The sequence below is a fragment of the Elephantulus edwardii genome, unplaced genomic scaffold (assembly GCF_000299155.1).
Source record: "Elephantulus edwardii isolate Elephantulus edwardi_28Jun2011 unplaced genomic scaffold, EleEdw1.0 scaffold00074, whole genome shotgun sequence".
Taxonomy (NCBI): Eukaryota; Metazoa; Chordata; class Mammalia; order Macroscelidea; family Macroscelididae; genus Elephantulus; species Elephantulus edwardii.
This window is the reverse complement of record NW_006399824.1, coordinates 5,695,413-5,767,501: the sequence shown is the minus strand read 5'-3', so window position 1 is coordinate 5,767,501 and position 72,089 is coordinate 5,695,413. Positions and strand designations below refer to the sequence as shown.

The 72,089-nt window shown below is 41.6% G+C and overlaps 2 protein-coding genes and 2 pseudogenes across 2 annotated transcripts in view; 3 read left to right on the top strand and 1 right to left on the bottom strand.

Annotated features, from left to right (window-relative positions):
• MYPN (myopalladin) overlaps positions 1–27,959 on the top strand; it is a 143,129-nt gene extending 115,170 nt beyond the window's left edge. The window contains exons 13-20 of the mRNA XM_006889014.1: positions 7,700–7,921; positions 9,390–9,539; positions 10,415–10,497; positions 12,713–12,839; positions 14,994–15,201; positions 17,509–17,674; positions 25,162–25,295; positions 27,790–27,959. Of these exons, the coding sequence (XP_006889076.1) occupies positions 7,700–7,921; positions 9,390–9,539; positions 10,415–10,497; positions 12,713–12,839; positions 14,994–15,201; positions 17,509–17,674; positions 25,162–25,295; positions 27,790–27,959 (1,260 nt within the window). The remainder of the gene's footprint in view (positions 1–7,699; positions 7,922–9,389; positions 9,540–10,414; positions 10,498–12,712; positions 12,840–14,993; positions 15,202–17,508; positions 17,675–25,161; positions 25,296–27,789) is intronic.
• A 24,139-nt stretch (positions 27,960–52,098) lies between these two features.
• Positions 52,099–54,093, top strand: LOC102868665 (annotated as a pseudogene).
• A 2,403-nt stretch (positions 54,094–56,496) lies between these two features.
• On the bottom strand, positions 56,497–56,955 carry ATOH7 (atonal homolog 7 (Drosophila)). Its single transcript, XM_006889053.1, has one exon. The coding sequence runs from the start codon at positions 56,953–56,955 to the stop codon at positions 56,497–56,499; it is 459 nt and encodes a 152-aa protein (XP_006889115.1).
• Positions 56,956–62,915: 5,960 nt separating this feature from the next.
• LOC102843676 lies at positions 62,916–63,146 on the top strand (annotated as a pseudogene).
• Positions 63,147–72,089: the final 8,943 nt, after the last annotated feature.

Here is a 72,089-nt window from a genome sequence, read left to right as displayed (position 1 = left end):
GTGGTTCTGGAGAGGAGTATTGAATGTACCCTGGACTGCCAAGAAAACAAACAGATTCATCCTAGAGAGGGTTAAACCAGGCTGCTCCTTGGAGGCAAGGATTCTGGGGCTTCGTCTGACATACTTCGGACATGTTGCAAGGAGAGACAGGTCTTTGGAGAGGGACATCATGCTGGGTAGAGTAGAGGGATAGCGCAGGAGGGGAAGACCCTCTATGAGGTGGACTGATTCAGTGACTGGGGTGATCAGGATGGGTGTGTCGGAGGCAGTGTGATTGGCACAGGATAGAGCAGGGTTTAGGGCTGTTGTACATAGGGTCGCTATGAGTCGCAAACGACTCGACGGCACATAACAACAACAACAATCGCACTGCCTCCGACACACCCATCCTGATGCTACCGATTGGTCCAGTGGTGAGAATCTTTGTTTTCTTGACATTGAGCCTCAGTCCATACTGAAGGCCGCAGTTCTTGACCCTCTGCAGCAAGTGTATGAGGTCCTCCTCAGTTTCAGCAAGCAGGGTTGTGTCATCTGCATAACGCAGATTGTTAATAGAACTTCGACCAATCCTGACGCCACACTTCTCATCATAGAGCCCAGCCTCTCGGATAATCTGTTCTGCATACAGGTTGAAAAGGTATGGAGATAGGACACATCCCTGGCGTACACCCTTCCCAATTTTGAACCATGCGGTGTTACCCTGCTCTGTTCTGACGACTGCCTCTTGGTCCAAGTATAGGTTTTGCATTGGCACGATTAAATATTCTGGGATCCTGATTCTTCTCAGAGTCAGCCACAGTTTGTTATGATCCACACAGTCAACACCTTTGCATAATCAATGAAACACAGACACTCTTCTGGTAATCCCTGCTTTCAGCTAAGATCCATCTAACATCAGCTACAATATCCCTAGTACCACGACTCCTTCTAAACCCAGCCTAGGTTAAGATAGTAAATAAATCTGTATTTCATTTACTATGAAAAAGCATTTGTCTGTGTAGATCACAACAAATTGTGGCTAACCCTGAGGAGAATGGGGATCCCAGAATACATGATTATTCTTATGTGAAAACCTATACTTGGACCAGGAAGCAGTCCTCGGAACAGAGCAAGGAAACAATGCATGGTTCAAAATCAGGAAGGAAATCTATCAGGGATGTGTCCTGTCTCCATACCTTTCAATCTATATGCAGAACAGATCATTTGAGAGTCTGGGCTTTATGAGGAGGAGAGTGGCATCAGGATTAGAGGAAGACTCATCAACAACCTACATTATGCAGATGACACAACCTTGTTTGTTGAAACGGAGAAGGTCAAGGATTATAGTCTTCAATATGGATTGAAGCTCAACATCAAGAAGACAAAGATTCTCACCACTGGGCCAATTGGCAGCACCATGACAGATGGAGAAGAGTTTGAGGTTGCTAACAATTACTGCTTGCTAAATTCCATGATCAGCACTTTTGGCACCAGCAGTCAGGAAATCAAAAGATGAATTGTATTAGGTAAATACGCTGTGAGGGACTTCTCCAGAGCACTGAGAAGAAATTATTTCTGTCTGGAGCCTGTGACATCCCTAATTCAAGCCATAATCTTTGCAATTACTTGCTCTACATCAGAGAGCTGGACAGTGACTAGGGTTGACAGAAGACGAATTGATAGCTTTGAGTTGTGGTTCTGGAGAAGACTCTTGAACATAGCATGGACCTCCAAGAAAACAAATAGTTCTTTCTTGGAGAGAGTGAAACCAAGTTTCTCCTTGGAGGCTAGGATTTTGAAGCTCAATCTCACATATTTGGGCCATGTGGCCAAGAAGGACAGATCCTTGGAGAAGAACATCATGGCTGGAGGGGTGAAGGGACAGCAAAGGAGAAAAAGACCCTGGGTGAAATGGATTTATACTGGAATAATGGGGATTGGTGTGTCAGAGTCAGTGAGACTAGCTCAGGATAGGGCAGGCTTCAGAGCTGTGAGTTGCAGGAGAATCAGCAGCACATAACAACAACAACAAATAAATAGCCAAGGTATTTTTTTACATATACATAGCATCTACTTAGGAAATGTGCATATTTTTGTTATATTGTTTCTGTAGTTTCCTGCTTTAATCAATTCATTATAAATTCTGTAAACTTAAGTCCAGTAAAATCAAGTTCCTAAAACTAGTTGTTTGAAACCTATAGAGACAACATAATATTTATAATCTCAGAAGAGCTTAAAGACTATATGTATTACCCATTGTGTTCCTGAAGTATAAGTATAATCATAACACAATGTACAATAATGTTTCTCTGGGAAAACCAATTCATCATTTCAATATAGACATTTCAAGAAATGTATGTCCCCTATAATAACTCTGATGATCTAATTGTCCAAGAACTTAAACCAGACCTCACCAGTGAAATGCAATTTAAGCTGCAAAGATAATTCTTTAGGTTGGCAGAAGGACTCTAGTAGGATAAGGCGTAGAGGAAGTATGATATGAGTTGGATATCTGAGTGGCCTAAGACCTCTTGTCTACTGAAAATATCTAGAAATACTTTCCTTGGTCACTTCCTTAATTATATACTCTATTGGCATTATAGACTCTCCTTAATTCTTTTATTCTTTCTTTTTTTTTTTTTAATTTTGTGTGTGTGTACTGTCAAATCAGATCTGACTGGTACAGGAGGATATTGCGCCTCCTTCTCCGGCAGAGTGTCTGGTGGATTCGAACCGTGTTCCTCTGGGATTGCAGTGCAGCTTCTTGCTACTAGGCCACCAGAGCTCCCCCAATTCTTTTATTCTTAAAGTTCCTCCTTTTGCCCAATAATTCGGATTCAGATATAAATTGGATTTGGATTATGATTGTGATTTGAAGCAAGTAAACTCATACTCAGTGTTGCTTGTTTAAGGCATATTTTTCAAGGAACTAGGGATGGGCATTGAGGTAAGGTAAAGCAAAAGCAAAAGTAGATGGTGTAATCACTGTGGAAGGTGGTATTGCACTTTCTCAAAAAGTTGCAAATAGACATACCATTTGGCCCAGCAATTCCACTATTGGGAACATACCCCAAAGAGGCCATAACTGTCACCCAAGCAGATATATGCACACTCATGTTTATCGCGGCTTTGTTCACAATAGCAAAGAGTTGGAAACAACCTATGTTCCCATCAACAAATGAATGAATAGAGAAGCTGTGGTATATTCACACAATAGAATACTACGCTGCATGGAATACATGAAATATACAAAATAGGTGACCCTGGAGGAAATTGTGCTGAGTAAAATGTCTCAGTCACAAAAGGACAAATATTGCCTAATGCCACTGTTGTAAAAACGAGACAGACATCGGGGTTTGGGGGAGACTGAGACAGAGGGAATAAATGATGAAAACTGCATTGAAACAGATGAGGGAGAGAACTGTTTTAAAGGGATATATGATTGGGAATTGTCATGACATGAGTCCAGAATGAAGGCTGTGTTAGTGGAGTGGACTTCGGGGGAAGGATTGTATAACAATAAAATACTTTTTCTTTTACTTTTCAAAGAGCAGAGCAAACTGGAGGTGGGGGGAGGCTTGAACCGGGAGAAAAGTGCAACAATGAATGAATGAATGGATGGAAATCCAAGTCACTGTAAAGTTTCATTAAAATTAATTATTTTTTTTAAAGTAAAAGTAGAATGAACATGACCTGTCAATAAGATGAGGGTAGCTATTCTTAGATGTCATTGAGTCAACTCTGATTAGGTGTTCGCATAAAAAAAAAAAAAAAAAAAAAGTCAGTTCTAGGAAGCCTCTAGGCTGGAGTAAAGGCCTTAGGTCTAGAATTGGCTCGTATGTTCTCAAGAAACAAAAGGCTGTGATTACTGGAGTATATGAAAGATGAAGTCAAAGAGTTCTGCCACAGCCTAATTGTCAGAGGAAAGAACAATCTCCTTCTATGGGCATTGGGAAACCAGTGGAGTTAAAGCAGAAGAATTGTTTAAACATGAGTCTAACTGAGTGTGGAAACTACAGAACAGTGTCGTTGATTTCACATGCAAGCAAGATTCTACTGAAGATCATCCAAAAACAATTAGAACAGCACATCAGCAGAGAATTGCCGGAAGTCCAGGCTGGGTTTAGAAGGGGTCGTGGTACTAAGGATATTGTTGCTGATGTTAGATGGATCTTGGCTGAAAGCAGAGAATACCAGAAGAATGTCTATCTGTGTTTCATTGATTATGCAAAGGCATTTGACTGTGTGGATCATAACAAACTGTGGCTGACTCTGAGAAGAATGGGAATCCCAGAACATTTAATTGTGCTAATACGAAACCTATACTTGGACCAAGAGGCAGTAGTCAGAACAGAGCAGGGTAACACTGCATGGTTCAAAATTGGGAAGGGTGTACACCAGGGATGCATCCTGTCTCCATACCTTTTCAACATGTATGCAGAGCAGATTACCCGAGAGGCTGGGCTCTATGAGGAGAATTGTGGCATCAGGACTGGTGGAAGATCTATTAACAATCTGCGTTATGCAGATGACACAACCCTGCTTGCTGAAACTGAGGAGGACCTCATGCACTTGCTGCGAAGGGTCAAGGACTGCAGCCTTCAGTATGGACTGAGGCTCAATGTCAAGAAGACAAAGATTCTCGCCACTGGACCAATTGGCAGCGTCGTGATGGATGACGAAGAGATTGATAGTGTTCACAGCTTCAGTTTGCTCGGCTCCACAGTCAACACTCTTGGCTCCAGCAGTCAGGAAATCAAAAAGTGTATCGCGATGGGAAAGTCTGCTGTTAGGGACCTCTCTAAGGTACTCAGGAGCAACAGTGTCTCTCTGGAGACTAAGGTGCGCCTGATACAGGCCATGGTATTTGCAATCGCTTGTTATGCATCAGAGAGTTGGACAATGACTAGGGAGGACAGAAGGAGAGTGGATGCTCTTGAGCTGTGGTGCTGGAGAAGGGTACTGAATGTACCATGGACTGCCAGGAAAACAAACAGATTCATCTTGGAGAGGATTAAACCAAGCTACTCCTTGGAGGCAAGGATTCTGGGGCTTCGTCTGACATACTTTGGACATGTTGCCAGGAGGGACGGGTCCTTGGAGAGGGACATCATGCTTGGGAGGGTGGAGGGACAGCGCAGGAGGGGAAGACCCTCTATGAGATGGATTGATTCGGTGACTGGGGTAATCGGGATGGGTGTGTCAGAGGCGGTGCGGTTGGCGCAGGATAGAGCAGGGTTTAGGGCTGTTGTGCATAGGGTCACTATGAGTCGGAAACGACTCGACGGCACATAACAACAACAACAACAACTGTTTTCAGAGTAAAGAATTTGTTTCAAGGAAGACAGAGTGAAAATATGAATGTATTCTGAGAGGAAATTGTAGTATTTCAAGTGAAAATTATACTACCCAGAACTAAGGCAATGATGGCAGTGATGAAGCTGATGAGTTTGGAGTTATTTTGAATTGACAGTACTGTTGATAGATAGAATATTATAGTAATAGGAAAAGCAAGAAAATCCCTAGATACAAGGCCTTAGTTAGTGTATTGTCCACAGACCTAGGCCAGTCTGCAAACTGTTGACTCTTCTTCTTGAGATAAGTACAAAAAGTAGGAGTAAATATCAAGAAATTTGTATAGCAATTTTATGGAGAAATTCTATGTTAATGGGGACTTGTATTTTTGTGTACCAAAAGATACTTTATGTTCTTTTATTTTATAATTTTATTTTGCTTATTTTATAAATATTTTGGAAAAAATATTTAAACCTAGATTTTTACCATAAATAGTTTGAGACACATTGTCTTAATCATATGTGTGCTAAGTGGTGTCATTCTTGGTATGGGAAAGAATAGTGTAGGAATAGCTTTGAGGTAAATTTGAGGTGCCTGTTGGCCACCCAGGCCACAATGTGTTGTTAGTATTGCTGTTTGTTGCTCCTGGGCAACCCTAAGTATGCAGAATAGAACTGCCCAGGTGAGGTTTTAAGACCATGAGCTTTTGGAAGCAAGTCCTAAGACTTTTCTTCCGTGCTTCAAATGGTTGAAGGGGCTTTAAAACCAGCCACTTTTCGGCTAGTAGTCAAGTACTTAACCATTTGCAACAGCCAGGGACTCCTGGATGTGAAGTAGCTCTTTGACTATATGACTCTGGAGTTTTAAACAAGATTAGGTTTGAAGATGTGTATATGGATAATTAATGTTGTGAGATCAGATAAGATCCATTAAACAGAGGAGTAGCAGTTAACAAGGAGACTGGCTGAAAAAAGTAGCTAGTAAAAAAGTTGAGGGAAAATCAATGTGATATCTTGAAAACCAAGAGAAAATATTTAATATTTAAAAAGGAAAATGATGCTGAGGTGTTGAGTAAAGTAAGAATTTGTAAGTGATAATTGGATCGGGTGAATTTGAAGCAGGGCTTCCAACTGGTTCAAAACATCAAAACAAGGACAGTGTATGCAGTGCACAACAACCAAATCTCTTACACACTGAATTATGATAGGCATGCCTGTGGTAGACAATACACATTCAAAGCAGCAAGGCTCATCACCACCTTTGAGCAGGGCACCACTGCTTGTTCCCTACTTGGATCAAAATCCAATGCATGATGCATATATTGCCCTTGTTTGCATAGGTGATTGGATCTTTTTTAATATGTCAGAAGTCATGATTTGGAGACCCTAGAAAGAACTATAATGGCATAGTCCATAGGGAGTTGCACACGCACCTAAAGGCCTTCTCTCTCTGGTGGTTCAAATCTGCCAGCAGCTCCACAGGAGAAAGATGGGAAATTTCCTCCCATGCAGTTTACAGCCTCAGGAACCTGATGGAGGGTCAGGTGTGAGTCAGTTCTGATTCAAGGGCAATGAGAAAGATGGCAGTACTATCTAATAGAAGAGTGAGACCAACTCATGGTGAACCTTCACTGGGTTTGTAAGGAACAGACTGCCTCACCTTTCTCCCATAGAGAAGCTCGTGGATTTGAACAGCCAACCTTTCAGTTAGCAACCCAATATGTAAGACATTGCACCACCGAGTCTTCCTACAACACTGATAATAAAGCTTAATTTTGGAGTAGTTTAGTGAGAAACTAGGAAATGATCCTATATAAGAACAGAAAATTATTTCAACTAGTTTTGTCAGGTAATCAGAGAGATACAGTGGAAGTGGATGTGATACAAAGGAGATTGATTTAAAGCAAGTTGTATTCCTGTACGTAGATGGGAATTTCCTGCAGAGATAGGAAGATGATGATGTAGGTATGCATTAGAACACAGATGAGGGAGGAGCGTCTACAATAATGAATGAAAAATCCAACTTTTCTGTTAACTCTCATTGAAATAATAATTAAAATAAAAAGAACAAAAGTTCTTTTGAAATAATTGCATAGTACAACAACAACAACTGAATAAGGAGTTGTATATATTGAAGTGGACGATAACAGTAGTTACAGAGATGATAACCCATTGTCAGCCAGATTCCACTAGGTCTCCTGCTCAAGGTAAGGAACTGGTATTCATTAAGGCAGTTTGACATGAAATAAAGGTACTGCAGTATTTTTTAGTGCTCCACAATGAGGAACTGGAAATGGTCCTTACTGGTTTATTGGGATTCTCTGACATAAATCTAACATCTGAATTTCAAGAAGTTGCGTTCCTAACTTATACTCACAAATTCTTCCTCAGTCATTGCAATTGAAACATGTTTGTTCTTTTGACAGGAATACAAAATTTCAAGCTTTGAACAGAGACTGATGAATGAAATAGAGTTTCGCTTGGAGCGTACTCCAGTTGATGAATCAGATGATGAAATCCAGCATGAGGAAATCCCGACGGGCAAATGTATTGCTCCCATCTTTGACAAAAGGCTCAAGCACTTCCGGGTCACAGAAGGCTCACCAGTCACATTCACCTGCAAAATTGTTGGGATACCTGTTCCGAAGGTAAGGGAAGAGAACCAGCCAATGGGCCAACCAACAGCCTAGAAGTCTAGATAGTGACAACCTTCAAGAAAGTTGAATCGGATTCTCGATAAGTATCTACAGAGGGAGTATAAACCAATGTCAGAAAATTAGCAAAGCCAGACAATATGACTAAAAGAAGATCATCAGAAATAGAATTTGTTAAGTAGGCCGAAGTAAAGCTGGCAATGTAAAGTGAGAACTTTAATAAAAATTTACAGTCAATTTCTGAGTCATGGTTCCTTGTTTTGAGCCATGGATTTTCTTAATCATCAAATTTTTCACAGTGATTATTTTATACTTACTACTTATTGGCTGTCCTGTCCACAGGGTTCTTGTTGTACTAAGTGAGTTATATTTGTATCATTACTATTAGATCAGTAAATTCCAGAAATGTCATATTATTATCACAGACTGCTGAAAAAATCTTCTGAGTCACCAGATTTTTTTGGCAGCCAGCAGAGAAGAGGCTTTACACCTGGCCTGGGCTGTGGCAGGACATCTCTCCATTCTGCTTTCACAAACCTTAGCATAGCATTGGCATGTAGCCAGGTGGCCCAGAGGAGGGCAGCTGCTACCAGTACTCTACCCCTTTGCCTTTGAGAGATCTTAATATATGCAAACTTTAACATGGAAAAGTAACACTTAAATTTTAGCTCAATGAGAAGTTTAGTGAATAGATTTTACCTGGTAAAATCAGGCTTACTATCCTTTCAAACTCATTCACATTGTCGTGGAGGAGGAACTGACTCATAGCTGACCCTCCAGTGGGTTTTCAGAGGCCATAAATCGCATGAAGGAGGTTCCTGGGAAAACCACCAGTGGATTAGAACCACCAGCAAGATACCACCTTTGTGTTAGCAGCACCTAACAGGCCACCAGGCGCAAAGATAGTGCAACTTCACCTCACAATGCAGGGCATGTTTTCAGGAGATGCCAGTCCTTGGAAGAAGACATCATCCTGGGGAGTATGGAAGGTCAGAGAAAGGGAGGAAGCCCTTCAACGGGACAGGTGGACACAGTGACTATAACGATGGGCTCAAGCAAATCCAAGTTCATGAGGATGGTGCAGGAGGGGGCAAGGTTCAGATCTGTTACTCAGAGGGTTGCTATGAGTCATAGCTGACTCACTGGCATCTAAAAACATCCTTCCAAGCAAGCTGGGCTCTTCTAGATTCTGCAATTTGCCAGTTCAGGAAGCTTGAAGTTAAAATTTTTAAAAGTAGTCAAATCCTTTCGTCCAAATTTCATTGGACTTTTGCCTTAATTATTGTACAAGTCAAGAGCTATTAGAACATCTTCGTAAATAAAGTTTCTCATTTTTAAGTGCTTCATTAAGTCCTACTGATTGTAGAGAGGGCAATTTGCTCTTACTCCCCTCTCCTTCCTCCTATGTTGTCCCCGAAGATGTGAAAAACAGTCCGTTCTCTTTGTTTATCTTTCATTTCAGGTTTACTGGTTCAAAGATGGAAAGCAGATTTCTAAGAGGAATGAGCACTGTAAGATGAGGCGAGAAGGCGATGGGACGTGTTCCCTGCACATCGAGTCCACCAGCAGTGACGACGATGGCAACTACACCATCATGGCTGCCAACCCTCAGGTGGAGAGGCAGGGCTCTGCACCGCGCAGCGCCCCGAGGAGAGAGCGGGGATGTCCTTGAGAATGAAACCTTGCCAAGTGCGAGTCACTAGGGATTGCTGAGGAAAATGAACAAGAAGCATTGTGATTGTGTGTAACCAGGGCACAACATCACAATTCAGAGGCCCACTAGGCACTGATGAGTCACTCCAGCTTTTCCAAAGAACATTAGTAGTATCCATTCCCAAACCTTTTAAGCTAAGTCTTGTATTTAGCAATTCATTGGCCCCTGTGAAGATGTTTTCTACTAAGAAAGATTTGCTGGTTTTGTTCTTTAGAATCCAAGAAAATCATTCCATAAAGGCTTGTAACTCTCCCTCACACTCTTAATTTCTTTTTTTTTAAATCAATATTGGAAAGTCAGGATAAGACTTAAAATTCTCATGAGAGATAATAGGAATAGATATAGTCAACAACTATTCAAATAGGAAGTACAGAACCACAATCCCAGCCCTCAGGTACTCATTACATTGCAGTGTCAATTTTGAAGATCAGGTTTTGTAGATGGAAGTATACTTGGCCATTCTCTCAACACCTGTGAAAACAAATAATTTTAAATGTATAGTAACTATATATATTTTTTTTTTTAACATTTGTCCTCTGGGGTTTTTCCCCCCCTAAGCTTAAAAATGAAAGTTATTATAATATTCAAGGACTCAAGGAGTCACAGTTTATTATTTTTATTCCTTGGGGGGGTGGAAAAACACAAAAATAACCCTCAGACCGGTTAGCTTAAAGATTAATAATATTCTAGTTCAGAAAAAGTAAAGTAAATTGGGGGAAAGAAATGTGAGTTTCTTCTTATTTTAATCTCCTTGTGTGCTTTCTGTTTCTCAGGGGAGAATCAGCTGTTCTGGCCACCTGATGGTGCAGGGTTTGCCCATCCGTAGTCGACTCACCCCTGCTGGTCAGTCTCACAGGTAAGGACAATTAGAAACCCCCTTTTCTAAATAAACACTAAAGTAGTGAGTGTATTGGCAAGTTGATGCTCAAGATGTGATCCAGATGTGATAATAGAAGGATCAATGCCTTTGAGTCGTGGTTCTGGAGAAGAGTGTTGAACATATTGTGGACTGCCAGGAGAACAAACAGGTCAGTCCTAGAGAGGGTGAAACCAGACTGCTCCCTGGAGGCAAGGATTTTGAAGCTCCATCTCACATATTTTGGGCACATGACCAGTCCTTGCAAAGGGACATCATGCCTGGAAGGTTGAAGAGATAGCACAGGAGAGGAAGACCCAGGATTAAATGGATTGACTCAGTGACTGGAGAAATAGGATTAGATCTGCTAGAGACAATGAGATAGGGTAGCCTTCAGAGCTGTTGTACATAAGGTCATTATGAGTCACAGGTGACTTGATGACCCTTAACAATAATGTGAAAATAGAAGAGATTTATATTAATGCTTATAACTACATAGATGGGGAAAGTTTGCTTTTCTTGATACCCTATACTCTATACAGCAATTGGTCTTCTTCCTCACTGATTTTATTAACCACTAAAGAGAAAGAGCCTGACTTCCTGAGTCTTCTGGTGCCACAGAGTCAGTTGCTGACATTCCACACTTGCTGACATAGATAAATGAAATGTGACTTTCCAAGGAACAAAAATAGTGACCCATGTTTCAGATACAGTATTTTGCCACCATCGCAACTATACTTTCTTCTTCTCCTCTTTTTTTTTTTTAAAAATAAGAACATCTGTTACTGTTGGTCAGCCTTGATCCAGTTTAAACGTGTGGTCATCTCTAATGGCCTGCCATAATTTATTGTCAGTTTAAATTTTATAGCTCGGAGACATAGGATTGCAGCTGCCTTGTTCTGGGTAGCAAACAGGACTTCTCTTTTGGCTCCTATTTGATGTTCAGACTGAATACTTATTCATTTGTTTATTTTGAAGACTTTTGAACAACTGGTCAAACGAGAGGTGCTGAGCCATTTAACCAAGCATGACTTTAGAGAGAAAGGAGTGAGAGCCTGTTTATTTGATTGCAGATCTCACAAGATAATCCTAAAGTATATGATATACTTACCACATTGCTTTTTTAAATATCAGCTCCACCCTCTTAACTTATTTGTTTGTAGTCCAGCAACAACGTCACTCTAATTCTCTGCCAAAGCAAGGCTTTTTCTCCTCTTCCAAAGTCCAAGCCAGTTACCATCGAGTAGATTTTGATTTGCGCAGACTCCATGTGTGTCAGAGTGGAACCGTACTCTACAGGGTTTTCGGGAGTTCATTTGTGTGAAGTTGATCATCACGCTTCCCTTTCTTCTGAGATGCCTGTGGGTAAATTCAAACCACTAACCTTTTAATTAGCAGCCAGCTCATTAATGATTTGCACCCCCCAGGGACTCCCCATCAGAAACCTCAAACTCATTGCCATTGAGACAGAACCAACTCATAACTGACCTTCCAGCAGGTTTTCAGAGGCTGTAAATAACATAGAAAGAGATTGCCTATCTTTCTACCACAGTGTAGCTGGTGGATTCAAACTGTCAGCCATTGAATTGGCAGCACAAATGCCTACTGATCAGGTCACAAGGGCTCCCTTCAGGGCCTATTTTTGTTGTTGTTGTTGTTATGTGCCATCAACTTGACTATGACTCATAGCGACCTTATAAACAATTGTTTTGCCCTATCCTGAGCCAACCTCACCATCTCTTACACACCTGTCTCCATTGCCACAGTCACTGTGTCAATCCATCTCGTCCAGGGTCTCCATCTCTTATGCTGGCTCTTCCAAGCATGATGTCCTTCTCAAGGACTGGTCCCTCCTGGCAACATGCCCAAAGTACATTGAGAATTCCAAAATCTTTTCTTCCAAGGAGCATCCTATTTCATCCTCTCCAGAACAGACCTGTTGGTTCTCTTGGAAGTCCATGGAATGTTCAATACTCTTCTCTAGCACCACAGCTCAAAGACATCAATTCTTCATCTGTCATTCATTTTCCAACTCTCAGATCCATAGCTTACAATTGAGACACACTTTAGTCTCTAGACTGACATCATCACTCTTTAGCACTCTAGAGAGGTCCTTGACAGCAGACTTTCCCAAAACAGCTCATCTTTTTATCTAAATGCCTATTCTCATAAATTGGTTTCTGTGTTTAATATCTGAACGTGCTTGTTATTATAGGGGAAGATCCCGAGTGCAAGAACGAGACAAAGAACCCTTACAGGAACGCTTTTTCCGACCACACTTCCTGCAGGCTCCTGGTGACATGGTAGCTCACGAGGGCTGCCTCTGTCGGCTGGACTGTAAGGTAGACGCTAGTCAAAAATCCTTGCTTCAGATCTGTTTCTATGTTGCTTTTGTTATTTGTTTTCACATTTTTTTTTAATTTCTGTTGTGTGATGTTTTCTCTCTAAATAAGGGAGGGGTTTTCTTGTTTTGTTTTGTTTTTAATTATTTTATTATTCTTTTTAACAAATGGTCCCAGGGCTAGGGGACCAGGGGAAGGGGGAAGAGGGAAAGCAAGGCCCCAGCCACAACTCCTCCCCATCCACCCCTTTCCCCCTTATATATATTTAAAATCTATATACAAGCCCTGGGGGGTAGGGGTGGGGGTTTAAAAAATAAAAATATTTTCGATATTTTGTTTTCTTAACCTTATTGTTGTTAGGTACTATCAAGTATAGTGACCCTGTGAACAGCAGATCTCAACTCTGTACTGTCTTATGCCAGTCTCACAATCTCTGATGCTCTAAAGCTTTTTACTACAGTCAATACAGAATGACAGTATTTCATGACACTGTTAAGTCTTTTTATCTAACTGTTGTTGTTGTTGTTATGTGCCGTCAAGTCACTTGCGACTCATAGCGACCCTATGTACAACAGCCCTAAATCCTGCTCTGTCCTGTGCCAATTGTACTGTCTCTGACACACCCATCCGGATTACCCCAGTCACTGAATCAGTCCACCTCATAGAGGGCCTTCCCCTCCTGCGCTGTCCCTCCACCCTCCCAAGCATGATGTCCTTCTCCAAGGACCGGTCTCTCCTTACAACATGTCCAAAGTTTGTTAGATGGAGCCTCAGAATCCTTGCCTCCAAGGAGCCACCCGGTTTAACCCTTTCCAGGACAAATCTATTTGTTTTCCTAGCAGTCCATGGTACCCTCAATACTCTTCTCCAGCACCACAGCTCAAAGGCATCAACTTTCCTTCTATCCTTAGTCATTGTCAACTCTCTGATGCATAACAAGTAATAGCATATCTAACTGTAGGTGGCACAAATGGTTAAAGCACTTGATTTCTAGCTGAAAGGTTGGCAGTTCAAATTCACTCTCAATAAAGGCACTTTTGAAACTCCCATGGGACAGTTCTAGTCTGAAACATATGAGTGGCCATGAGTCCAAACTAACTCAGTGACAACAGAATAAAATCACAATGAAAATGATCGTGACATCATATATTAATTCCATTTTTTTTAAAGACAACCAAGGAAGTGACATCATGCAGGCAATTTCCATATGGTGCCTGGAAAGTCTTTACATTGTAAAACCAAGAGTGTGATGTTTGTATCTTTACATGAATTGCTGTCCTAGCAATTAGCTTTTGAAAAAAGTATATAAAGATGTCTCCAAAGCAGTTATGAGGACCAGATGTGCTTTCTCACACTAACTGACTTTTCGATACATACCATTTCTTTCATCAGAAGTCAGGCTCCAGCTGAGCAGTGTGAAAGTGTGAATACCTATGAATTTAAGTTGTTGTTTTGTTGTTATATGAGATTTAAATGACATTTTCTAAAATGGAAAAAAATTTACATTTTTCTGGTACACATGAATAAGCAGAATGCTCTGGAACATTTTGATGCAAATTAGTGAACACTGTGGTTAAGCATTCATCAAGAGTCCTCTTCTAGAGATGGTCTTTGCTCTTCAGCCAGTGGCTGCTTAAGTCATATGCAGGTTTGGTCATGTTATTTCCATCATAATAAACTCTAAAAGATACAGATGTCTGCATTCTAGCCTCAGAAATTCTGATGTAATATCTGTGGGGTTTAAAAAATTCCAATGGTTATAATATGCAGCCTAGTCTGAAAACACTGGCTTTAAGAAGTGTCCTTTCTCTTGGTAAAACAATTGCTTACTAGGAATGTGAGCAATAATCATCTTTGAAACTGAGGCTGCAAGCCTATCATCAGCTTTTAAATCAATCCCCCTTTTTTGTATTCTGGCTGGTAGGAGTTCAGCTGCAGACAGGTACCCCTACTCTGGTGGTAAAAAGCCAGGGAGCTGGCTTTCCTCAGCTGGAGGAATGATTCGTAAACCTGATCTCCCCGACCACCCTCTGCTGACCTCATGGAAAGGTTTCTCACCAGTTCATATTTTCTCTGTTCAGCGCCAGTCACGATATAAACCTGCCTGTCATTAGTCCATCGTGTGTCTCAGCCACCCTGCTGGTTGTTTATTAGGTTAGTGGCTTGCCACCCCCGGAGCTGACATGGCTGCTCAATGGCCAACCTGTGCTACCAGACGCCTCCCACAAGATGCTGGTCAGGGAGACCGGAGTCCACTCTCTGCTCATTGACCCGCTCACCCAACGGGACGCAGGGACCTACACATGCATTGCCACCAACAAAACTGGGCAGAATTCCTTCAGTCTGGAGCTCACTGTAGTAGGTAAGTGTGGCTGCTGGGACCCCAAACCTAACTGTGCAAAGTTGTTGCCTGCCTATGCAGAACCTCTGACAGAATAGCAAGCCCAGTCCCAGTTGTACTTCAGTGTAGCAAGGGCCAACAACTCTTAGGTTATTTTCAAAGCGATACTGATAAGCTAAAAACTTAATGTGGTTCTTTGTACATATTATGCATGCAATAAATGGAAACAATTCTAAGTCAATTGAATGATTGACTAATTGACTGTCATTAAATTTAGGATACTTGTTTGCCCTAGAGTTCATTCTTACTGGAAACCTCTGTTCTTATGTGTGGTCCAGTCCGTTTCAGAGGTTATAAATCTCATAGGCGGGGATAGGTCATCTTACTCCCATGAAGCAGCTGGTAGATTCAAACTGCCTGCATTTGGGTTGACAGCTCAGTTCTTTAACAGTGGGCCACAGTGTTGTGTCAGAAATGCAAGATTCTAAATACCCAGCCAATATTGGAGATCAATGAAGTTCTTTATTGTACATGATGAGAACATGTACAGCTAACGCTCAAACCATTCCAACCCCGAGGGGAAGCAAAAATCAGGTTTATATGCAGAGATTGGGGACAGGGGTCACACAAAGTTCATTGCTATTGGCAGTTGAGGTTTCTTCACATTCAGGAGCAATTGTTTCTTGACTTCTCATGGGTGTCCAGGCCCCAGGCCAGGTGCAGGATGTAGTCAGGGAGTGGTAACCAAGCTGGGTCAGCATGTACCAGGACACAAAATCTAAGCAAAACATACAATTCTAAAATTACTGAGGTAAGCATTTCTTAAACTGGCTGTCAGAACAAAATGGCTTCCCTAATGCTAACATATAAACTGCTACTACACCAGAGTTCCCTGGAACACAGTAAGCTCTTGTTTTTCCCCCTCAGATCCTACGTCTTCATGGTATCTTGGTCTGGAATATCCTTTTCTGCTTGCTAACCTCCTACATCCTCTTAAGGTCTAACTCAAAGGTTGACACCAAAGCACAGTGGGTCCAGCACTGCTGTGGTCCTCCTCAGTGTTTCTGTAACACCAGGGAAAGGCCTCTTTGTAATTGTTTCTTCTATGCCTTCCAGAGGAGGCCATGAGCTTCTGAGGACAAACTCTGGTTTGTTCTCTAAATTCCAGGGCCTAGAACAAGGAAGGTACTCAACAAATGTCAAAGCAATAACTAAGCAAGTGGACCTTGATCTTAGAAGATGATGTGAGCAAAACAGTTACAGCAAACCATAGTCACTTGGGAGGGGCCAGCTCAATAGGGTGAGAGTCTAGCCAGTTAGATTTGAGAACAGGAATGCTAATGCTGGACTTTCTCCCCTGAGAAAGTGTGCTCCTTTAAGAACCCAGGGTGGCAGTCCTCTCTGCCATCTCCACCAGATAGCATTTTCCCTTTCTCAGGCTTCATATCTTCTTACCGTAGAATAGGACACATTGATTTTACCTTTTTTTCAAACTATTTTATTAAATTATTGACTCTAGAATCCTGGGAGAAAAAGTTTCTTTGCTTTAAATGGTACTACACGTACATATTTTTTGTTGTTGAGTCTGAAGTAACTCGTAGCTGATTCTCCAGAGGGTTTTCAGAGGCTGTAAATTGCACAGGAGGAGAATGTCCACCTTTCTCCTGTGGAGCAGCTGGTGGCTTCTCATCTCCAGAGAAGCACCACCTTTGTGTTAGCAGCACAGCTTCCTGTGGACTGTGCCACCAGGGCTCCCTATAACTGGTACTAACCAAAGAAAAAAGCCTTCTTAACGTGCAGAATCTTGTCCTTTAAGAATAATAATAATAATAATAACAGACTGTTTCAACCTTTCTGTAGATACAGAATTTTTCAAAATAAAAATTTAAGAGTGATAGAAGTAACATATATATCTGCTCCAAAAATAAGAGACTCTGAAAAGAAAATGATCTATTTTAGTGATTTTAAAAATAGTTTCTCAGAATTTAATGTTGAACAATTTTTTTAAAAAGTTGTTTTAATTACACAACTGCCATTTGCATCCCGTGAATAACAGAACCCCACAAATTATGTTCTTCCTAGGATGGGCAGGGCTTTTTCAACCATTTAGAGAACTTTTATTGAGTCAACAATCTCCTCTCATGCAATTTACAGTCTCTGAAAACCCTCCAGAGAGTCAGCTAGTGTTCAGTTCCAACTGGATGACAAGCATTGAGTCCCCCCTAGATGTGAGAGCCAGTTTGGTGCAATTCCAGAATTGTGGTGCATTTGAGCAATGTACCTCAAGGTAATCACAATTCTAACAAGAAAAGCCCTTCTCTCATTCAGCTAAAGAGGTGAAGAAAGCGCCTGTGATCCTGGAGAAACTGCAGAACAGCGGCGTCCCAGAGGGCCACCCGGTGAGGCTGGAGTGCCGCGTGATTGGCATGCCTCCACCTGTGTTCTACTGGAAGAAGGACAACGAGACCATCCCATTCACCAGAGAGAGGATCAGGTACAGCGTCCCCGTGCACACGGCCTTCCAAGTGCAGAAACATACTTTGACCAGCCAAATAGTTCTTGCTTTTGACTCTGGCTTCCTAGCTTTGTGGACTTGAGCTTTATCCCTGTTATTGTGTATATTGTTGTTTGTTTTTGTTGTGTACCATTCAGTCAGAACCAACTCACAGCTGATTTCCCAGTGTGTTTTAAGAGAATACACATCACATGGACAAGATTTCCCAACTTCCTCCCGCAGAGCAGCTAGTGGATTCAAACCATGTTCCTTGGGAAGGGCAGTGTAACGCCTTACCACTAGGGCAACAGAGTTCCCTACTGTGTTTATTATTCTTTGTAATTGCTGAGTGTGGCAGCTGATTGTACAAACATTTGTCATTTCAAAAATACCCATTTGTATGTTTAAGAATTCAAAAGAGCCTGAATATTGCTTTTATCTTGTGAATATTGCTTTTATCATACTGGGGTCCTTGAATCAGTTCTGACTCATAGCAACCCTTTGTACAACAGAAAAGACAGTAAGTGAGCTCTAGTGGCCTAGTGGCAAGGTGCACTGCAATGTTGAAAATGCACAGTTCAAATCCACCAGATGCTCTGCTGGAGAAGGGAGGGGCAAGCTCCTCCTTTGCCAATCGGATCTGATTCTACAGTACATGTTTGAAAAAGAAAAAAGGGGAAAAAAGCCACTTTTTGGTCCTGAACCATCCAGACAGTGACTGCTGTGTTAGAGCCCATTGTGGCAGCCAATGTGTCAATGCATCTCATTGAGGATCTTCTTTTTCAAAGGACCAAGCACAATGTCCTTCTCCAAGGACTAGTCCCCTCCTGATAACATGATAAAGTACACATAATGAAGTCTCTTCATCATGACATCTAAGCAGCATTCTGGCCTTGCATCTTTTAGGACAAATGTGTTCGTTCTTCTGGTAGTTCGTGGCAGATCCAATACTCTTTGTCAACAACATAATACTCCAATTCTTCTATTATCCTACTCCCACATGCATATAAAGGTGATGGAAAACCCATGGCTTAAGTCAGGTGCCTCTTAATCATCAAAGCTTTTTTCCAGTAAAAAAAAACTTTTTAAAAGAAAACAAAGTAAGTAGGTTGGATTCTTTCTCCATCCATCATGACATGGTTTGTTTTCTAAGTAATGTTAAAAGTGAATGCCTTGCTTTATTTTACCCTAAACCCAAACCAAACACACTCTTAGTAATCCAAAAGAACATATGAGAACTGCACTAGAGAGTTTACAAAGTTGTAAATCTTTACAGAAGCTTCTGCCACATCTTTCTTCCACAGAGTGGCTGGCTGGGTGGCTGGGAGGTTCAAACCGCCCACCTATTGGCTAGCAGCTAAACTCTTTAAACACTGCGCCACTGTTGTTCCTTCCCTATTATATTTTTACTTTATTATTGTTGTTGTTGTTATGTGCCATCGACTTCTCTGAGAGTCATAGCAACCATATGTACAACAGACCTGAACCCTGCTCAAACCTGAGCCAACATTGTCTCTAGCACACCTACCCCCACTACCCTAGTCACTGAGTCAATCGCCTCATCGAGGGCCTTTCTCTCTTGCACTTTCCCTCCACCCTTCCAAGCATGACGTCCCTCTCCAAGGACCAATCCCTTCTTGCAACATGCCCAATGTATGTCAGATGAAGCTTCAGAATCCTTACCTCCAAGGAGCAGCCTCGTTTCATCCTCTCTAAGATGAACCTGTTTGTTCTTTTAGCAGTCCATGATATATTCAACACTTTTTTCCAGCACCACAACTCAAAGGCATCAATTCTTCTATCATCCTTAGTCATTGTTCAGCTCTCTGATGCAGAGCAAGTCATTGCAAAGACCATATCACCAGAACAAAGCAAGGAAACACTGCATAGTTCAAAATTGGGAAGGGCATACACCAGGGATGGGTCCTGTCTCCACACCTTTTCAACCTGTATGCAGAACAGATTATCTAGGAGGCTGGGCTCTATGAGGAGAAATGTGGCATCAGTATTGGTGGAAAATCTATCAACAATCTGCGTTATGCTGATGACACAACCCTGCTTGCTGAAACTGAGAAGGACCTGAAGCGCTTGCTGCAGAGGGTCAAGGACTGCAGCCTCCAATATGTATTGAGGCTTAATGTCAAGAAGACAAAGATTCTCACCACTGGACCAACTGGCAGCATCAGGATGAATGGTAAAGAGATTGAGATTGTTCACAGCTTTAGTTTGCTTGGCTCCACGGTCAACATTCTTGGCACGAGTAGCCAGGAAATTAAAAGACGTATTGTCATGGGAAAGTCCGCTGCTGGGGACCTCTCCAAAGTACTGAAGAGCAATGGTGTCTCTCTGGAGACTAAGGTGAGTCTGATACAGGCCATGGTCTTTGCAATTACCTGTTATGCATCAGAGAGTTGGACAATGCCTAAGGAGGATAGAAGGAGAATTGATGCCTTTGAGCTGTGGTACTGGAGAAGAGTATTTAGGGTACCATGGACTGCTAGGAAAACAGATTCTTCCTGGAAAGAGTTAAACCGGGTGGCTCCTTGGAGGCAAGGATTCTGAGGCTCCGTCTAACATACTTTGGACATGTTGTGAGGAGAGACTGGTCCTTGGAGAAGGACATCATGCTTGGGAGGGTGGAGGGACGGCGCAGGAGGGGAAGGCCCTCTATGAGGTGGATTGATTCAGTGACTGGGATAATTGGGATGGGAGTGTCAGACAGAGACAGTGCGATTGGCACAGGACAGAGCAGAGTTTAGGGCTGTTGTACATAGGGTCGCTATAAGTCTCAAGTGACTCAACTGGCACACAGCAACAACAACTTTTCCATTTTGTTTTTGTACCACAAGGGGGCAGACAAGCAAGCAAAAACAATTTATGCAACAAAAATGCCTGCGGATGTTTATTTCTCCCAGTAACTGGATTTTGTCACAGAGGATGCTGAAGTAGATTCTTTATACAAAATATAATAATTCTATATGAACTCAATTTGGAAGCAGTAGTGGTATCCACTTCCTAAGCAACATGCCTCTAGAAACTCTATGAAGTTTGAGAAATGACGATAGTTCTACAAAGGCTTCAGGTCTTTTGTTCATAGAGTCACTATGAGTCATGCTTGACTGGACAGAAATCAATAACAACAACGACATATGAACTCAATAGTTTTCTCTAGTAAAACTAAAGCAAGAACAGAGAGCACCTTTGGCGAAACATTTGAGCCTAATTAATAGGACGTGTTAAAATTAGATTGAAATATTACATTAGGTAAAATGAAGATCTAAAGATGTAAATGTAAAGTTTGGGGGCAAACCCTCAATGCCTGGGACGTGTTTCCCCAGTCAGGGATGATTTCTGGAGGCTGGGGTGATGGCTTGAACTCTGGATGCAGGATGCGAGTCCAGCTTCTTCACCTGTGACCTGGGAGATGCAAGGTGACTGGAAGCCTGTAATGAGAGAAGAGTAAGACTCAGAGGCCAAAAAGTCTCTTCCAGGTGGTAACAACGAGCTCTTGCCATTGGTGAAAATTATACTTGTCGTTTTATTGTACATACATGGAACTATTTTTTTTACTTAATTTTTGTTGTGATTTTAATGAAAATTTACAATAAGGTTGGACTTTTATTCATTCATTAATGCTGATTTCTGGAAAGCCACACGCCTGGGCACACCTGAAAGGCTCTCAGACAGCATATAAACTCACTGTATTGTATTTGTGGTTTTAGTGCCCCCTCCTTTTTCTCACCTATACATCTCTTCTCCTGGCATTTCTTCATTGAGATATCTTTTTTAAAAAAATAAAATTTTATTTTATACTGGTTTACTTACAAAGTTCAAATATATTGTTTTTCACACTGGATCTTTCCCATTTTCTTCACCACCACTCTCCCATCAAATTATGAGACCCTATGATTAACTACCCCACCCCACCCACCCATCCTCACCCTTCTGCTCCCAACCTCCCTCCCTCGGATCCTCATACACGTTCTACAGTAATGGTCTTATACAGTATTTGTCCTTATGGGATTGAGTTAGTTCACTTAGCATAATGTTCTCCAGTCCCTTCCAAGTTAAGTAGTAATTTACAAAATCATTGCTCCTGTGTGCTGCATAGTATTCCATCATGTGAATGTACCATAATTTCTTCAATCCATCCTATTGTGGTTGGACATCTGGTCTGTTTCCATGTTTTTACGATGATGAATAACACTGCTATGAGCATGAGTATACAAGTCTCATTTGTGCCTCAGTTCTCATTTTCTCATTTCAAGCAGTGGAATAGCTGGGTCAAATGGAATTTCCATATTCAGTTTTTTTGAGAAAATACCAAACTGCCTTCCAGAGTAGTTATACCATTTTACAATCCCAACAACAATGTATAGGAGTTCCTATCTCACCATATCCTCTCCAGCATTTATTGCTTGCTGTCCCGTTAAACTTTGCCACTGCTACTGGGGCTAGATGGTTTCTCATTGTGGTTTTGATTTGTCAGTGATTTTGAGCACTTTTTCTCACCTATAAACCTCTTCTCCTGGCATTTCTACATTTAGATAGCTTTTAAAAAAATAAAAAATATAATTTTATTTTCATTGATATTTTGATGAGCACTTACAGAGAAGTTAGATTTTAATCAAAACAGCTATGAGGTATCATCTCATCCCAGTAAGAATAGCAAAATTTAACAAAGCAGCAAGCAATAAATGTTGGCGAGGTTGTGGAGAGACTGCAAGCCTTATTCACTATTGGTGGGAGTGTAAAATGGTGCAACCACTATGGAGGTGGTATGGCGCTTTCTCAAAAAGTTGCAAATAGAAATTCCATTTGACCCAGCAATTCCACTACTGGGAATATACCCTAAAGAAACCAGAACTTCCACCCAAGCATATATATGCACACCCATGTTTATTGCTGCCTTGTTCACAACAGCAAAGATTTGGAAACAGTCCACGTGCCCATCAACAAACGAATGGATAGAGAAACTGTGGTATATTCACACAATGTAATATTATGCAGCACTGAAAAACAAAGAACTCATGAAATATTATACAAAATGGGTGACCATGGAGGACATTATGCTGAGTGAAATATCTCAGTCACAAAAAGACAAATACTGTATAATCCCACTGTTACAGAACAGAACTGATATGGTGGTTGGGGGGAAACTACTGAAAGAGGGGATAAATAATGTACATAGCATTGAAACAGATGAGGGAGAGAACTGTATAAAAGGAACATATGATTAGGTATTATTGGCATGACAAGAGTCCAGAATAAGAGCTGCATAGTAAAGTGGTTGGGGAGAGGGGGGGAGTATAACAATGAAAGAACTTTTTTCCCCAAAGAAAAAAGCTAACTGGGGGGTGGGTGAGTGGGGGGACAGGGAGGGAAAAGTGTAACAATGAATGAATGGAAATTTTTTAAAAAGTTAATTTTCATTCATTGATTGTTGTACTTTACCCTCTCTTTTCCCTTCCTTCCTCCTCCCTGAGTTGACTTTTTAAAAAATATTCGTTCATTGTTGCACAATTACTTACCTCACCCTCCAGTCCTCTTTGCAATAATGGTCATTGCTTTGGAACAGATGAAAGAAAGAACTGTTTAAAAGGAATATATGAGTAGGCATTATACGTACAACAACAGCCCAGAATAAGAGGTATATAATTGAGCTGTCTTCCTGTCTCCACCCACTACTATGCTCCCTGATATTTATTATCCCTCAAGGCTCACCTCAAACTTCACCCCCACAAGGAGGCACAGGCCACCACTTCCGTCCTGTCTCTGCCCTGGGCTGAGCTGGTACTCTCCAGAAGACACACTATCATTGCACTTCATCTAAATTTTTAGTGTTGTTGGTTTAGCTGTTTCTCTTACATGGCAAGCTACTTGAGCACGGGAACTATGTCTTCTTTTTCTCTCTGTTTCCTAACTTCCAGCACCCAGCACAATGCCTTCTAACTGATGGGCATTTTTATGATGAATGAATTATGAACAAATGCATGAAATGTCATTATTAGCATCTCACATCATTATACTGTGGCAGTACCATCCTTATGTGTTTCTCCACTCTCAGGCTCCATTCTTATTAAATCAACTTCTTACCAAGATCAGGTTGATCTTTTTAAAACGGGAGTAAAAAATAATTTTATTTTTTTTTAAAAAGGGAGTAGATCCTATTACCTCAGTTTCCCACATCCCTCCCATCCTTTTACCATGGAGTGGGTTCATGTGGTCCTTCATAACGCCTCCCAGCTTTCCTTCCCATCCACCTCCTGCGAGCCTCTCACAGGCCGTCACTCCCAGCCACGGTGAATAGACTGCAGTCTCTCCTGCATCACTGTTCCCTGGCCAGGCTCTTCTCTCCACCTGAGTTCCACCCTTCTTGGTGAGTTCTTTCTCTGGCAATATTCCCATGAGTGAACTTGGTGGATTATATTTCAAGTGTCGAGAGGCCCACATTTAATAACATCCCAGCTACTAGGTCTTCTGCACATCTCTGTGTTTACTGTGAGCTTAGCTCCCCATGCTTCTGAATATCCAGTGTCTTAATGCAACCTCTTGCTGCCTGAGGCCGCTCCAAATAACTTCACTGTTTCCAGATCACCTTCCCTGAGATTCTGGTCAGGCCTCTGTCACATTTTATTTGTTAACCTTTATTTCTCTCCCACTAAGCTCAGAATTCTTCAGGTTTTGTTTTTGTTATGGACTGTCATCAAGTCAGTTCTGACTCGTGACAGCCCTGTGTGTACAGAGTAAATCGAATGTGTGGGATTTTCAAGATTGCGACCTTTTGGAAGCAGATCACCTGTCCTTTAAATTTATTAAAACCATAAATACAATACAGTGAGTTTACACGTTGTCTTAGGTCCAAGGTGCCTCTGGGTGAGTTCAAACCACCAATCTGAAAGATAATAGTCAAACACTTAACTGTTTGTGCCACCCTGCAACATCGGCTTCTCTAGAGGTGGGATAATTGTTATATTTGCCTTTGTACTTTATCACCAGCAAGCAGCACCAGGGTTGTGTACAGCATAATGGTTGTTGAATAATTATTTGCTAAAGAAATGCTTCAAAGGATTAGGACATTATGGAAGTTACAATAGCCAATGTGCTAAGAGTGGTGAGATTATGATGGGTTTACTACTTTATTTTGTTAACTGTGAACATGTGATAGTTTTCAATGGGAGAGAAATATTCGTTCGTCCTCTGAGATAAAAGAAGGTTTAGCTGTTACCTCTGCCTTGAAAGTGAATTGAGGCAACCTCGGAAGGGTGCTGGGACCTATGGTAAGGTGACCAGGCCACCAAGAGGAACAGTGTGGACTAAGGTCCTCGATCCTGGCTGATAAATTGCCTTTGATATTTCCTGTGGGCTGGGTGCCACTTTTCCCCTCTTAGGGACAGAGAAAGAAAAGGAAAGTCAGGAGGTCCCCAAGTCCCACCCCTGAGCAGGACTTCTCTGCCCCTAAGCACTGTCTTCTCTCTTTTCTCCAGCATGCACCAGGACACAACAGGGTATGTCTGCCTCCTCATCCAGCCAGCCAAGAAATCAGATGCTGGGTGGTACACACTGTCAGCCAAGAACGAAGCCGGCATTGTGTCATGCACTGCTAGGCTGGATATATATGGTAGGTGTCATCTCATGAGCTGAATATCCACGTGTGAGCCTGGGTATAGTGAATTGATTAGATCCTATTTTGGAAAGTAAGAGATAGATTTTTAAAGTCGTGTCAGGCTAACGCGTCAGGTCTTTTGCATGGTGTTACATTTCACCATGTTGTAAGAACAGTGCTTACATGTGCTCGGACCCTGGAGGGAGGATTCAGGAACTTCACCTCCCCTCTTGCTGGATACAGACATCCACTTGAGCCTTTAAGTCCCCAGAGCTGCGCCCCTTGGATGAATTTCATGAACCTGTTCAAGTTTTCATTTGCTCAACAAGATTTATTCCCCAATCCTCAATCAGACTTCTCTAAAAATAGAAATCTGTCCAAGTAATACTCTGAAATGGCATTAAGATAATGACTTGCAATCTACAAGAAACTCTTGGGTTTCTCAAATCAGTAAGAAGATTGTAATTGTTACCCACTTTTAAATGCTGAAGAAATAAGGCTCAGGGACCAGCTGGGACACAAGCCCAGCTCTGCATTTCTCTGCATGTTTCTAACTAACTTTTGAAATTCTTTTACACAGTTAATCTTTGTTAGTGTAGTTGTGTGCTCTACTATACGTCACTATAACTTTTGACATAAATTAGTATTTTTGGAGATATATTCTTAACCCCAAAAAGCAATTTTGTTTCCTCTCCTGCCTTTTTTATCTCTTTTTCTAAAATAACTCACCAGATCAGCGTGTTTGTCATTCCTTACTGATTACATGGTTAATCAGAATAACAAGTGATAACCATTCTCTCTAGAGCCTGTCTGAGGTCCCCGCTATCTGTGGAGAAGGTACCTCCCCTGTCATGTAGTGCCAAACAGGAAAAGCCTCAGCTCCTCATTTTTCCCTAGCTCCAATTTTGTTTAGGAAATGTATAGCTTTTTTATTGTTTTTTCCTACCTCTGGACTTAGCAAGCTCTGCTGTGAAAGAAGCTAACACTAATGTGCTTTCCCCAGAATGTGGTAGAGAAGGAGACCAGTGATAGGTTTCTTCACCTCAGTCAAGTTCCTTTCCATCCCACACTCAACCATCAGAAGCAAGTAGGTCTCCTTCTAAAAATCCTTAGTACCAATAACCCTGAAACTGACGGCTATTAACCCAGCCCTGCCCTCCAGTAGCTGAGTCCCCAGATCAATTAGACATCTCTTGGAATTCCAGTACTAGGAATTACAGTCCAGGAAAGATGGGAAGAGGGAAAGGCAAAGAAATGGGAGGATCAAGAGTGGTGTGAGGCCTTGACTTTATTCAGGGCAGGCCCTACAAGCCACATGCCTGCTCCTTAGTGGACTCACTGGACATTGGGCCTTCATTTTCTAGCTTCAGAAGATTGAGGTTACCCAATCATGTAGACTCTGACAAATTCCCAACTTTCAGAGCACCAACTTCTAAAGTAGAATCTAACATGAACGTCCACAGTAGGGACCATAGCTTTCTAGGACTCAGGACACTGGTGTTCTTGGTCTTGTGCACCCACTTTTCTGTATTAAGTTGTCCAGGAGGACCAATCAGCAGATGGCTTGGAAGCGCAAATCAGAGACCAGTGCAGGAGACGTCTTTCACGCAGGCCACGTTCCAACTTGATCGTAGACACCATCAAGTCTACAATCACATGTGCTAAAAATAGGGCCTCCTTTGCACAATGCTTGGTGAGCACAGAAGCTCTAATAGGTTCTATTTCATTCCTGAACTGTAAAAGTTCATTGTACTTTTCAAAGCAAAACTTGACTGTACTTTTCAGTCTCCAGCCTGTAACTCATCAGAACCTGGTGAGAGTAGTGGTAGGGGTAGGGTTGATATGAACTGATTGGCAGAAAGTTAAGCCCACCTTTTGATTTCCACTTGGGGAGAACCCTTGTTCCCACCTTCTGAGATTCTTCAACCTCTCTTAAGATCCTGAGAGATCTTACTCTCGAGAATTTGCAATCCTGTACTAGATGGCAAGAGAGAATAATCTTGAGGAAACAGCCTTGCCACCATTTTTCCTTCTTACATGCCTGGTTCTTCTAAAATTAGAAGCACAGGCCTTGGAATTATAGGGAACTTAAGAGATCACTAGTCTGATGTCTCTATTCCTGGAAGAGATTTCATTGCTCTCTTTTCACAAATGAGGCACTTTAGATTCAGAGCGATTTAAATGTTGTAGCAAGGTCCCACAGAAAGTGGCAGAGCGAACACAGGATGCACCTCAACTGTGTGCTCCCTACCTAGCTGCATGGAGTTGGTTTCAACTCAGGGTAACCCTTGTGTTTCAGAATACAATTGTGCACCACGGGCTATTCAGATGCTGGCCTTTCAGGAGTAGACCTCAAAGCCGTTCTTCTGAGACATCTCTGGGTGGATTCAAACCTTCAGCATTTCCCTTAGCAGCTGAACACACTGGCCATTTGCACCAGCCAGGAACTCCAGGGTACCTGCCAGACTGCATTTATTTAATCATAACATGCTCCTTGGTCCATTTCCAGCTCAGTGGCACCAGCAGATCCCACCACCCATGTCTATCCGGCCCAGCGGCAGTCGCTACGGATCTCTCACCAGCAAAGGACTTGACATCTTTTCTGCCTTCTCCTCCATGGAAAGCACAATGGTGTATTCCTGCTCTTCTCGGAGTGTCGTGGAGAGTGATGAACTTTAAGAGTCCCTGGGTACCTGCTATATAAGGGGGCGGACTGTGGAGGGGGATGGAGAACAAGTCATGTCACCGATGGTTTCCAGAGAACTGGATTTGCATAAGTTACCATGCTGCTGGACGTGTGGCAAGGAGAGTTTGAATAAGTCAACTGGGGACTCACACAGTCTAATCTGAGGAAGAGATGTAGGGCTGTGCCTTATAATGATTCTAACAAAATATGAGAAGGCAAAACAGATGAGCCAAAGATGTCAACAGTTGTCACCCACTGCTCTGGGAAACAGCTGGCATACTCCCCTGTCCCCTGTTGTGTTAGGGATGCTACGCCCATCTAGAAGTAATTAGGGGCTATAGGCCCGGGATGGCATGAGTTAGGGAGTAGTGGCCTCAAAATATCACCAACTCACTAACAATGCAAAGGGCAAGAGTTAGGGGGTCACCCTGAGCCTTCATTGATCACATCAATAGTAATAATCTTGGTGCATTCACTCGGTCACCTTCCAATTAGTTTGAGGACGTCATATCATACAACCCGTATATGTGGGGAAGTGCTTTTGATTTGTGTGTCCTCAGTGTACTGGGTCATATTAGAAGAAGCCAAAATGTGCTCATAATACAAACAATTCACATAAACACTTGATATAACACAATGCACTTGTTCTGTAGCCAACGGGGCCCCAGCAGCCTGTCCAACCCGTTACCTTTTGGATGCCAGGGGTCTGATTTTTCTTCTTGCTGACCCTGTATGTCCTTAGACTCTAGAATAAGATGGTTGTTAATAAATTAATCAGAAAGGAATCTTCTGCGCGGTGACTTTCTAATGATGAGCTTCAATTGCCACTTGTGAAATATGCAAGAGTCATTATCTGCCCATAAAGTGGTGTTCTCTCCTCTACCTCAGGGGAGCTCCCGTGGTTTAGAGATTAGAAGTTGTGCTGCAAACTCAAAAGCACATTATTCTAATCTACCTGTTGTTCCATGGGGGAAATGGTCTTCTTTCATGTGATTTACAGCATCCGAAAACCCCCTGGGAGCCCAGCCATGAGTCAGCTCCAACTTGATGGGACATAACAAGAACCTCCCACCTCACCCGAGGTCTAGAAGTATGCGAAGCTGAGAGGAAGGAAGAGATGCAAACAAGAGGGTGACATGAGACAGCACTGGCTTCAGCGCCTCACTGAGCAGAGGTTTTGAAAGGAGAGCTCCTTTAATAGTAGCTGAGATACTTTAAGATCATTAATCAAATATTGTTTTGCATTTTCCAAGTAGAGAATATTTTGCTATCTGGGAAAGTGGGAGGGTAGGGAGACCCACATCTTAATCCTTTTTTTTTTTAATGAAATTTTTATTTTATACTGGTTTACTTACAAAGTTCTTATTCTTCTCAGCTCTTCCTCATTCATTGCCCAACTTTCACATGTATATGAAGTGATTGAAAATACCATGGTGTGAGTTGGTACACCTTAGGCTGGTAATCACTAAGATTAAAGTTTAGTCTCTGTACATCTGTTTGTTCTTATCTTTTTATATGAGCTAGACCTTCATAGATAAAATCCAGGACAAAATATTTTTCCTTTTGTGATTGACTTATTTCACTCAGCATAATGTCTTTAAGCATCATCCATATCATAACATTTTTCAAAACTTCATTTCTCTTCCTAGCAGAATGATATTCCCTAAATATGTCTACATCTTAATTCTAATCCACCAGTTCAAAATCTGTTGCTCAGTTTAAGGGATTTTTAAATTCAAATTATCCACACCACCTAAAAGAGTGCCTAGCACAAAGTAGACATTCAAAAGATATATGCTGAATGGCTGACTCATGTGTAAGGGTCATCTACATGACAGTCCTAAAATGACCCTGGCAATGGTCATTGTAGTGTGTTGCTTGAGGTTTACTAGTGAAATGAATTGAGAGTGTCTGTTACCAGATCCATGTGCCCACATCTCTAAAGTTTTCTCAAAGCCAGTACACTGAGTTGGCATCTTATTGAACTGAAAAAATGCAATTGCTCAGAAAGACTTAGAAGCTCTTTTTTTTTCTGGGGTTGTTTTGAGTTTTGTATTTTGTATTTATTTCAAGACAAAGATTTCCAAGTGACCAAGTCAATTCACTCAAAAACCACTTCTGTGTCTAGTCTGTGTAAGATGCTGTGCTGGATATTTTTGGAGATACAAAAATATTATTATGATTTAATCCTTCACCTCAGGAAGCATACCATCTAGCAGAGGAGATAAAATATAAGACATGTGGAATGACACTTCTTTGGAGGAAGGCCTATTCTCTAACAAATAGATGTTTCTAGTAATAGTCCTCCTCCATTGTTTTCTAACTCTAAAACCATCGTAAGTACATTCAATCTTTATTTATTGAGTTGATGTTGCTCTTAGGTGCCATTAACTTGCTTACAACTCATAGCAACCCTATGAACAACAGATCTGAACTCTATCCAATGCTATGCCATCCTCACCATCTCTAACACTCTTGAGCCCATTGCTGCGGTCACCACGTCAATCCACCTGGTTCAGGGTCTTCCTCTCTTTCACTGACCCTTCACCTTTCCAAGCATGCTGCCCCTTTCCAAGGAATATCCCCTCCTAGCAACATGCCCAAGGAATGTGAGACAAAGCTTCACCATCCTTGCCTCTGAGGAGCATTCTGGCTGCGCTTTTTCCAAGACTTATCTTTAGTTATTAGTGACACAACATGGCGTTGTTTCAACCCGTTCAGTAGAATTATTAAATTGTTCCTTTTTTATATATGTATAAATAATAGCAAAATATAAGCCACTTAAATGGGAAATAATGTGTTCTACACAGAATACATTTTATCAAAAACTGCTTCTTTATTTCTAGTAAGAAAACTCATATAACCAAATAGCATTTTATTACTCCAAGATTTCTTCTCCATGTTGTATACTCGACCTATACACCACATCTTTGTATGTAAATACTAGTGAATTTTGCATGACTCTATTTCTCACCTCTGTACCTCCTTGTTGTTACGTACCATAGTCGAAACCTACCCATAACTGACCCTCCAGTGGGTTTTCAGAGGCAGTTAACTGCACGGGAGGAGATTGCCCATCCTTCTCTAGCGGAGAAGCAGGTGGATTTGAACTGCTAGCTTTCAGGATTGCAGCGCAGCTTCTTGCCACTAAGTCATCAGTCTCAGCTTTCTGAAATTTATTATTCTTTTAATATTCAAGAGAACTAAACTATATCTTACATTTGGCCACTAAGTGTCGCTGTTGAGCCTCTAATACTATGTAAACCCCAAACTGAAATTTCATGTTACTGGATTCCAGATTAAGGGAAGGCATCTTCTCAACAATTCTATTGCTAACCCTTTGTTACAGAAAGCTGTCGTGAGTATTGTGAGATATCTGGAAGCGTTCCCAGTCTCTACTCACTAAATACGGGTGGCACCTCCTCCTCAAATTATGGCAACAAAAGAGATCCTTAATCATTTGTTTCCTTGGGAGGCAGAATCCCACGCTGTTGAAAAATACTGTGTACAAGGAATCACCAGTTACTCTGCAGGAGAAATATGTAGCAGTCCAATTCTGTATAGACTACAGCACTGGAAAGCCTGTGGAGTCACTAGCGGTCAAAACTGAGCCAATGTCAACAGACCTAAACGGAATCAGTGTCCTACTTTACTCAATTGCAGGAAAGGAGACTCATTTAAGAAATTTTAATTGTACCTGATGTGTTTGGATTCAATATGCCTAAAATTAGATTCATCATCTTCCCCTTTGTAAACTGTTCTTCAACTTAGTTTAATGACTTCAGTTGATGACATGATCACATTCCAAGTTGCACAAAGAAAGACTGTTTAAGACTTTTCTTTCTTTTTTTTTTTTAACTTTTACATTTATTCAATAAATCAATAAAAATCAGTGTTCATGGAGTTGATTCCAACTCCTGGTGACCTCACGAGTGTCAAAGGAGAGCTGTTCTCCACAGGCTCTTCAGCAGCTGTAATCACTCAGAAGCACATTACCTTACCTTTCTTCCAAGGCACCTTCGGATGAACCTGAACCGCCAACAAACTCTTTGATCAGTCAAGTAAGTATTGTTGACGGTGACTCTTCTTTCCCTCTTAGAGACCTTCCTTTCCACAGCCCTGTGATGGCCCAGTTCAGACTTTCAACACTTTCTTAACGTTCCTCAGTATTTCTGACTTCATCCCTTCTAACTAGTCTTCCTGCCTCTACTCTTGCTGTTTTGGGTTGGATTTGGCTGGGTTTTTTCCTCTCTCAAAGCCTGTCAAATCTCGCTGCCAGTTCATCACTCGTGAGGTACTGCTTCAAAAAGCATTCCATTTTTCAATCTCCTAGTCACTACCCGGAGCAAACTCAACTGCCAGTGGCTCAGCCTCTAGTATTCAAGGCTCACCACCATATGACCCCAAAACTCTTCATCTCCTGCTCAGACAGCTCATCCAGCAAGGCAGAGAATTTAATGCCCACCTTGCTCTTCCAGCCCCCTACCACTCTTCCTTCTTCTGGGAGCACGTCTTCCACCTATGGAAATCTTATCTGTCCCTTAAAGTCAATTTCAAATACTAACATGAAATCATTTCTGATCCTCCTACCCCATCTACTTTCTTGGAAAACGTTCAGTATGTTTCTTATGTTTAGAGTAAAGGATTACTTTGTGTAGTGTTTTATGTAAAACACAATCTCTGTATACAGCTGCTTGACCCCTCCCCTTTCACTACTAGTCCACTGTTAGCTGCACTAGATTTTAGTTGCCTGTTGACATGGACTATGTAGGAGGCACTCAATGAATATTTACTGACCTAAATAAAACTTTAGGCTTCTGTGTAAGGCAGTATGTTTTCATATAAATTTAATTCGGTCTACGGCAATGGCTTTTTACCCTAGACTACCCATAAAAATACCCTGAAGAATTTTTTACAATCCCAGCACCAAGGATGCAATGAAATCATCAGCAATAGGGTTGTGAATCAAGCATCGGCATTGTTTCTATTTTCTCCAATGATTCCATCAAGCTGCCAAAGTTGATAGGAATCATTTTATTCTTAACTCAGAAAGCTCCAGGATGGACTTACGTCAGGCCAGGGATACAGAAGTCATAAGGTTGCAGTATTGGAATCAGAGAAAATAATCTAATTTCTTCTCATTGCCCATAAAGTGCACATCTGGAAAATAGATCCATACATAGATACATGCACGCATAGATTGGCCTTGTCTCCAGTTGCCATCAAGTCACTTTCAGCTCATAGTGACCTCATGTGTGTTAGAATAAACTGTGTTCCATAAAGTTGTCACTGATTGGTTTTTTTTTTTTATTTATTTGTTTATTTTTAAAAAGGAGATTGCTGAGCTTTTCTTCTGAAGGGCCTCTGAGTGGATTCCAACCTTCAGCCCTTCAGTTAACTGGCGAGCACATTAATCACTTACACTATTCAAGGTCTTCTTGGTCTTATTACACCTTCCTGTTGTTGTTAGGTGCTGTCAAATCAAGTACGATTCATAGTGACCCTCTGAATAGCCACCCTGAGTCCTTCCATATCCTGTGCCATCCTTGTCATCTCTGACACATTAGAGCTCATTGCTGAAGTCACAGTGTCAATCCATCTCGTTAGGGGACTTCCTCTCCTTCGCTGACCCTCCATTTTTCCAGGCACATGTCTCTTATCAAGGAATAGTCTTGCCTAGCTCCATGTCCAAAGTATGAAAGACAAAGCAGTCCAACGAGAACTCTGGCCACGCCTTTTCCAGGACATACTCTGTTCTCTTGGCGATTCATGGTATGTTTAATGCTCTTTTCCAGCACCACAACTCAAAGGCATCAATTCTTCTGTCATTCTTATTCATTGACCAGCTCTCTGATGCATAGCAGGTGCTGAGAAGACCGTGGCCTGAATCAGGTGAACTTTATTCTTCAAACTGACATCATTGCTTTTCAGGATTTTGGAGAGGTCCCTGATAGCAGACTTGCCCAGTGCAATACATCTCCTGATTTCTTGACTGCTTGTACCAAGGGTGTTGACTATACATTCTGACAATGAACTCATTAGACATGCAGCATTCATCAGCCCCAACCCCACTTCAAAAGCTCCAAAATCTGGTCAGGTAAAGAGGAAAATTTGCCCTTTGTTTCCAAAAGATCCTAACAACCCAATCATCCTTCTCTGCAAGCAACTGAAGGGCTTTTCCTAACTGAACATGACAGTGAGGCTTAGAGGGAATATGGAAGGAAAAAATGCAAAGTTAAAACCAAATCAGCTTTTTAGAAACATAGCACTCTATTACCAAAATACAATTATTGATCAGAACTATAAATAGTGGGGATTGGCTAAAGAGTATACTTCTCTTTTCACTCATCTCTTACCTTTTGTACATATCTAGAAAGAGAGGAAGACCCCCAATGAGATGGTTTGACACAGTGATGGCAGCAATAAGCTCAATGATGCCAGTGATGATAAGGGTGGGTCATTGTTCATCGTGTCACCATGAGTGGTACTCAACTAGACAGCACGTAACAACAGTGAAAAACCAAATGGTCCAGAGAAAGCTTTGGATAGAACTAGAGATTTAACCAACACATCTCTGGAAAAAGAATTATCAGAGGCATCTAAAACTAACTTTTGTAGAGACAGATTAATCTGTAGATTTTTTGGATGATAATGGGATTGCTAACCAAAAGTTTCTTCGTAAATAGTGTAGTAACTAGGAGAGTGGGAGGAGTGCAGACAAAACAGGATGACCTTGTCAAAAGTGTGACACCGCCAAGATGACTGTCTATAAAATTATTGTGCAGTGTTCCAGCAAATATTTATAATTTTTTCTAAATATAGCCCTACTATTAGTTATAACAGAACACATTTTTCATAGTACCAGTTTAATACAAGATGCTAAAGCCGGGCTATTTACTTTTGGTGCCTTCAGTGTGCTTCAGGCAGAGCTGTCATTATTACCAAATTGCAGTGACATGGGAATGACCTGGTTTTGTCTGCTCTACCAGCACACACTGTTGTTTTCATTGCTGCCAATGTTTTTATAATTGATTTTGTAAAATTCTCTGGCATTTTAATAACTGTGGTAATTAATATTTGTGAATCTATATCAGTAACTTTCTTGAGAATGCAAAAGTTAAAAAAAGGAAAAGAAGAAAAATGAAAAAGGTTTCTACTCCATTACTGATAATGTTGTACTCAATGTAGAAAGATTTTCTAAAACAATTGTGTTGTTAGTATTTATATACTCTATGATAAATAGCACATTTAAACAATTTGTCCTGGAGAGGGTTAAACCAGGTGGCTCCTTGGAGGCAAGGATTCTGAGGCTCCGTCTAACTTACTTCAGACATGTAGTGAGGAGAGACCGGTCCTTGGAGAAGGACATCATGCTTGGGAGGGTGGAGGGACGGTGCAGGAGAGGAAGGCCCTCTATGAGGTGGATTGATTCAGTGACTGAGATAATTGGGATGGGAGTGTCAGAGACAGTGCGATTGGCACAGGACAGAGCGGAGTTTAGGGCTGTTGTACATAGGGTCGCTATGAGTCGCAGGCGACTCGACGGCACATAACAACAACAACAACAACACAACTATGCTTATCACATGTTGTCCTAGAATTAAAATTTATCATAAACAGGAATCTGTGTGGTCTGATCTTCACAAGAAAAGGCCCAAGTGGAAGGTGACACCTTGAGTTAATATACTGGGTGACATCAACCCTCATGGTTCCACTATTTGTAAATTGGTTGTTTAAAACTTGGACTATATTTTCTGACCCAGGTGAACCCAGAACATTCATTTAATGACTGAATGATTGATATTCAGTAAGACTAGACTGGATAGATATGCTAGACTAGAATATATCTGAGTATCTATAGACTAGAGTGATGTCAGTAAGACTGGTTCAGAAAGCAGAGATGCAGGCAATGGAAGAGAGGGAAGACGACTTCCTCCTTTTTATGTCAATTCTGAAGTGTCGCTGTGGTCCTTTCTGCGTCTCTCCCCACTTGCATGTATTTCTCCCCAGGAGCCGTGTGCTCTGGTCCTAGAATTCCTACTCTGTACATTGTGCTAGCTCATTCTCTTCTTGTATTGCTAAGTGAAGCCTCATGTGCCAAAATGACCTAATTTGGTTCCACACATCTTGCCTTGAGGTTTTTGGTTTGTTGGATTTTGTTGCTTTTGGTTTTGCTTTTGTTTTTTGAGGGAGGGACAGCAAAATTGGGAAAATTCTGAAAACCTGGGGATATTGTAACGTCAGAAAGGTACTTTATGTTTGGAAGCAGCTGTCACTCCCATCAATTTCTAATGAATAGTCTTGTTGGTAGTGAAAAGGACTGAAATCAGCTTATTGAAAACAGCTTCTTTCTTTTCTCTTCTTTCCCAAAAGTACCTGCCAAGCTGTGATCTTGGGCTGCATCTGTTCGCATATGGGTTGTTTATAAACTCAAAGCTACCAGAGATGCTCCAAATGTAGACAAATGTACTCATAATGGCCTTTATTCAATGTCCATGCAGGGTTCTTGGGTGGTTCAGACTCAGTGTATTGCTGCTGATAGCTGTGTTGAAAAATCAACGTGGCTTGTCAATAATAATAATAAGGATTACGTGCAGGTCCACCCCCCACCCCCGCCATCATGGTTATGAACTTTGGACAACTTCTATTTACCTTCTAATATGACCTAAATCTGCCCTCACTGTCAAACGAGTGAACCAAACCCTACACCAATTTCTTTGTCACAACCACCTCTACTTGCTTTATGTGTAGCTTTTAAAGCTTTGAAAAGACTTTGAGCCTTTTTTGCCCTTAAGTTATGATAAATAAGAACCATGAACACCTGTTCTCATTGACCTATGAATTAGATTGAACGGCACTCTTAGGAATGAATCTCATTCATAACGTGAGGATTTTCTGCACTTAAACCACACTAGGATTTGGAGTCCTTTTCTCCACTAATTGCATTTTCTTGTTTTAAGTGGATCAACATTTTAAAAAGTTAATTACTGAAGCATTGCATAAAGACTGCCAAGCATCTTGTAAGCTTTGACAATGCATTGGTCATCAGTATGATCAAAAAAAGTTGCTAATATCATCTTTTTAAAACTCTGTGTGGTGCAAAAAAAAAGTGCACATTTGTTAAAAATGTTTGCCTCTTCTGACTAATTGCATTAGTTAGCATACTTGGTTTATAGAATTATGAACAGGTTGCCTCTTATTAATATGTAAATAATGGTCACTTCAAACTCCGAAGAGCAATGGCCTTGAAATTGCAAGAAATAGGAAAAGAACACACGTTCCACTCCTCTGAGAATTTTACTGTAATGCTGACCATAAGCACAAACAAATTGTTATATTGTAAAGGCACATAAACACTAATTTGCTAGAACATTTTAACATTTAAGTGAATAAAAAATAACTAATAAAAATAAAAACATTTTCATACTATTTGGCAATAGTTTAAAGCTGAAATAAAGGTACTTTGTTCCTTAAAATTCAGGATCTAATTCCATATTCTAGATTTAAAGCTTGTTTCTCAATGATTCTTGAACCTATTTTTAAATGCTTGAATGTATTTGATATTTCAAGGAGAGTTTAAGAAATTATTCAAATAATATAAATTACTACTTGGATTATAAACTGGTCAAAATGTCTCTAGAGTAACAGAAAGATAGATGGATTGTGTTCTTATTTAACTGACCAGAAACCCCAGTTGACTTTACCTAGAATGTTCTCTAACTTTGTCAGCCTCCTAACTGAGAAAAAGGTATATATTAAAATAGGATTTAAAGATGAGGGAGGCCAGTTTAAACTGGAAATAAATGGAGATATGAGTGTAATAAGAAACACAAGTCATCTTCCTAAAGTGTCATAACAAATTGCTTAATATTCCAAATCTTCAAAGGAACCAATGTTTCTACACAGATTCAAAGCATTATCTGCAGATTCTCTGAATTCCCCCGTAATGACAGATACAAGAATCTAATAAAACATATACTAGTGTCAACTGTCTACGAAAGTTCATATATGTGCATGTAGATGCCATTGAATGGATGCTGCCCTGTGTACAACAGATCACAACCCTAACGCCTAGGCCATCCTCACAATTGCTGATGCTCTTAAACCCTTGTTTCAGTCCTATCAATCCTCTCCTTGAAGGTCATCGTCTTCTCTGATGGCCTTCTGCTTTACCAAGTACAATGTCCTTTTCCAGATCGATTGCACTTAATAATAGAAGTATGTGAGGCGAAGTTCTTGCTTCTAAGGGACACTCTGGCTTCATTTCTTCCAAAACAGATTTGTTTGCTCTCTTGGAAATCCGTGGAATATAGATCAGTATTCTTTGCCAACAACATAATTTAAAGGCATCATTTCTTCCTTTGTCCTTCCATCTTCCTGTGTGTATCATGCATGTGCACACAGTACAAAATATTTTACTATATCTTGAAAGGTAGATGAAAATCCTGAAATAAATATGATCGTTTGAATACAACTGTGTTTTTAACACATGTTAAAATTGTGTTACATGTTTTTTAAATTAAATCTTTTTCAACATTTTTATTTCCAGAGATAGCTTTTTCTCCTGATTAATTTTTATTTATTTCTGCAATCTTTAGCATTAAGTTCTTGATCTAATTTTCATTACCTCCTTTTCAGGGTAAAAATCTGTAAATTATTTAAAATCGTTGAGAGGGTTCTTATTTCCAGGAAGACTAATTAAAAACCAAATAAAATAAAAAATTTTTAAAAACGAACCAAAAAAAAATTTAAAAAAAACAAAAACGAACCAAACCACCCAAAACCGCACTCTTGTGGGTCAAAACAGAATCCCCAGTGGTTTTCCAAGGCTGTAAATCTTCATGAAAGCAGACTGCCACATCTCACCGCGGAGTAGCCCCCGGCTGGTGGGTTCAAACCACCAACCTTTGGGTTCGCAGTAGAATGTTTTAGCCAGTGCATCACCAGCGCTTCTTGGTGCAGCCTGAGGGGGACTCAGATTAATTTCCAAACACATTTTCTGTTTGTCTCTATTTCTGGGTTTTTTGTCTGTTAAATAAGCAAAACACTTTCCCAGGTTAGAGGGTGAGCCACTGAGTCACTCATTATCATCGAGTCAGTTCTGACTCGTGACAGTCCATCCCGTGTCCACAGCTGTAAATCATAACAGGAGGAGATGCTCACCTTTCTCCTGCAGAGCTGCTGGTAGACGCAAAACCGTGGGCGGTTCGGCCTTTGGGTTAGCGTCACCGCTCCTCACAGGCGGGGAAAACGAATGAATTCAGCCATGGGGGCCGTTGTATTGAGCTCTGCTTTGATGCCACACACATACTGTGGTTTTCACACATAATGTGGCGGCTCTGCCTCAAGCACGTGGAGCAGCCCCGTCTTCATGACTCTGTGTCACATTTTGGTCATTCTCATAATATTTCAAACTTTTGCACACTATCCTTTCTTACTCTGCTAGGTTGTTGTGTACGATCAAGTGCAAACCCATAGCTGACCCTCCACCATATTTTCAAAGGCCATTAGTTATACAGGAAGAGATTGCTCACCTTTCTTTCCTGGAACAGCTGGGGAAATTCGAACCTCGTACCTTCGGATTGGCGGTGCAATTCCTTACCACTGAGCCATGAGAGCTCTCTCTGTGCCATGTAGTAAGTATAGTGTGAAGAGAACTTTCATTTGCACTGGAAAACAAAACAAATTAAAAAAATTAATGCCACTCACTTTATTATGACACTCTGGAAACAGATCCGCAATAAGTATTCCTAGGTGTTCCTGTACTTAGAAAAAGTTTATTTTGGAAAGTCAAAAAATATTTTGTTTTCCTCCTAAGTAAATATTTTGGAAGCAGTAGTGACATTAATTTCCTAAACAACATGCCTCTGGAAACTCTGAACTTTGAGAAACGATGGTTATTGAAAGGCTTCAGGTCTTTTGATCATAGGGTCACTGTGAGTCATCCTCAACTCCATGGTAATCAACAACAAATAAATATTTGTTTTCAATGCTCTCATTTCTTTCCTACCACATCACTTTGATTTCCCTTAGAAGGTAGTGGTATGTATTTCTTCTCTGAGATTGTTAGCAGTTTAAAAAAAAAAAAAAAGACGACAATGTGTTATTTAATAAAATCAATAAATATCCTCCCTGCCCTTTGCAGGCAGTCCCCAAACACACTGTTTCCTGCCTAGAGAATTCTGGCTTTTGCTCCTATGGTGGAAGTTGGTGGAAGTCAGGGCCCTAGCAGCACAGAGAAATAGCAAATTCCTGTGTTCTTTGCACAAAACAGTTCAGCAAAACTCCACTGAAATGTTCCGTGTCAGTGTGTCAGCTGCTTTACACTGAAATGAATCAACTTTAGAATAATGGAGAAATAGGGACACACAAAAAGCATATCTTTGATCTCTATTTTTGAGTTCTTAACCAATTTAATCCTGACAATTCATTTTATCCATGAGCACTGACAAAGCACATCACACACACACACACACACACACACACACACACACACACACGATTCAAGAAGTAAGAGGTCCTGGGACACACCTGACTGACTTAATCCAATGAGAAGCACACGACAGGGTTCATAGCAATTACTCTCTCTCTCCCTAAGTAAATTCTCTCCTCTGGAACATACACCAGGTCCCAGAGGGCTTGCCAACACGGTTTGCTTCCATCTTAGGAAGCTTTTCATCAACTTACTTTCTAAAGTCGTTTTCTTGGTTATTTAACCTTACTAGAAAAGCCATTATAATAGCCATTTTCAGATGGGTAAATTAGATAAATTGTACATTTTGCCTTTATTAGTAGGAAGCTTTTAAATGGATCTTGGCTTTCATTCCTACTTCTCTGCACTGTGCATGTTAGATGTTCTGTTGAACTGAAAACCAATTACACCAAAATGTTTGTGAGCATAAGTTGTGTTCTTCCTCAGCAGGTAAATGGTACTGTATTCTGGTAGACCACACCATTGCCCTGTCATCTGTTGCTGTTTCCTTGTGCTTTCCTAAAGAGAGAGGGGACGTTGCATTTTGTTTAGAAACTTTGCAATTGGGGGGAGGGGGGAAAGCCAATAACAAAGAATTGAGAATAAGTGTTAAAATCAACCTGGATATTTTTAAAGGCAATTTAGAGGATGAAATGGACTGTTTCTTTATTTATGAAATAAAATTTTATTTATTCTCACATAAGTATTGAGCTTTGTATGTGTTCTTTGGTTCCAGATTTATTCTTTCAGGTGTCTGAGTTCTTGGTCTCCAGTAACCTTCTTCCAACTCAAATATTTTTTACTACTTTACCAGTGTAAAACAGCAATACAAAATAATTTATTTTAATTGAAATTGTAATGAAAGTTTACAGAACTTGGATTTTCATTCACTTATTGTTGCATATTTTCCTCCCTGCCCACCCCCCTCGTTCGCTTTTCTTTTTGAAAATAAAAACAGTCTTTCATTGTTGTACAATCCCCCAATCCAAAATTGTGTGTTCAATCAATAAAATACACACTAATATTTTTATGACCAGATGAAATATGAATATACATATGAGATTATAGAGCACTTATACATGGTCTTATATGTGCTGTGAAATCGCTCTTATTTGTTGGTGGCAACAGGAATTATGAAGGAGAAGCACTAACACAGTGACCGTAACAATTGGTTAAAGCATAGCAGAGACAGGAAGGGTGGCAACAGGGGTCAAGTAAGGGTTAAATGTACACGGAGTAAGTATGAGTCAGAGTGGACCTGACAGCACCTAACAACAGTATATATGGAACATGAACATACTGACATAAAAATGTTTTTAGTCATTTGCTTGCACCGCTTATTCCAAATTGTTGTCATACATACAATGCCTAGTCATATATTCCTTTTGAATAGTTTTCCCCTCATCTGTTCCAATGAAGTGTTCATTATCTATCCACTCTTTTCCTATCCCATTCAACCTCCCATGTCAGTCCTATGTTATAAAAGTGGTGTTATGGCGAGCTCTGGTGGCCTAGTGGCAAGAAGCTGCACTGCAATCCCAGAAGTGCATGGTTCAAATCTACCAGATTCTCTGCTGAAAAAGGTGAACAATTTCCTCCTGTACCAGTCAGATCTGATTTGACAGTACACACACGCAAACAAGAAAATAAAATAAAAAATTTTTTAAAAAGTGGTGTTATGCAGTATTTCACTCAATATAATGTCCTTCAGGCTCCCCCATGTTGCATAATGTTTTACAATAATGTCTTCCAGGCTCCCTCATATTGTGTAATGTCTTATGATAATGTCTTCCAGGCTCACCTATGTTGTGTAAAGTTTTACAAGTTCATTGCTTTTCAATGCTATGTAATACTCCATTGCATGAATGTACCATAGCTTTTCCATTCATTTGTTTCTTGATGATGGGCGCTTGATTTCCTTCCATCTCTTTGCTGTTGTAAAAAACACAACAATAAACATGGGTGTGCATACATCTGTTTGAGTCGCTCTCTGGTTTCTTTAGAGTATATTCCCAGTAGTGGAATAGCTGGATCAAATGGTATTTCTATTTCCAACTTTCTGAGAAACTGCCAGACTGCTTTCCAAAGTGACTGTACCATTTTACATTCCCACCAGCAGTGAATAAGAGTTCCAATCTCTCCAAAACCTCATAAGCATTCGTTGTTTGCTGCCTTGAACTTTGCTAGTGTTGCTGGAGTGAGATGATATCTCATAGTTCTTTTTATTTACAGTCTTTGATAGCTAGGGATTTTTGAACATTTCTTCATGGGTTTATTTGCCATCTGACCTTCTTTGATGAAAGGTCTATACATATCCTGTGCCCAATTTGTAAATGAGTTGCTTACCTTTTTCTTGTTGAAGTGCTGGAATAGTCTATAAATTTTAGATAAGTTCCTTATCAAATATGCCATTATCTTCTTTATTTTTTTAATTGTTTTTTATTTTATTGTGTGCATGTACCGTCAAATCAGATCTGACTGGTACAGGAGGAGATTGTCCCTCCTTCCCCGGCAGAGCATCTGGTGGATTTGAACCAGCCATTATCTTCTTATTGTTATATGCAATTGAGTTGTCTGTGACTCATAGTAACCCTACACACAATAGCTCTGAAACCTGCCCTATCCTGAGCTAATCTCATTGTCTCTGACAGACCTAACTCCATTACCTCAGTTACTGTGTCAATCCATCTCATCTGAGGTCTTACTCTTCTGAGCTGTTCCTCCACCCTTCCAAGCATGATATCAAGGACTGGCCCCTCCTGGTCATATGGCCAAAGTATGTGAAAAGGAGCTTTAAAATCCTTGCCTCCAGGGAGCAACCTGGTTCCACCCTCTCCAGGACAGACTTGTTTGTTCTCTTGGCAGTCTATGGTATGTTCTACACTCTTCTCCAGAACCACAACTCAAAAGCATTGATTCTTGTTCTATCATCCTTAGTCATTCATTGTCCAGCTCACTGATGCATAGCAAGTAACTGCGAAGACCATGGCCTGGATCTGGCACACCTTCGTCTCTAGAATGACACTGTTGCTGTTTAGCACTCTGGAGAGGTCCCTGACAGCAGATTTTCCCAATGTAATTCATCTTTTGATATCCTGAATATTGGTGCCAAGAGCATTGATTGTGAAACTTAGCAAGCTGAAATTGTTAACTATTTCAATCTCTTCTCCATCTATCATGGTACTGCCAATTGGCCCAGTGGTGAGAATCTTGGTCTTCTTGATGCTGAGCTTCCATACATATTGAAGACCATACAGTCTTTGACCTTCTGCAGCAAATGCTTCAGATCCTCCTCAGTTTCAGCAAGCAAGGTGGTGTCATCTGCATAACAAATGTTGTGCTGAGTCTTCCTCCAATCCCCATGCCAAATTCTTCCTTATAAAATCCAGCCTCTCCAATAATCTGTTCTGCATATAAATTGCATCCCTGACACACATTTTCTTATTTTGAACCATGTACTGTTTCCTTGTTCTGTTCTTATGACTGCCTCCTGGTCCTAGTATAGGTTCTCCATGAAGCACAATCAAGCATTCTGGAATTTCCATTCTTCTCAGAGTTAGCCACAGTTTGTTGTGATCCACACAGTTAAATGCCTTTGTATAGTTGATGAAACACAGACATTCCTCTGGTACTCTCTGCTTTCTGCCCAAGATCCATCTGACACTGGTGATAATGTCCCTAGTTGGCACGGCCTCTTCTAAGCCCAACTTGTATTTCTGGTAATTCTTTATCAATTTACTGTTCTAGTTGGTTTTGGATAGTCTTCAGCAGGATTTTTCTTGTGTGTGATATTAGTGATATTGTTTGACAATTTCCATACTTTGTCAGATCACCTTTTTCTGGAATAGACATAAATATGCCATTGCCAAATATTTCTACCTGTTCTGTGGGTTTCCTCTTTACCCTGTTGGAGAAGTGTTTTGATAGGTATAGAGACTTGTAGAATCCTAGAATTTTATCTGTTTCAACTTTCTTGATGAAATCTATCATATTCCAAGAGGAAAGTAATGTTAATAACTAAACAAGAAATGTGTATTGTTTGGTTTCTGAATGAAGCCGTAGATAGGAAATCAAAGGCATAGCTCCCTTTCACAAGGTATTTACAATCCAGACAGGGAGGTGACTCCTTTATGGAAAAGTGACTTGTTTGTAGGGGTTGAGCTCCCCTGCTCTGGGGCAGCATAACTTTGATTGTACACAGAAGCTGCCTTCTGATAAAGATGTGGTTATAGAAACAGGTCAACAAATTATAAACAGTAAAAAAAATCTTGCAGCCCAGTTAAAATATTTTACTGCTAATGTAATGAAAAAACTCGTCAATAAAAGCTATGAGGACTATAGGTCGTGAGGACACTCAGCCATGAGCATCTCTCCTCCCCTCTTGACTAAGGAAAATCTCAAGTAGTTCAATTCTGATCGCAGCCGTTTCCTGCTGGTCAGAGAAAGCGTGACAATTGTCAAACTGATTCCAACTCACAGTGAACATGTACAAAAAAACTGCTCCATAGGATTTTCAAGGATATGACCAATCAGAAGTAGATCACCGGCCTGTCTATTGTTGAGCCTCAGGATAGGTCTGGACCACCTTTCAGCTGGGGACTCACAAACAAAATGACTTCTTAACGTATTTTCCAACCTCTCACTAGCTTTTAAACTCTTCTTTCTCTAGGGAGTTCTGGCAGCCTAGTGGTTAAGAAAAGCATGCAGTTTAAACCCACTGTTTGCTCCCTAGGAGAAAGATTTACAGCCTCCTAAAATCCACTGGAGGGTCAGTTACAAGCAGGTTCCACTTCAGCAATATATTGTTGTTCTAGTACATGATGTATTGGTAGAAATTAACCACCACTGTGTGAGAGAAAGGCAGGCAATCTTCTTCCATACAGATTTACCACCTCTAATGAGCGAAGAACAGATGAGTTGTGGGAGGATGTCAAATGTATCATCCAGGAAGAGTGCAAACGGTCATTACAAAGACAGAAGAGGAAGATAAGACCAAAATGGAGGTCAGAATAAACTCTGAAGATTGCACTGGAGAGTAGAGAAGCCAAAGCACAAGGAAGAATTCAAGATACTAAAGAGCTGAACAGAAGATTCCAAAAGAGGCAGCACAGGATGACAAAGCAAAGTATTACAATGAAACGTACAAGGAGCTAGAGTCGGAAAATCAAAAGGGCTGAACTCGTTCAACATTTCTTAAGCTCAAGGCACTGAAGAACAAATTCAAACCTCGAGTTGCTATAATCAAGAATGCTTTAGGCAGAATATTAAACGATCCAGGAAGTATTAAAAGAAGATGGAAGGAATATACAGAGTCATTGTATAGAAAGGAATTGGCAGATACAGAAGAATTTAATGAAATAACATTTGAGCAAGAGCCTGTGGTGATGAAGGAAGAAGTTCAAGCTGCTTTGAAGGAAATAGCAAAAAATAAGGCCCCAGGAATAGATGGTATACCAACGGACATATTTCAGTTAACAGATGCTGCTCTGGATGTACTCACCAAGTTGTGCCAAGAAATATGGAGAACAACCACTTGGCCAACTGACTGGAAGAGATCTATATTTGTTCCCATTCCAAAGAAGGGTGACCCAACAGAGTGTGGAAACTACAGAACAATATCATTGATTTCACATGCAAGCAAGATTCTACTGAAGATTATAAAAAAACGACTGCAACAGCACATCAGCAGAGAACTGCCAGAAGTTCAGGCTGGGTTTAGAAGGGGTCGTGGTACTAGGGATATTGTTGCTGATGGTAGATGGATCTTAGCTGAAAGCAAGGAATACCAGAAGAATGTCTATCTGTGTTTCATTGATTATGCAAAGGCATTTGACTGTGTGGATCATAACAAACTGTGGCTGACTCTGAGAAGAATGGGAATCCCAGAACATTTAATCGTGCTAATGTGAAACCTATACTTGGACCAAGAGGCAGTCGTCAGAACAGAGCAGGGTAACACTGCATGGTTCAAAATTGGGAAGGGAGTACGCCAGGGATGTGTCCTATCTCCATACCTTTCCAACCTGTATGCAGAGCAGATTATCTGAGAGGTTGGGCTCTATGAGGAGAAGGGTGGCGTCAGGGTTGGTGGAAGATCTGTTAACAATCTGGGTTATGCAGATGACACAATCCTGCTTGCTGAAACTGAGGAGGACCTGAAGCACTTGCTACAGAGGGTCAAGGCCTGCAGCCTTCAGTATGGACTGAGGTTCAATGTCAAGAAGACAAAGATTCTCACCACTGGACCAATTGGTAGCGTCAGGATGGATGGCGAAGAGATTGAGATTGTTCACAGCTTCAGTTTGCTCGGCTCCACGGCAAACACTTTCGGCACCAGCAGCCAGGAAATCAAGAAACGTATTGTGATGGGAAAGTCTGCTGTTAGGGGCCTCTCTAAAGTGCTCAAGAGCAATGGTGTCACTCTGGAGACTAAGGTGCATCTGATACAGGCCATGGTCTTTGCAATCACTTGTTATGCGTCAGAGAGTTGGACAATGACTAGGGAGGACAGAAGGAGAATTGATGCCTTTGAGCTGTGGTGCTGGGGAAGAGTATTGAATGTACTACAGACTGCCAAGAAAACAAACAGATTCATCCTGGAGAGGGTTAAACTAGGCTACTCCTTGGAGGCAAGGATACTGAGGCTTCGTCTGACATACTTTGGACAGGTTGTAAGGAGGGACAGGTCCTTGGAGAGGGACATCATGCTTAGTAGGGTGGAGGGACAGCGCAGGCGGGGAAGATCCTCTATGAAATGGATTGATTCAGTGACTGGGGTAGTTGGGATAGGTGTGTCAGAGGCAGTGCGACTGGCACAGGATAGAGCAGAGTTTAGGGCTGTTGTAAACAGAGTTGCTATGAGTCGCAAGCGACTCGACGGCACATAACAACAACAACAATGATTTGGAAGCAGGAGTGGCATCCACTTCCATAAATAGCTTGCCTCCAGAAACCCCAGGAACCTGGAGAAAGGATGAAAGTCAAGCACGCAAGTGTCGAGGACTTTCATTCATAGGGTCGCTATGAGTTGCCTGTGACTCAAAGGCACTCAACAACAATGATTTCTATGAATCAGTATCAACTAGACAGCAGTGGGTTTGGGTTTGGTTTTCTAATGAATACAGCATTCTTTTTTTTATGAGACTTTACAAAATAGTTCACAGAACTGAAATCACTATATTACATATTTGGAAAGCAACAGAGCAAAAACCTGTGAGAATGACAAAGTTGTCTTTCCATGGGTTTCATTTGTTACCACACCTCAGAGCTCTTGCATACAACAATGTAACTGCAAATTTAGCAATAATCTTACTTTTTATATATAATTACTCATCAGAGGCAAATACCATAAGAAAACAGAGGCCACAATACTAGTATCAAATGGAAATTGGGGCATTATTTTCTACTATATGAAAAAAGTAGGAGAAGCCAATTGAGTTAATGTAGTTGTCACCTGCTACACTGATCAACAGGTACTGGGCAGTGGTGGTAGGGACCCTGGGCCAGAGCCCTGTGCGGACACAGTCAAGGGCAGGAATCACAAGGCCACACCAGTGAAGGACTCTATTTCCCTTGTTTGCCTCTTCTATGCAGTAACCCAACAGATTCCCTTTGAATTTACCATATTCTGGCAAAGCTTAAATTTGCAACATTAAACAAAAATTTCATAAACTGTACCATCAACAAATAGCAAGTGAAATTTTGTCTTTCATCCCCACCAGGCCCCCAAAATGTATGCCCAGAAGCAGCACCCACTGCAATATACATGAGTTATCTACATGATCAGATGAGGCAGTGGGGGAGAAGATCACACCCGAGGGCAAGGTCTCCAAACGGAGACTGAAAATGGACAACCCACAAGGTGGAGAAAAGTTGAAAAAAAAACAAGAACATAACAAGCCCCCAAAACCTTGCAACTCATTTAACCTAAACAAATACAGCAATTTGTATTGGCCCATTTTCAGCTGTCAATTACTCCCTGCAGAAATAGTGTTAAGTTGCATTTGAAGTACATCAAGGAGAGAGAAAAGTAAATTGGTGATTGTCCTCAATTTTCCGAAGATACCTGTGGTGGCATGCTCACGTGTTTACTGTTGTTGTGTCATTGATTGCCTTTGAATTGAGAACGGAAAAGTCCTGAAGCGCCTCTACGACTATCAATATTTAACAAAGTTCCTAGAGTTTCTGGAGGCATGTTGTTTAGGAAGTGGATGCCTCTCCTACTTCCAACATGTGTTTACTACTGGTTCACAAATGCAAGGACAGGTGACACCAATGTGAGATGGACCCCCTTGATGTGACATCCCAACAGGGCTCCAGCCAACCATGTGCTACCCATCTGCTGCTGGAACACGTCAATTGTGTGTTCATCTTCCATCTCCAGCTGTGCTGGAGTGTCTGCTTCATTAATTGGCTGCCCATCAAATAGGAATCTAATCTGTCTGACTGACAAACCCTGTCAGTTACAATAGACCTTCATCAACTTGCTCAGGGGTGAGTGCCTCTTGATTTTGAACTGGAGGACAGAGCCATCCTGCCCAGCTACCTTCAGGCTGATGTGGTCATTCTCTGCCTTCATTCCCTTCTTGGGCTTCTGGTTGTACGGGCAGGAGCAACACCAGACCAGGCGAGTCATGCTCTCAGGCCCCCTGCTCTCCTACCACAGCTGCTCACAGGATGGTACTTTACAATGTTCTTTTTAATATTCTATTTCATTCCTTCTCAAACTCTATTAACTTCCTGGGGTTATTAATTAAGCTTATGCATAACTCCTCAAGGTTAGCCACAATTTGTTGTGATCCACACAGTCAAAAGCCTTTGCATAGTCAACAAGGCACAGATAGTCATTCCTCTGGAATTGTCTTTGGCCAAGATCCATCTAACATTAGCTATAATATCCCTCGTACCATTGCCTCTTCTAATCCCAGCCTGCACATCTGATAGTTCTCTGTTGATGTACTGTTTCAGTTGATTTTCGATAATTTTCAGCAAGATCTTGTTTGCGTGTGATATTAGTGATATTGTTAAATAATTTCCACAGACTGCCAGGTCACCTTTTTTTGGAATAGGAATAAATATAGATCTCTTCCAGTCAGTTGGCCAGGTGATTGTCCTCCAGGTTTCTTGGTACAACCTGGTGAGCACGTCCAGAGCAGCATCTGTTTGCTGAAATATGTCAATCGGTATTCCATCAATTCCTGGGGCCTTTTTTTTTTTTGCCAATTCCTTCAGAGCAACGTTCAAGTTCAATTCCTCCTTCATCACCATTGCCTCTTGATCCTACGCAGTTTCATGAAATTTTCTGTCAGCCAATTCTTTTTGGTCCAGTGACTCCATGTACTTCTTTCACCTTTTTTTGATGCTTCCTGAGTCATTCAACATTCTGCCTGTAGCACCCTTAAGTATTGCAACTCGAGGTTTGAATTTGTTCTTCAGTTCCTTCAGCTTAAGAAATACTGGGTGTTGCAACAATGAATGAATGGAAATCCAAAATCTTTGTAAATGTTAATTGAAATTAATTTAAAAAAAGGAAAAAAAAGAAATACTGAGTGAGTTTTTCCCTTTTGATTTTCCAAATTCAGTTCTTTGCACATTTCGTTATAATACTTTTATTTGTCTTCCTGAGCTGCCCTTTGAAATATTCTATTCAACTCCTTAACGTCTAGATTTTTTCCTTTGCTTTGGCTTCTCGACACTCTAGTGCAATAATTAAGTCTCTTCTGACACCCATCTCAAGTCTTCTTCCCCCTCAGTCTTTGAAAGGACTTTTTGCATTCTTCATAGATTATATCCCTGATAACCTCACACAGCTCAACTGTACTTTACTCATTAATGTTCAAGACCTCAAACCAGTTCCTGAGATGGTTTTTAAATTCTGGTGGGATACACTTAAGGTCACATTTTGGTTCTTGTAGATTTTATTTTCTTAGTTTCAGTTTGAACTTGCATATGAGTAACTAGTTGTTGGTCCGTTCCACAATCAGCATCTAGCCTAGTTTTCACAGCTGATATTCAGCTTTTCCATCGATTTTTTTTCTGCAGATATAGTCAATCTGATTCCTGTGTAGACCATCAGGTGAAGTCCATGTGTATAGTCGCCATTTATTTTTCTTATAAAAGGTATTTGCAGTGAATAGGTAATTGATTGTACACAATTCTATCATTTTGGGAACCCCAGAGTATGTAACTGTGTACATGCAAAACCTATACTTGGACCAGGAAGCGGTCCTCAGAACAGAGCAGGGAAACACTGCATGGTTCAGGATCAGGAAAGGTGTGAGTTAGGGATGCATCCTGTCTGCATACCTTTTCAATCTTTATGGAGAACATATCATTCAGGAGGCTGGACTTTATGAGGAAGAATGTGGCATTAGGATTGGAGGAAGACTCATCAACAGCCTGCATTATGCAGGCAACACAAGCTCAACATCAAGAAAACAAAGATCCTCACCATAGGGCCAATTGGTAGCTTCATGATAGACAGAGAACGGATTGAGATTGTTAACAGTTTCAGCTTGCTTGGTTCTACAATTAACACTCTTGGCACCAGTAGTCATGAAATCAAAGATAAATTGCATTGGGAGAATATGCTGTCAGGGACCTCTCCAGAGTACACAAGAGCAACAATGTCCGTCTAGAGACTATGGTGAGCTTGATATGGGCCATGGTCTTCGCATTTACTTGCTATACATCAGATAATGGACAATGACTAAGGATGATATAAGAAGAATTGATGCTTTTGAGTTGACTAATGATGATAGAAGAAGAATTGATGCTTTTGAGTTGCGGTGCTAGAGAAGAATGCTAAACACACTGTGGACTGCCAGGATAACAAACAAGTCCATGTTGGAGAGGACAAAACCAAGTTGCTGGAGGCAAGGATTTTGAAGCTCTGTCTCACATACTTTGGGCATCTGGCCAGGAGGGACCATACCTTGGAGAAGGACATCATGCTTGAAATGGTAGAGGGACAGCTCAGGAGAGGAAGACCCATGATGAGATGGATTGACTCAGTGACTGGAGAAACGGGATTATATCTGTTGGGGATGAAGAAATAGGCTCAGAATAGGGCAGGACTCAGAACTATTATACATAGGGTCACTATGAGTCACAGGTAACTCAACAGCACATAACAACAAAATGCATAATTCTAAGGAGTGAGGAAAGGAGCCCTGGTAATATATGTAGGGTTGTGAACCATTAGATTGACTGTTCGAACCCACCAATGACTTCATAGGGGAAGACAGGCAATCTCCTCCTATAAAGATTTACAGCCTTCAAAGTCCAGTGGTAGGTTGTTGAGTCAGAATCAACTTAATAACAGTAGGAAGGAGCTCTGGGGCAGAGTGGTTAAATGCTCAAGAACTAATTGAAAGGTAGATGGAAAAGGTGGGGCAGTCTGTTTCTTTATAGATAGAGCCTTGGAAACTCTGTGGAAGGGTTCTACTGTGTCCCATGGGGCCTTTATGAGTCAGGTGTTAAGAAGAATGGAATGTGACCAGGATGGTACCAACTAGAGCAGCATTGTCTGCCCCTCTACAGTGTCTTCTAAGAGCTGTTAAGAGTCAGATGTTCGCTGCGGTGGCTGCGACCCTAGCCAGGTTAGAGAGTGAGGCCCTGTCGGCTGGTCTGGGCGGCCTGGCCCCGCGCCCTAAGGCCTAATGTGGCTGCAGCAGCGGTTTAAGGGGTTGCTGGCGGGCCGCCGTCTCCTTTGCCTGCTCTTCTTCTGGTTTTGCTCCTCTGATTTGCAGGCTCCGGGGTGCTGCAGGCGGCGAGTGGCCTGCATTTGCTGTCCTGAGGCCCACGGCGATTCGGGGCGCCGCCCAGCCTGCCGCCTGCCTGGAGGAAGCTACCTGGGCCTGGCGTGGCCTCAGGGAGCGCGGTGAGGCTGTGCCACTGGGCCCCGGCGTACTGGTCCTGGTGGCCAACGGCTTTCTGGCCCTGGACTTGACCACCACCGACTCTGAGTGACCCCCAGGGAGCCGGAGCGCCCTGTGTGGCGCCGGACTTTGTGCCTCTTGTGCAGCTGTGCCGACTCAGCGCGCTGGCTGAAGCTGGGGAAGCCGTGCTGCTCTTGCAGGAGGTCCTGCTGCGCCAAATACGCTGCCTGCAGCTCAGGCTCCAGGGCTCGGGGCAGCAGCTGCTGTCCCTGCGCCCTCACCGGGGCCGGATGTGCCTGCGTGCTGCTTAAGGAGGACTTCCTGGCTCACCCGGACCACCCTCATGTCTACCTGCAGCAAATCCAGCTCAACAACCCCATGGAGCATGTAGCGGCCCTATAGACCGTGGGGGCTCACCGTCGGCCCAGCCCCCACGGCCCTCGCCAGCACGCTGGAGAAGGTCGGAGACCATCAGTTCTTGCTCTACCTGGGCCTCTCTCCGCCTTTGTCCTCGGGACTGGTGCATCTGGTAGTGGTGGACGCCAAAAAGCTCTTGAACAGGCTCCAGGTGTCTTCCAAGACACAACTGGATGAGACAGTGCTATGGGTGGTCCAGATCTCCAGCCCCATGAACCCCCAGGTGCTCAAGACTAAAGCAGAGAAGGAGCTCAGAACACTCCAGGACTTGGCCTGCAAAGAAATGCTGGAGCTCCTAGAGATGCTGGCAAATGAACTGCTTCGGGACCACCAGCGCCTCTGGGCCCAGCCCTTTAGTTCAGGTATCACCCAGCAGGCACCAGGGCCTGTTTTAGGCACCTGGGATACAGAAGTGAATGGAATGAAGTCCCTATTCTCATGGGGCTTGCTTCAGTTCTTTTAGGAAGATAGACAGATGTTAGAAAAGAACATTTGTTCCAGAGTGGAAATGAAGATCACGGACACGCACATACCATCCAGCCTGACTGTGAACCTGATGCTTTGCTACATGTTCTCCTGCTCCCCAGCCCAGCTGCTCAGCCCTGCCCTGAGTGACCAGGAGCAAGACCAGATGGAGTCTACACACTCCACTACAAAAATCAATGTTTCAGTGGCCACGCCACCATGCACTCTGAGAATCTCTGGCCCGCGCGGATGTCCACAGTCCAGCAGATCCTGCAGCTGTCTGACCTGTGGAAGCTGACCTTGCAGAAGCACGGCTGCAAGGGGCTGGTGAAGGGGGGTGCCCCAGGCATCATGCAGGGCATGATAATCAGTTTCAGCGGGCTACAGGTCACCAAGAACAACCTCCAGTTCCACACTGACCCCGAAGTGCTGCACAACAGTTACTCTCTGCACGGCATCCACTACAAGAACAACCGCATCAACCTGGCCGTGCTTGCCGACACCAAGGGCAAGCCCTACCTGCCTGTGTCGGTGGAGTAGCGCGGCCAGCCTATCAAGATCTACGCCTGTGAAGCTGGCTGCTTGGATGACCCCATGGAGCTGACCTCGGCGCCCCGGGGCCACACGTTCTCCATCATGGTGATGCAGCTCATCGGGCCACTGCTCGACATCTGCACCGACCTCATGCACCTGCAGGACCTGGGGCACATACTGGACCTCAAGGCCATCCTGGCCCACTACGAGCACCTAGCCCAGCAGGCCTTCCTCTTCTGGTTCAATGTGGCCTCCCTCATCACTCTTTTCCATCTCTTCTTCCTCTTCAAGCTTATCTATGAATACTGCAGGCTTGGAGCCAAGCCTTTCTTTCGGAGTAAGGAAGATAACAGTGTCTGAGTGAACGAATGTCTGCTCTCAGCCACCATTTACACAAGACGTTCAGCATGAACCATCCTGCTGCTTCGAACAAGGGATCCTCTGAAAGCCACCACCCTTTTGAGGTGCTTTGAGGTGGGAAACCAGTGATTCCAAGTGTTTGTCGACCTTTAAGAGTTTGTGACGGAAGGAAGTGGAGTGTGCAGTAGGGAGCAGGGCAGGAAAGGCCAGTGGACATTTTATGAACTTTCGGCTCAATAAAATGAAGCTGTATGGAAAATTAAAAAAAAAAAAAAGAGTCAAGAGGTTCAATGTACTACTCTAATCAGTCGTGAGGACACCAAGAACTGAACCCTCCTCTTTTTTTTCTGTTCTTTTTTCTTTTTCTTCCCTTTTTTTTTTTTAACTGCCTCTCTTATGTATTAATTAGATGTCAGGAGAAAAGGAAACGTCTGGGTAAGCCTCCCAATGGATTTCTGGAGATGCATTTGTGATTTTCTAAGTTTATGGGATGGAGAAGACACTTTACCACAATGCAAACCAAATGGATTTTTATTATTAAAAATACTAAAGAAAACAGTTTTGTTTTGATATAGACCCTCTGCAGATGAACTGCAAATGGAAGGCTGTGCCTGAGGTGAGGCTTTGGATCCGTAATACCAAGGTTTACAGGATGCTGGTTGTGGTTTTTGTTGCCCTCTGACAAATTCCAAACACACAGATGACTCGAAAAAATTCAAACTCATAAATTACCGTGAAGTCGGACGCCCCCTTAAAGCTGACACTCTAGCAGATTTTCCTCAGCTGTAAAAGGCACAAGAGGAGAATGTCCATCTTCCCTCAGAGAGCTGCCACCAGAGCTCTATATAGACAACTTGTTATAGACAACCCATGGCTGACTCTTCAGTGAGTTTTTAATCGCAAGGGAGGAGACTGTCCATCTTTCTCCCGCTGAGCAGCTGGTGGATTCGAACCACATCCCTTTGCAGTGGCTTCACAATTCCCTCCCACAAAGCCACCCTTAATGGACCAGCTTTTCTTAATTGTGAACAGCCTCTTCTATCTAAATGCATGCAGTGTTGTTGGTCACCAGGTCACTCTTGACATTATGAGCTTGGTTTATTCAACCAATGGCTAGGCGAATTTATAAAATTAGTTCAAGCCAATATCATGCTCCCACTTTGAATAGGTTTGCTGTTAGGGAAGCCTTTATTACTCAACGTGTGGTAATTAAACAGGAATCACCTTTCTGGGGAGGTTTCACTTACATCTTTGCGAAGGAACAAGAAGAAAGCCAGGTGTAGTTGTTCCCGTTCACAAGGTCCAGAAATGAAGCTGTGATGTCGCACCTGAAAAATGACTAATGATATTCTGGAGTCTTCACTATGACACAGCCCATGTGTGTTCATAATGTTCTTTTCAGGATGGATTTCATTCCTTCTTAAACTTTAAAAATGCCAAAAGTCACTTTCAGTGACTTGAAAAGGATTAGTAATCAATCAGTAGTCAGCTTAATAAAGAAAACACAACACTGAATACCTTAAAAGCTAAATAGTATTTCTATTTAAATTAATCTTCAAGAAAAGTATGTCGGTATTGCCAAGTTATCAGAGAAAGCTTGCAAATTCATTACCTGTACCCCCACTGGTTTATTTGATGAGGTCTTTTATAAAACACATTTGGTAAATAGAGGGATTCGATGCATCTTTACTTAACAGAAAGTCTAATATCATCACACCTCTCCTCCAAATCTACGGTCTAATCAGATTTTTAAAAAAACAAAAACAAAAACAAAAAAACACACCACAAAGAACCTCGCAGGCTACTTGGCATGAAAATTCACGTTTTATTTCTATTTTACAAAAATCTTCATTTTACGGTGTACAGTTTAGAAAAATACAGCGCATTCATGTCCATGTACTCTACTGGGAGAAAAGCCCAAAAGCTTGGCCCTACTTCATGCATACACAATGCACTAAGCATTAATACATTTGCACAACAGAAAAAGCGCTTCAACCCTTCAGCCTCCTCCTGCCATAAAGACCGCACTACACACCAGATATTTTAACTTCACCTGAACAGGGCAAACTTACAAAGTCTAAGAAAATCATTCCTTCTCTGAGGACTTAAACGTTTTTATATTCTAATCATATTTCTTTCTTTCCTCTTAAGATTGTCTTCCTTCAAAGCGTCCAGAAAAGGGGAAGGTTGCCTGATTTTCACAGCAATCAAAAGATGCATTAATGACATCTACAAAATACACAAGGAAGGGGGAAAGAGTCGATTGTTGCATCCATAGGACTAGAGACAGGAGCAAAAGTAACCTGAAAGTTTGCTAATTTTATTCTAAGACTGCAGCCGAGACACCGAAGCGCTGGCGGCGAATCCAGGTGGGTCTGCGGCTCGGGCCCGGCACCTGACGCCCTAATTCGCCATCTGGAAGGGCTCAGGCTGGAAGCCTAAGAGCCTCTGACCATAGGGATCGCTGTCGCCCGGTAGCTTGGTGCTTGCGAAAGGGAGGTAGTGGTCGCGACCAAAGTGCTCACAGTGGAAGTTGAGCCAGTCCCGCTCGGAGCCGAACCGTTCGGCCTCGGCCAGGATGCGCGTCAGAGCCATGATGTAGCTCAGCGCCATCTGCAGGGTCTCGTACTTGGAGAGCTTCTTGTCTTGGCCCCACTGCGGGACCACGCGGCGTAGGCGGTCAAAGGCCGTGTTAAGTCCCTGCATCCGGCGCCGCTCGCGCGCGTTGGCAGCCAGGCGCCTGCGCGCTGCGCTCTCCAGCCGCTCGGGAGCGGCGCACGTGCCCGCGCACTCGGCACCAGCCGCACACGGGGGCGCGACGCGCTCTCCCGCCGCTGGGCAGCCGGATTTGCAGGATTTCATGATGTGCGCGGCCTCGAGGCCACCGACCCTCACCCGGAGCTCCCCCGACCGCCCAAGACCCAAGTGTGTGCGGGTCTATCGAGCCGCGTCCTAAGTCGTCCTTAGCCAGAAAGTTTCCAACGGAGCAGCTCACGTGGGATCAGTTCACAGTGGGGATTGCGGGGCTCGACCTTCTGTCCTATTGGGTAACCAGGCTGCGGATCTCTCCAGTTGCCCAAATTCAGGGATAGCTGAGATGTCTAGGAGCAAGTCATTCTTCCAAAGTGAAGTTGAAAAAAGAAAAGGGAATTTTCGTTCGGTAAAGTCGGGTCTGGCTGAATCTGGGAAGGCCTTTCCCGTCTTCCAAGACAGCCTTGAACTTTTTCAAGAAGCTGTGTGCATCCTTCCCCGAAGCTCCAAGGGGCAGGAGCGCTGTTCGCTCAGTAGCTGTCGGAGAGTGCTGGGTGAATCTTTGAGGAGGATTTATAACCGAGGGCTGAGGCTGAAACAGGTGGTGGCAGGTGGGCGGGCGTCCCTCGGCCTCCATCTCAGCACCTTCCTACCCTGGGAACTGCGGGGGGAGGGGGACCACGCGCAGCAAAATCCTGACATTACAGCCTTCATCTGTTGAAGCTTCTCCAAAGCTATGTCTGTCCGGCACTAACTAACGCACCATCTGGAGTGGCCTGGTTGTCCCCAAAAGAATAACAAAGTGGGGGGTGAGGGCATCCTCCCATCCGTGGACAGTTTACATATTTTAAAAAACTTGAACAGGATTTTTAAATCGTTAGAAATCTTTTGTGCATAAATGTTACTCTTGGAATTGTGGGAAGTATCAGAACTTTGTTTATGAAAATGAGACTTTTGCAAAATATGTGACAACTTTTCATAATGTTGATAATATACTGACATTTTATTTTAGCTAATAAGTAAATTGGACTCATTTAGTCTGTCTCATGATTTTGCAGACTTGGAAAATGTGCAAATATTTTTACTGTTTTCTTCAGGATAATTTAATATGTATCAAATTATATATTAAGGTGTAGTTTGAATAAATGTATATAATACTGATTATACAGTTGAATCACATATCATTAGATACTGAGGCAAATTAATTCCGTATTTATACTCCATTGCTTCTGACACAGATTCATCAATCTTGGAGAACATACATTGAGGTGATAAATAATGCACAAAATTTAAACATCTAAGTAATTTGCGAGATTTTTTTAAACATTCCTAATGGAGGATTCCCCCCCCCCATCACAAAGCAATAAGTATTTTATTCGACTTGGATGGCTTCAGTTGTATCAGCCCTGCCCAGAAACAATATAACAAAGCACTGATGTTAATGATCTGATTTCTACAGAGAAACCATAAATTTTATTTTTTTTTTCATCTCTGCTCGCTTCTAGCTCTTGAGGAGTGAAGGGTACAGACATCAGGAAAAACAAGTATGAAATTCCTCTTTTAGAAATACAAATTGTGTCATCATTATTCTCAGATACTGTTTCAATTATCAGCAAGCTCTCGCAAATCAGGAATATTTCCACCATGACTTGTCTCCCCCATCACTGCCCCAGACTGTCACCTATTGTCACTACCCTGACTCCAAGCCCTGTCTTCCCATAAATAGTTGATTAAACCTCAGCTGAAGCAATGGCAATGAAATGAAGTTGAATAACATGAAGACAATAGGATGCAATTGAACATTAATGAACTCCAGCGTAACAGATGTTGAACACAGGCTGCATGGAGCCACTCATCTCAGTTACTCCGGGTCCTAACGTCTTGGTCAAAAACAACAGTTCTGTGATGGGAAAGACTATGTCATGTAAATGTCAAAAGCAGTGTTTTAGTTTTCATAAGAATCTACCCCATTAATGTTACTGTTTCCCATCTTCATGGATTTCACCTCTTTCACCAAGAAGTCCTCCTTGTGCTTCTCTTGTACCAAAACATACTACTGTGCCTTTGTTCTGGGCACTGTTACCCAAAGTGCTGACAAAGTGCTAATGAGTTGTATGCTCTTGCAAACCAGCATCAGTGCTGGTGAGCTTCGAATCTGTGCACCAAGAGCTTTAAACACACAACTTGAAGAGAAAGGAAAGTATGCATGCAACATGGCTCGGTGAGACCTTGGACCAGCAGATGTCTAAGAAGGAATGATTACTGTGCAACAATGAATCAATGAAAACCCAAAATCTCTGTAAATGTTCATTAAAACTAATAAAATTTAATAATTTAAAAAAAGAAGGAATCATTAATCTGACAATAGGGCCTTCAAGTTCATATGGTAAACATTGCCCCAATGTATTCTAAGGAACATCAGTCCTACAAAGATGTTTCTGGGTAGAAAGCCCCACAGTTAAATATATTTGAGGAGCTCATCTGCCATCATGGAGGTTCATGAAACAAAATTGGTCTGTTAAAGGTTATGAGAAGCCCAAGAGCAAAGAAACTATTGAATCCACATTTCCTATATCTTTTGGATACAGAACCCGTTTCCATAGGATTATCTATTAACCCTGGGACACTTTTTTTTAACTTACTCCATTATTTTCCACTGGTTCTATGGAGAAGGAAACTGATGTCCAGAGACTAAATATCCAAAGGCAGTAAGTTAGTGATCAAATTAAAGCAAGGAGTCAAATCTTCTAGGACCTTTGATTTTTAGAAACGTGAAAATTATGGCTTTCACTTCATATAAGCCCTTCATTTGACAAGAGGGTAATTGAAAGCCTCCAGGGACTTCCTAATGTCAGACAAGTTATTAAGCAACAACAGCAGGAATAATGAAAATGTTTGTTTAAAAATCACTGGTACTTATTTTCTAAGCCCAGGGTCTCCTATTGGTGGCCTAGTGGTGAACTGTACTGCAGTCTCGATAGCTCAAGGTTCAAATGCACCAAATGGCCTCTAGAAAACTGGGCAATCTGTTCCTGTGTGATTGACTGCCTCTGAAAACCTGCTGGAAAGTCAGCTATGAGTCAGCTCCATGCCACAGTACACAACAATACCACCAAGACAGTGCCTGCTGCCATGTCTATAAAATGTAGACAAGCATCATTTTACTGTTCTTCACATTATTGTGCTTCACAAGTATGATACTATTTCTAACTTTTAGATTTGTGGCAACAAATTGAGCATTTATACTTGCGTCATTTTCCAGTCACCCATTCTCACTCATAACTCTGTTACAGTTTGGTAAATCTCACAATATTTCAAACTTTTTTATAATGCTACTGCACACGTAGGGAGCTCTGGTGGCTTAGTGGTAAGAGGCTCCACTGCAATCCCAAAGGCATGTGGTTCGAGGCCACCAGCTGCTTTGCAGGAGAAGGATGGGCAATCTCCTCCCTGATGATTTACAGCCTCTAAAAACCTGTGGGAGGTTCAGCTATAAGTTAGTTCCAACTCAACAGCACATAATAACAACAATATAGTGTAAGTATAACTTTTATATGCACTTAAAAACAAAATATTTCACTGTGAACTCACAATATCTGTGCCTGTAATGAGTTCTTAGTGAATAGCTGACTGAATGGACAGAAAATAAATTAGATAAATGGCAGATACTGATTAGAATAATTGCATTCCTAGGGAATAAGCCATACAAATTATTTATATTCCCTGACTTAACAACGAACACAAACTAGCTCGCTCCTTGTATTAAATGCAGAGTGGACTCTTCTTTAACAATAATGACATCCATAAGCCTCTGAATAAAATGAACATGCATGCCAGACTAATTTCTGCACTCTCTCTTTTGAGGGTGTGATCCTAACAGGTGAATTGAGAGTTACTGTCTAGTAATCAGCTAGAAATAAAAATAGACACAAGTGGAGGGAAGGAAAATAAGATAGTATGTACAGAAAAGTTAAAAAACATATCTCCAACAACAAAACTTGTTGCTGTCAAGTTGAAACCAACTCATAGCTGACCTCCCAAAGGTTTTTGGAGGCTGTAAATCGCATGGGAGGAGACTGTCCCTCTTTCTCCAGCAGAGCAAGCTGGTGGCTTCGAACTGCCATAGGCTTCGCCTTCGGGTTTCAGGGCAGCTCCTCAAGGACTATTGTCACCAGAGATCCCTGAACATACAGGAGCAGGGGAAAGAGAGAAATAGTATTTCTGAGAAATAAGGTCAGTGGCTGAAAATTATTACATAAAATATGCGGAATCAACTCAAGGATAAATACTCCTTTGTCGTCTAAAGCCATACTGAATATCTAAAATGGAAAAATCTTAAAAGATACAAACCATTAAAAGAGAGGAAAATACTTGCATAAAAAGAATTAATTTTTAAAATACAAAAAAGAAGTATTCTTCCTGAAATTTACAAACAAATAAGTAAAATAAATAATGGAGTTACATAACGGAGGAGATGGGAGTTGAGAGACTCCAGGACATCTCCCAAAAAAGCTGAGAGAAGTCAACAAAGGGCAAAAGGATGGAACGTGGAATTCTATTTATATATTGTAATAAAGACAACAAGTGCAAATGTTAAACATTTGGTAACTTTCTCTTCGTGTGTTTTTTAATTGTGATTTGAGTGAAAGTTTACAACACAAATTGGTTTTCCATTCAATCATTCACACACATTTTATGACACCAATTGTATAGTCAATCGGTTTACAATATATGATGTATTATTACTTCCTGTTGTTAGTTGTCCACAAACCATTATTAGGTAGGGGTGGACAAACACAAAAAAGAATAGGTGTTATCAAGGAAAGAAAAGTAGCGTCTTTCCTCTGCCCCCTACTGCTCAACTATCCTGGGAAGGTAAAACTCAGAACACGAAACCAAGCCCATTGCTGTCAAGACAATTCTGACCCTGTAGTACAGAGTAGAACCGCCCTATAGGCAATAGTCTTCACAGAGGTAGAATACCATATCCTTCTCCTTCAGAGTGGCAGGTAGATTTGAACCATTAACCTTTTTGTCAGAAGTCAAGTGATTAGCCACTGTGCCACCAGGACTTCTCCACAAAGCACACAGGGGTACAGTAACTAAAAGGAGAGAGAGATTAGTAATGAAGTCAAGAAAAAAATGAAAAGATTGGAAGTCCTTGTCTCAGTACCCAGACATGACAACTCACCAAAAGTGCAGACTTCATAAAGGGTCATGAGCCTTCAATCCCTATTCATTTCATACAGCACCTAAGAATTCCAGTTTGGCACTTTCTGACTTTGTTTCTAGGGGCCATTGTCTAATGGATTTGCATGATTAGGATTCTGCCTTCACTCCTTTTGCTCATGGCTTTTTTAAAGCTATTGGATTTTACAGAATCAGTTTGGCAACAGAACAAAATGGTGCCTAGTCCTGCACCACCATGCTTGTGCCCACTGTTACAGACACTGTGTCAATCCACCTCATTGAAGGTCTAAGCATGACGTTCTTTCTCCAGAAACTGGTTACTTCTAATAACAGTTCTAAAGTATTTGAGATGAGGTCTCACCATTCTCATTTCAAATGAACATTCTGGCTTCCCCTCCCCGCCCCCTAGAGAGATTTTTTCATTCTTCTGGGAGTCAAGGTGTATTCGCAGCCTTCTCTTAAATGTAGCTAAATATAATCTTGGAGTCAGTTTTGAGCCTGAAACTTCCATGAGCTGTCTGTGTGCTCTTGGATAATTTCTTCCTCCTCTTTCTCTACTTGCCAAATGAGAATCTCAATACTTCAGAGGGTCGTGTTGTTGTTAGTCATCAAGTTACTCTGAGTAGAAACTGCTCCAGAGAATTTTCAAAGATTTGACTTTCAGAAGCAGAACCTCGTATTGTTCTCTCCAGAGCCTCTGGGTCGGTTTGAAATGTAAACTCTTCAGCTCACAGTTGAGTGTTTAACCATTGTGTGGCTCCAGGACTCTGATGTTTGTTGTTGTTGTTGTGTAGCATAGAGTCAGAAGCGACTCATCGACTCATCGCTGACCCTCGGGTGAGTTTTCAAGGCAGTTAATCGCTCAGGAGGCGGCCAGCAAGATGGCGCCTTCCGTGATGTTGAGCTCTTTCTCTCGGCTGTTGACCCCGGCCCGGCTCCCGAGCAGCCTTTCAGTGAGGTCCAAGTTTTACCTTCATGAACCACGAAATAGCAAACCTAATTGGGTGAAAGTTGGACTGACCTTGGGCGCTTCAGCCTTCTTGTGGGGCTATCTAATCAAACAACACAATGAAGATGTTCTAGAGTATAAACGAAGAAATGGATTGGAGTAAACTACTGAAAGATAGTTCCATACAGAGATTACATCAGTTCCTCTGGACTCGGTAACCTTGCGATTGTAAATGAGAAAGAAAAGAGTTGTATGTGGATATAGATTGTAATTTTTTGTGTTATATTGTTAAATGAACAAATAAAAATACTTCAGAAAAAAAAAAAAAAAGATTTCCCATCCTTCTTCTGTGGAGCAGCTGGTGACCTCAAACTGTGCATCTACAGAACTGCAGCACAGCGTCTTGTATCTGTAAAAGGCTTTAACTTACACCTGAGAAAGTGTCTCTTTAAATTAGAGCTATTATCATGTAATCTGAAGGCACTTGTGGGGAGCCCTGGTAGTGCAGTGGTTAAGCAGTTGACTGTTAACTGAAAGGTCAATGGTTCAAACCCACTAGCTGCTCCTCAAAAGAAAGATGTGGCAGTCTGTGTTTGTGAAGCCTTGGAAATGCTGTGGGACAATTCTGCTGTGACCTATAGAATTGAGATGAGCAGTAATCTGTGCCAATGGGGTTTTCATTTTGGAGTTGCTTGTGGTACAAATGGTTAAGTGCTCAGTTGCTAACCTAAATGGTTGATGGACTCTAGTTCAACCAGAGCTGCCTTGGAAGCCAGGCTTCGTGATCTGCTTTTGAACACTCAGCCTTTGACATGGAATGCAATTCTCTTCCGAAATACATGGAGTTGCCATGAGTAAAAGTCCACTTGACAGCAACAGGGAAGAAAATAACATGTTCAGTAATTTCTACCAGTGATAGTAACAATGATTTCTATAGATTTTTAATTTAATGAATAGTTATGAGTCCCTTTTCATGTAAAGCTAGAAGGTGCTTCATAATGTGAATCTCAATTTAACATTTATAACTGAGTGACTTAGGGTAACTTACTTAGCTTCTTACCTCCTTGTAAAACAAGATGAACAAAAGAATTCTAAAAAGAGCTCAGGCTGCATGGGTACAGCCTTATCTGACCTCTACTATTGTCACAAAGGGGACTTGTCCCCATCAACAACATCCACAATACAAAACCAATTTCCCTGGGGCCAGACATGTCTCCCGTGTTCCTATGCCTCTTCCTACTAATTCCAGCACCAATCTCACTACTCTACTGAGTCTGAAATCCATTATAATAGCTCACAGAGCACATGGATATGATTTATGAGTTTCATTAGGGAAGTCAAAAGGCTGTAGTTCCAGTTGGTAGGAGGGTATTCAGTCAGGACAGGTGCTGAAATGTGCTAGTAGGCCCCTCAGCCTTCCATCTCATGTATTTAGACTGTTACAAAGCTCTTAGTCCTGTCAATTATGGCTCGCTTTCCAGGCCCCCAGCGAGCTTGGGCATAGGCTCTTAGCTCTAGTTCCGTGGGTTAGCAGTCCCAACTTCAGCTCTGTCTTGTGTCAGGTCTCTGGTTCTCTGCTGCTGCTGCTGCTTCTATTGCGCAGGTCCCAGTCTGTGCGTTGCAGAAATCTTTGACCTTGAACAACACACATTCTACATTCTCTGCTTTTTCTTTGCTGGTGATAAGATGCCCCAAATCTGCCACTGAATCTGCACAGTTTAGTGGAGAGACTAACCAATCACCTTGTGGATAGGCTTACACATCCTATCTATCCATCCATACAGCCAAGTCAAAAAATCAATGGCTAGGAAAACCATTTTGAATAATAAACCCTTGACACCACAAGATTCTGCCTCATAGAATGAATGTGAAGATGAAATTACACTATTAAATGCTTTAAGTAAAACATTTAGAAATAAGCCTAGCACACAATTTAAATGCATGCATGTCCTTCCTTACTGAAAGTAAGGAGGACTTGTAGACCTTGCTGCAGAAGATCAAAGACTACATCCTTCAATATGGATTACACCTCAACATTGTAAAAACAGAAATTCTCACCACTGAAACAAAAGGCGACACCATGGTAGATAGGGAAGATTGACAATGTCAGTGACTTCATGGTACTTGGATCCTTAATCAACACACTTTGTACCAACAGTAAGGAGATCAGGAGATGTATTGCATTAGGAAAGTCTGCTGTCAGGGGTCTCTTGAAAACACTGGAATGGAAAGTAATGATGTCAGTTTGGGGATTAAAGTGTGCCTGCCTAAGGCCAGGATCTTTTCAATCACTTCCTATGCATCTGAGAGATGGCAAAGAATAAGAATTACAGAAGAAGAATTGATGCCTTTGAGTCACGGTATTAGAGAAGAGTAGTGAATAGCCCACGCACGGCCAAAAGAATGAACAGATATGTTTTAGAAAGGTACACCCATAGTATTGCTTGGAGGCAAAGATGACAAAAAAAATACTTTGGGCATGTTGTTAGAAAAAGCTATTTCTTGGAGAGGACATATTTGGAAAGATGGAGGGTCAGTGAAAGACAGGGAGACCCTAAGCTAGATGGATTGACACAGTGACTGCTGCAATGGGATTGAATATGTCAGAAATTATGTTACAGGGTAGGACAGGGTTCTGATCTGTTGTTCATTGGATCACTATGAGTTGTACTTAACACACTATCCCCTAACAACAACCACTTATGTGCTGTGTGAACAAACATACTAGTCTCTTGAAATTATCCAAAGTGTAGAATAACCACCTTTCCTTCTGCCCATTTTGTTACTTCATTTCCTTACTTTTCAATGCTTGTATTCACAAGTGAGCGGGACAAGGCAGAGACGAGAAAATTAAAAAAATAGTAATAATTCAACCTTTGGGTATACCTGAGCAGTCAGAGCCTGAGATATTAGAAAAAGATTCCAAAGAGCTGCTCAGTGAAAATCTTCACTGTTGTTGTTAGTGGTCTTCTAGCGATTTCCAACCCTTGCATGCAGAGAAGAACCATTTTATAAGATTTTAAAGGCTATGGCCTTCAAAAAACAAATCAGCTATCTAGGTCTGTTTTCCAAGGCACTCTGGTGAGTTTTAAAACACCAACCTTTACGGTTAGTAGCCAAGTATTTAACTATCTGCAGTACGTGGGGAACAGCAAATTTAGTGGTTTCTCTAGAGTTGGAAGTTCAATTTTACAAGTCCAGACACTTTCTTAAAAGTGTTACTTTGTAAGGAATACTTCCTTGGTGGCATAATAGTTAGCTCTCAGTTGTTAACAAAAACACTGACTGTTCAAATCCACCCACCAAATTCAAGAGAAAAAGACTTGGCAATCTGCTTTCATAAAAGATTCCAGCCTCAGCTTACTAGTCTGATAGTTTGTTATTGTTATGTATCATCGAGTGAAACCAACTCATAGCTGACCTTCCAGTGGGTTTTCTGGGACATTAAATCACTAAGAGGAGACTGCCCATCTTTCTCTTGTAGAGCAGCTGGTGGATTCGAACTACAAGGCTTTGTGCTTCTCCTTACTTCTAAGTCATCAGAGTCTGGGGGAATTCCTTAAACTATGTCCTTTCATCACCTTTCAAACCTGGAACTGAAAGCTCCCCCATGACCCAGATTCAGACCAAACAATACACAGACCTGTAATGTGATCAAATAACACCAGGCAAGAACATGCTCCTTAAAAGCATCCACTCAAGGTCAAATGGGCACCGTATGTCTAAGGATATAGCTCAGAAGACAGGTTTTGTTGTTAGGTACTGTTGAGTCCAGAAGGTACATAGGGATATGAAAGAAGAGTAAATGGTAATAGGAAACACAGCGGGAAGTGGGCAGAACACTGACATTGTGTTTATAATCAGTGTCACAAAGCACGATGTGTATGAGTTGCTGAGAGGAAAGCCAATTTGATCTGCAAACTTTTACTTAAATCACAATGAGAAGTTTTTGGTGTTTTGGGTTTGGTGTTTCATTTCGTTTTTTTAAGAACAGCCTAGAAAACTCTAAGGGGCTGTTCAACTTGTTCTGCTCAGCACGTGAGTTATGACGAATTAAAATAGACTCAGTACCTAACACCAAAAAAGGAAGGATTTCAGCTGGTCCCACCTCCCTGACCTCATCTCTCACTGCTGTCCCTCCAAAGGCTGCTGCCCCTTGTCTAGGCCCAACCTCACCCCACTTTTAAGGCTTCTTCAATAGTTGCTCTTTTGGCCTACAGTGAAATCCCCTTATCATCCAGCTCCCATTTCACTTGATGCTTTATTTCCTTTGTTTGCAAAGCCCAGAAATTCAGTAATTTCCTTAGCCTAACTGTATCCCCAGAACCTAAGATCATGCCTGTATACAATAGAAGCACAGGAAATACAGGTTGAAAGGAAAAAGAAGAAAGGGAGAACAAGAGAGCTGGGAGGTGGCAGCACGCAGGGAATATATATATATATATATATATATATATATATATATATATATATATACACACTGCTGTCTCCCAGCTCTGGTCAATGAGCCCTTTTTAGGGGAACACACGTCCTCTAAGAGCAATGGCAAGAGACCTGCTGCTTCGATGTCTGCTCTGAAATTGTGGTGTCTGCTGTTCTGCACTGAGCAGGTGGCTCACTTTCCCAAAGGGTGGCTCTCGTTCCCATCCAGGTTTCAGGCAGTGCCTGAGTCAGCTCCAGGTAAAAGCCCAGAGGTCTCGGCAGCCAGGCCAGCCGCTACTGTAGACATTGGCTCCCCAAGGGAAGAGGGAGTTTGTTTCCTTTAGTTAGTGCTGCCTTCCCCCCCCCCTTTTCTTTTGTTTCATTATGCAGTTTCAGCAATGCAGCTGAACAAGTTGTTCTAAATGTCCAAATACCTAAGTCTTTGACTCTTAAGCTGTGCTCACAACACTAATCACCTCTCTTTTTGACTCTTACTCCCCCCAGCTTTGTCTGGAAGCTCCACTGAAACCAATCATTTGCCAGCAAATTCACTGAGACGCACGCCAGTATCTTGAGCGTTAAAGTCAAACTGGACTACATGGAGTTTTCGATAATTGCATTTTTTTAGTAGATTGCCAGGTCTTTCTCCTAAGATACTTTTGGATGGACTTGAACCTTTAACCTTTTGGTTATTAGCTGAGAGCCATAACCACTTGTGTCAGATATCACTACCAACCAGAGTCCAAGACGATCTCTAAAATTGGTAGTAATGTGACTAGATAATCCAAAGTTGGAAGTTTTATGAATATATAATCTTTTCTATTATAGCTGATGTTAGATGGAACTTAGCTGAAAACAGGGAATACCAGAAGAATGTCTATCTGTGTTTCATTGATTATGCAAAGACATTTGACTGTGTGGATCATAACAAACTGTGGCTGACTCTGAGAAGAATGGGAATCCCAGAATATTTAATCATGCTAATGAGAAACCTATACTTGGACCAAGAGGCAGTCGTCAGAACAGAGCAGGGCAACACTGCATGGTTCAAAATTGAGAAGGGTGTACGCCAGGAATGTGTCCTATCTCCATACCTTTTCAACCTGTATGCAGAACAGATTATCCGTGAGGCTGGGCTCTATGATGAGAAGTGTGGCATCAGGATTGGTGGAAGATCTATCAACAATCTGTGTTATGCAGATGACACAACCCTGCTCCTGAGGATTCATGGACTTCACTCTTCCTCTGTGGACCACCTCTCCAAATGTATGCCATCCTCATCAGCTTTCTGAAGGTCTATCCTGAGCCTAGCCTGGTTGGCTTTCATATCCTGTGTCAGAGTCTCTAAGACCATTTTTAAGATCATTGATTTGCTGGAAACACTCACAGAACTCATAGATTCTGTTACATTCATAGTTACGGTATACTGCTGCTAAAAGATAAAACTTTGTAAAAGCAAAAGGTGCATAGAGCCAAGTGCAGGAGAGATCGTGTACAAGAGTCCAATTATCCTCTCTAAGTAGAGTTGTATAGACAGTGCTTAAATTCTCCGGCAACAGTATGTGACAGTCTGTCTATATGGAGTACTGCCAAACAGGGAAGCTCATTCAAACCTTAGGGTTGAAAGTTTTAATCGAGATTAGTCACATGGACATGGAAGGAGTATCTGCAAAGTTGACCTTAGTACTCAGTCTCCAGCTTCCTGAGAGGTCAAATGCATGCATTGTGGTTTAAAGTCCTATCACTAATTATAAATTATGAATGATTACATGAAAACCCAATCTGATTTGTAAACTGTGTTAATAAAAAGTGTTTTCAGTGGCCCCTGCTTTCTGGGTATCCTGTAAATGAAGAAGAGCCACAGCCACATACGGTCTATGGGAAGGACCTTCATGATAGCAAATCCTGTCTTGGGGTGGCATAAAATTGCACTTCCAAAAGATTGGAAGTTTAAAAATGTTATTGTTGGCATAGATTACTTGGCATGGTTCAAGGTCCCAGATACACGTAACATTTACCAGACAGAATATTCCTAGGGTTTAGAATTTATTCAGCAGGGGTTAGTTAAGGGACAGACCTTTCTTTGGATTCTGGAGAGTTTAGATAACCCAAGACTCACTGAGCTGATTCCCAAATCCTGGACCCTCACTCTTCTTTCAGAAAGGACTATGGCTCTGTTTAATCTTCCATATACCCCCATGACCCCAAGATCTACCACTTGATTATTTCCATTATAATAGAGTGTCCCACTCCTACTGCTTCACACAATGACAGATTTTTGGAAGTTGGCATCTAAGGCAGCAACGCCAAAGGTGGGGGCTTTGACATTTGCAATACTCCTTTGATTCCAACTCATAGTGATCCCATATTAGGCTTTTGAACACCTCATTTTCAGAAGTTGATCATCAGACATTTCTTCCAAGGCATTTCTGGGTGGATATGAATTTCTCTTGAATTATGAATTAACCTTTCAGATAGTAGCCATGTCCAATAGCATGTGTACCACCCACTGACTCTACTTGCTATGAGAAACATTATACCCAGAGACCTTATGTGGCTGTGGATTCTCTTCATTAAGAGATGATTCAAACAGCAGGGTCCCCAGAAAACATTTTTTAAAACATATGCAAGTATGGGAATGATTATATAAAACATAACACCAATGAAGAAAAGTGTGGACCACACACACAAAAAACTTACTGTGTATGTGAATGAAACACAAAGAATATGAATCATTATAGGTATACTAGTTTTTAAAAAAAATTCATACAAATGCAAGCTGAATTCATATTCTTACAAAAGAGAGAAGGCTGCTCTACCACGGGTGTCACTGAGAGAGAACAGGAAGTGGTGTGTGGATCACAGCAAGTGATGCTGTCAGAAAAAATGACAGCAAAATGACTACAAGAATTAAAACTTTTCTTTAAAACCCCAAATGACTATAAAATTAGGAGACAATGTTTCAATAAAAACTTAGGATTTTGATAAAAATATATCTATAGTTAATTATAAAAACACATTTTTCATTAGTCCAGTTTGCCTATATCAGTACCCTTACAGGGCTAAACTATGCTCATTTCTTTTTTGTTCCAGTGGCAGCTGTCATTATCACCCCGTTACAGAGATGCTCACACTCCAGGCGGGCACTGGTTTATGTTGTTGCTGGAGTGGTGTGTTCAGAGTCATTGACTTTATCAAATTTCTTGCTATTTAAGGAGTGTGGCAATTAGCATTTGTTATATCAAGAACTTTTTTTAGAACAAAGTAGCAGTTAAAAGAAAAGAAAATTTTAAAAGTGCTTCATCTCAATTTCCATTTTGTAAGTATTCACATAATTTAGAAAACTACATTTAAAGGACTACATCAGATTTTTTCTTCCGATAAAAATGTCTCGGGGCCCATCAACAAACAAATGGATAGAGAGGCTGTGATATATTCACACAATGGAAAACTATGCTGCATTAAAAAACAAGGAACTCATGCAATATTATTCAAAATGGGTGACCTTGGAGGACATTATGCTGAGTGAAATATCTCAGTCACAAAAGGACAAATACTGCATGGTGCCACTGTTGTAGAATGGGACTGATATCAGGGTTGAGGAAAGACTGAGAAAAACTGGATAAATTATGTATACTGTATTGAAACAGATGAGGGAGAGAATAATTTAAAAGCGATATATGATAGGGTATTATAGTTATCACAAGAGTCCAGAATTAAGGGTGCATAGTGGAGTGTACCTGGGGCGGTGGAAGGGGTGCAGGGGGATTGTATAACAAAGAAAGAATTTTTCTTTTACTTTTTCAAAGAGAGGAGCAAACTGGGGGCGGGGGGTGGGCAGGGAGAAAAGTGCAACAATGCATAAATGGAAATCCAAAATCTCTGTAAATGTTCATTAAAATTATTAAAATAAAAAATGTTATTGTTGTAATGTGACATCAAGTCAAGTATGACTCATAGCAACCCTATGAACAACAAACCTAAAGCCTATTCTATCCTGTGCCATCCTCACCATCTCTGACACAGTTGAGCCCATTGCTACAGTTACTATGTCAATCTATCATTTTAGGATCTTCCTTTCTTTTGCTGACCTTCTACTTTTACAAGCAAGATGTCCCTTTCCAAGAAATAGCCCCTTCGGACAACACATCCAAAATTGTGAGATAAAGCTTTGCCATCCTTGCCTCCAACCATCAATCTGCCTGTCTTTTTTCTCAAAACACATCTGCTTGTTCTTTGGAAGTCTATAGGATATTCAATACTCTTCTCCAACATCACAACTCAAAGGTGTCTTTGAGTTCTACAAAGGTTCTTCTCTGTCATCCTTATTCACTGTCCAGGTCTCATAGTGACTGAAAAGTGCCTGAATCCGGAATACGGCATCAGGAGACATATACGCAGTGATGTCATTAAGCAGTGTCTTTAAACATTTTAGCTATCCGTTTTTCTTGCAAATCTTTAAGTTGCTATTTTGAAATTCAAGAACCAGTCTCCACTCCCTGAGACACTCATCATTCTTGGAATGATTTCTCTGACAAAGTTCTTTATGTGTATGAAATTTTTTCAGGAGGACCTATGTAGCAGCATCCGGCATCTCGGCTGCTGAGTGGGGCGAGGTTTTGAGCGCTGGGTGGTGCAGCCTCGAACTGTAGCCCCGTTAATGTGTTATGATGCCATCTTGCAC

Excerpts from the sequence above, each read along its gene's own strand:
- ATOH7 (XM_006889053.1), bottom strand. The coding sequence starts at position 56,955 with ATGAAATCCTGCAAATCCGGCTGCCCAGCGGCGGGAGAGCGCGTCGCG.